Source organism: Lepidothrix coronata, unplaced genomic scaffold (assembly GCF_001604755.1).
Source record: "Lepidothrix coronata isolate B3197 unplaced genomic scaffold, Lepidothrix_coronata-1.0 Scaffold49, whole genome shotgun sequence".
NCBI classification, from domain to species: Eukaryota; Metazoa; Chordata; class Aves; order Passeriformes; family Pipridae; genus Lepidothrix; species Lepidothrix coronata.
Genome location: NW_016690229.1, coordinates 4630954 through 4700705, shown reverse-complemented (window position 1 = coordinate 4700705; position 69752 = coordinate 4630954). Strand labels below are relative to the sequence as shown.

The window sequence follows — 69752 nt, the reverse complement described above, 5'->3', positions numbered from 1 at the left end:
ACCAGACGCTGGGCAAAACAGATTTGACACAATAAGTACCAATCTCTGATTTTAACTCTCTCATTTCTTGACATTTAGTTGGAAATAATCAGGTTATTTCCTGTGTTTATGAGTCCCTGTAATTCCTACTCTGAGACACGGGAGAAGATACTTAAGTGCCTCGAGAAGAATCATTCATTTCCCTCTGGTTCTTGGATCAGTATTTCCTTGTCAAGGTCTCAGAGTCAGGTCTTCTGCTGCTGTACAATAGCAAGGCTTGGTAGATTGGGCTGGTGCTGAGCTGATTTCCACCCCTGAGAAGCTGGTCCACCTTCTTAATTGTAGTTTTTAATTTCTAGGGAGATGTGCAGAGAGGACATGCAATGCTGTCTTGGAGCCTTGGGATGTCCCAGGATGTTGAAGCTCAAAATAACAGCGTGGTGATGGATGAGGAAGCTATTGCAGGTGCATTTTAGAGATTTCTGAAATGTTAGAGCTATAACTCTTCTCTCTTTACAGTCCTGGGAGGCCAGAATTCATGGCATAAAGGTACACCTGGCTTTTTATGCAAAGGGATAAAAGAAGCAATTCATATAAATGATATTAATGCTCTCTAAAATATCCTGGAAATATTCCTTCTGTAAAATACATATGACAAATATCAATGACATCTCATAAGGTGACCCAGATGATTCAGTACTTGGCTGCACATGAGTAATGTGGCCATCCCTCTCCCTATAACCACTTTATGCCATGTAATGCCATCCAGGAGAAGATGTACAGTGTTTACTTCATATATAATTGGAGGCTGGGGGATCCAGATGCCAGATTTTGTCGAGCTCTCTTAACCATTGCAATGTCTGGGAAAACTTGAGGTGGGCAGGAGCCTTGTTTGTGTATTGCTGTGCCCAGCTGAGGGGCTGCCAGGGCCTCTGCTCTGGCTTTGCCCCTTCAAACATGCCCATTTACACTCCCTTTTTATTTCCATTTAATGTTAAAAGCCACTTGTATCCTACATCAGCACAACGAGGGGAGAATGGGAGATGGAGAAACTTCCCTCTGCTTGGCACCAGCTCCTAAATTGCCTTCTCATCAATGAACCCCTACAATGAGCCATGCTTAATGAATCACAATGTTAATTAACACACACATAAATTCAGCAGCCCTGGATGCATGATGGCTGGCCCCCTCTGCTGCTCTGAATTCCTCCCCCTCATCATCATCACATCTTCTGGCTCTCTCCTTCATTAGTTTTTATTTGATGATTTAATACCACCGTTAGCCAAAAAATTATCAGTGCTACCATGCATGCACAGCAGACTGCAAGTCAGCACTGTAAAACATGAGGCAATTCATGCTGCAAAGATGTCACACAGCTAAACAAATCTGTCCCTCATTTCCACTGAGGACCTAAAGGACGCAGAGATAGGAAAACCTGGATAGTACCCATGGATGGCACTTGAGTCTTGCAGGAAGAAAAGCATGTAAAAGTCAGGTAAAATGAAAGAAAATGTATCTTCTTTGCAATAAATCTGGCTACTCTGACCTGAAAGGAGAGGGGCAAAAATAATAGGAGCGGTATTTTAATGTGTTTTCTTCTCATGAGTGGACAGTCCCACAGCATGATGGACTGCCCTGGTAAAATCCAATCACAGTCACGGGCCGAGGAACTCTGGGCTGAATATAAAACCATGGGTTGACACTCACCCTCCAGGGTGCCTTTTCCTGCCTATCAGCATTCACTCAACATGCTCCCATCAGTTTGAATTTTGGGGACCCAGCATCAATCACTATGGGGAGAAGAGTTTGACACTAGAGCCTCTGGGTGGGCTCAGACTAGCTGCTTTTCTTCAGTAATTAAGAAAGATTACACAAATGATTAAGCCTTTATTTACCATTAATTACTTGAGTTGACCAAGCTGTGGGACTGATCTGTCAGCCCCACACATTGGGGACTCATCCTGAGCCAGAGGAGGCCTTGAACAAGAGCAGAATTGGGCTTCAAAAGGGGCATTTGGAGAAGGATGGGTCCTTGACAACCTGGCTCTCTAAAGCTCTTGAGCTGCCAAAGGTGCTGCTGCAGCCATTGCCTTTTCTGGGATTGCCCTGGGATGCTGAGCAGAAGGGAATATGTTAAGTGTCCCAGGCACTGACAGCTAAACATACACACAGCCTAGATAGCTTGTGCTCCAGATAAAGGAGAGAAAACATCTCCTTGAGAGAAAACACAGGATTTCTCCCTCTGCCATCCTTCATCTCTGTTGACTCCTGATTTCTATCTCCAGCCCACCAGGAGGGCGGCTCCCAGCTGCCATCCCTTGGCCATGGGGAGACACTTTCTGCAGGGTAGACCAGCCTTCCCTGCAAACCACATCATCATTGAGGTTCCCTTCAGACTATGTGGGTTTTATGGGCAAAACTGGTGGTCTTTGCTGGTGGTGGCTCCAACAGGACAAGGTCTCAATGACAAGGCACACCCTGGACCACCCCTCACCCCCCCCTTTTCTCTAGGCATCCTTCTGCACTATGCAGTGCAAAAAAATATTGCAAATGCCTTTCCTTTGGCTTAGAGTGAGTGAAGTGCTTCTGGATCAAAACCAAATATTCAAACTCTTTCTTCCTAACATCCAAAGAAATCCAGAGGGTTTTGTTTTGGGAGAAAGAAGAGAATTGAAAAGTGGTCTGCACAGGTTAGACACAGAGAGAGGTGCATGTGGGGATTTAAAGAAGAAAGCACCTTAAGAGTAATGTTAACTATTTAAGACTAAGTGCACTGAACGATATACCAGGAGGTTTTTGTCCATCAGGCAAGAGTTTGGATCAATTTGTTCTGCATTTGCACCACTATTGATTTCCACTCCTGGACTATTAGTGCTGCCAGGGACCTGCCTGAGGGTGAGGGCTGCAAGCTCTGCTGGAAAATTTTTGGCCTCATCTCCACTTTTCACGTAAGAAAAAAAACCTCAGAGGCTGTGCAGCCCCTCAGAGGTCCCTTTACCTGGCTCATATTTGCCAGGTGATGGATGTTGTGATCCCAGGCAGATCCCCCCATACTGATCTTCAGGAAAGCTGCTGAGCCCAAGACAAGGATGGATTGGGTGAATAGGCATGAAATCTTCTGCTAATGGCCAAATCCTGCTGCCAGCCCAGACAGCTGGAAGGCTGCACGTGTGCCAGCGTGGGCAGACTCCCTTCCTAAAATAACTTTTTGGGACTGATGCTCACAGGGCTCAACATTTTCAAAGGTGTTGGTGAGATGCTTTGTTATGACGCGCCTCGTTGGCCCGATGAACAGCAACCCGTCTTCCCTGATAAGCATCAGAGGGACCAAACAACCTTCAGGGAAATTAATTGGAAAACTACATCAGTCTTCCCCCCCCAGATTCACAACCCCTTGTACCCGTGGTAATGTCACCAGCTGCCCTCAGTGACAGCAGAGCAGAGCTCTCTCATGGAAAAGCAGAGATTTCAGGGATTTCCTTCCCTCCTGCCCCAGGCAAGGCAAAGTCTCTCTGGATGTGTGTTAGTGTGAGTCATGTTTGTTTGACCGCAGTGTTTCGGAGGATTTAAATTCAGGATTTTGCACACGCTGCTTCAGTCCTGCCTTTTTGATTTTCCTTATTTCTTTAATACAAACAAAACACCTGAAAATGGAAAATTTGTACCCCACAGCTCTGCAGTCCTTGGATGTGAGAAATCTCTCCTGGAATTTTTATAATGCTGAAATATCACAGAATGGTTTGGGTTGGGAGGAACCTTAAAACTCATCTTGTTACACCCCCTGCCATGGGCAGAGACACCTCCCACCACGTTGCTCCAAGCCCTGTCCAACTTGGCCTTGAACACTTCCAGGGATGGGGCATTCAAGGCATCCACAGTTCCTCTGGGCAACCCATTCCAGTGTCTCACCACGATCACAGAGAAGAATTTTTTCCTAATACTTTATCTAAACCCACCTAAATATCTAATTATGGCCACTGCAGTCTAATATATAATTATAGCCACTGTCTCCCTTTGGGACAGGGAGACATCACAGTCCTCATCCACCAACAGCAGAGGAAAAAGAGATAAACCACTTCCAAACCAGTGGGACCAGCATCACCAATTAAGTGATAATTACCTTTAGTTATTTCTCTACAACCTTGTTGTTTTGATAAACTTCAGGAGGGGGGTTGAAGCTGCAGGGACAGGGTCTCTGCATTTAACCTGAGACTGCGCAGCCACCACACTCCTGCTGGGATTTGCACCAACACCGGGGTCCTGTTGGAGCAGCAACACAGAGATGGGGGAAAAGATTATTGAGAAAGGAAAGGGCTCTACTGCACCCAGATATAGATTAATAAGTGAACCATTCATCTGATAGGGACACGAGGGAAGTTTGCAGGTATTGAGCCCCACTGCAATTCAGTAATACCACTTGGCTTTATCTCTTGCCCGAGTAACACAAACATTTATGGAATTACATTTTAAAGCTTTTAAAGGTGTATTTAAAACGTGTTTTCTTTGAAGTGTTATCTTTGCAAGCTCTCATATGCTGATAAAACCCATGTTTAGCAGCCTCACAAGGAGTGCTCAGAAACTGTCAGTTTGGAGATATTCCACTGTCTTTGGCCAGGGACAGGGTGGCCTCCACAAGGGCTGTGCCGCTGGCATTTGCCAGGGCCCTGTCCTGGCAGAGCCACAGTGTTTGCAGGAAAGCAGCAGTGGGAGGTCTGTTGTGGTGGGACCAGCATGGCGGTGAGTTGATCCTTGGAAGTGGGTGACATTCTCAGAGACTGAGCAGCTCCTCCAGGGCTGTGATGCTTTAACACAACGAAGCAAGAGCCCTGGGTTTTTGCAGACATCGCTGCCTGAGAGTTTCACTTCCCTCCCTGGGAACCTTCAGGAGAAGGGAAACAGCGTGGTGAAACAAATGACTTCATTCCAGGCTGGTTCCAGTTAGCATCCCCAATCCCTCCTCCCAGCCCTGCCCAGAGATGAAGACATTGTTCAACAGCTCATCACTCACCGGCAGGCTCCACACAGGCAGCCAACGCACATACCCCAAGCCTCATCCTGCAGGCAGAAGACTTGACCCAAAGCTCCTTGACATCCATGGAAAGGCTCCAGTGGATTTCTCTGGGTCTTGGATCTCAGCAAATGTTGGCAAACTCCGACGAGGCTAATGGGAACGTTGCTGGCAGCACAGACTGACGGGTCAAGCAAAGGGAGAAAATTAATTTATCAACCAAGAGAATTTGTCTTCCCTTGAAGTTTCCAAGGAGTTTCTTAACAGGATACTCGTTAACATACCTTTGAGGGAGGAGAGACGCCTCTCTACATGCCATTTTACATACCAACAGCTCTGGATTGGCAGTGGCCATATGGCAAGTAGCTCAAGGGCGTGGAAATATCTCTCCCATTCCCTTTGCCCCTTTTCTGGTCCTCCCCAGCTCTGTAAAAGCTGTCTTGCTCCTGACCTCCACCCTTGACTGGAGCCGAAATCTTGGTGCTGGAGCCCAGCCACGCTCACTCCAGCCCTGCTCAACCGTCTTTATGGAGTTGCTTTCATTCATTTTCTTCCCCCCCAAACATCCCCCCCCCACCTCCAAAATCACCAGGCACAAATTGTCTGAACCTATGCCGAGCCTGATAAGCTTTTGGCAACTGCAAGAATAAATTGCTTTAATAAAAATGAAAACCATTTTGGGGGGTGGGGGGAACAGGGAAGGAGGGGAAGCAAAAGCAAAAATAATGTGCAGGCGAGGGCCCATGTGATCACCTGGCAGGAAGAGGCATTCCCAAATCAAGGCATAAATCATGGAGCTGAGAGCAGCCGGACCAGCGTGGGGGCAGGCAGGAGAGCCCTTCACCTCCAGGTTTTATGTGCATGTTCATTTCTGCAAAGAGCACGGAGTGGGTGTAGCTTCTAACGGGTGATGTAAAGGAATGTGCTAAAATACTTCCCAAAAGGAATTGCATGCTGGACTGGGCTCCTGGGGAGGACTTGGCAGTGGTTTTGCTGGGACGGGTGTGCTTGGAGCCCTTTGGGAAGGATGCACAGAGGAAGGGGAGAGGGAGGGTTTGCAGGAGCCATCCCCCATCCATCCTTGTGTGCCAAGCACGCTTGCTCCATACCATCCCACACCAAGGCAAGGGAGGAGATGGGCAAGGGGACCCTGCAAAAAACACATCTGGAAGGTTGTGAATTGGACACAGCCCTTGGCATGATAGGGGAGAATTTGGCCCAAATCCACCACGGTACCCCAAGGAATTTTCACACTTGGAGATGGACTTCACAGAGGTCCTTGTAAATACCTTGGATGATGTTGTCTTTATTTGTGCTCAGGAGGAAGGGACATAAATCCTGGGCTGGCACAGCTTGAACTGTGGTACTGCACAACTGCATATGCCACGCTCTGAGTGTCACACCAGGGAGGCACTGGAGAGCAGTGAGGGGGTTTTGCAGCCTAACTTGGTGGGCAGCCACTATTTATTGCCTAAAGGTTGATCAGCCACCACTGAAAACCAAATAACTAGGTTTTCCAGGGGTTTTTTCTTAAAAAATTATTATATAACTGGAGACTGGTGAGAAACCAGTGATAGATTAGTGGCACTGGATACTCCACAGCTGGTTTGACATTCACTTCAACTGGACTCAGGCAAATCATCTCTTCATGACTTTTATTGTGGTGTGATCACTCTGCTGCTGATTTTCCATCATGGGAAATAAGAGACGAAAACAGAGAAAAAATCCAACTCTGGCACGTTCAGGGGTTGTAAGTTGGGTGTTCAGGTGCTGCCACGCTGGAGATAACACATTAAGGAGAGCCAAGGAGAGCTATGAAGCATCTTTCTTTCCAAGGATCTGGGCCAGAAATGAGGTTCAAAACAAGTTTTCTTGTCTTTAAAGCTGAGATATTATTGATTAATTAATTACAGAGGAATAAATGACATAGTTGTGTGTTATGGGTAAACCATTTAAAGCCTAAGGGCTGTCAGGAGCCTTCCAGTGAAAAGCTTTGCTAACGAAGCAGTTGTGAAAAATATTTACCGCCAGAGTTTCTTCGATTGACATTTGTATCTTCTCTAATTTGCCAAACTGTGCAATTGGAGCCATTTTCATGGGACTATAATTTATGGGCAGGGTTTTTCCTTCACTTTGCAGTGTCTGTGTAAAAAAAACCTAAAGCCTCTTTTACTCTGAAAGTCACACTTAATTTTTTATTTCTTTTTGGCCAGGGGAGGAGGGAGGGGCAAGGGAAAATGGATATTGTAGGAGATAGAGCAGAGATGGAGCAGTAAGAGATAGGAAGGACTGTTAAGTGCAGTTTCTCAATCTATGGGTCATGACTGCTTAAAAGAGAGCCAAGACATGTCAGAGGACAGCAGGGTCATCCCTGATTTGGCCAAGTGGAAACCAGCTGAAAACAGACCTGGATCCTTTCTTCCTGTAGAAAAATTGATGAATTTTCTACAAGATCAGCATCCTGGTAGAGCTTGGATGGGAGCATGAGTTGGAAGAGGGGTTGCCTGGTTATCCTCCATTCCTGGGCAGTGGGAGTTGGCTGTGATCACTACCTATGTGTTTCATGTTAGTGAGGAAATGGTTAAAAAAAAAAACCTAATTGCATTAATGTCCTCCTTGCAGAAGGAGGGGAAGGCAGAGTTGGGGGGAGGAGAACCCCAGCAGTGCAGCCTGTTTGTGTTTCCCCAGCCTGGGCCGAGCCGCTGCTGACTGAGGGGTGGCATGAAGATGGATGAGGCAATAAGAGGACATTTTCGTAAAGCTTCAGAAATGTTGATTTCAACAGGCTGATTTGCTGAGAGAGAGAGGAATAACTTCGGCACAGCCCACCCAGTCTTCAGAATCCTCAGCATGGACCCAGGCACCCTGAGCTCTGCAAGCCACGCCATCCACAGAGCCAGACTGGTTTTTTAGGGTATAAAATATTTATACCTTGGGCTATTGGGAAAATGTGAGCAACAGCAATAAGAACAGGTGAATTTAAGTGGGATCACAAAAACTTACGTGTTTCCTGACTAGACAAGTTGTGCCAAAGCCTGACATTGACAGCTACCTTCCCATCATCTTTTTGCACTTCATTGAGAACACCTGTCACCCACTTTTCTGATGTCTTTGTACTCTCCTGCATGTTTCCAGCACCTTGGAAGGAAAGAGCTGCACACCCAGAGCGTTTGCAGCCCAGATGGTGCAGGTTCGAGAAGGCAAAGGAAAACTGAGCCAGAGTGGAAAGGACTCATCTGCTTCTCCTTCCAACAGAGAGAAAACACTCACACTGGCTGCCCTTCTCCCACCTGATCTGGTGTTTTGTCTTTTCGTAATGGAAATTTAAGGTAGGTTTTTCCATGAGGACTTCTGAGATCTGAGCATTTCCTCCAGGGTTAAAGCAGCTCCCTCTCCCCTGCACCCTGTGCCACCCAGTGCCACCCTACGCAAATCCAGGGTGAGGTGGTGCAAACACAGTGCACAAAGGCAGGATGCCTTTCTTATTTTATTTAAGTGCTTATAGCACCATAAAACTGGTTTTGCTTAGCCTCTCCTTATCCCACTTTTATAGAGCCTTTCCATCCCTTCAAGGTGAGAGAAGCAACCAGCAACCTCCTTGCCCTTGTCCTGCAGGTGATGATGCTCCATCCGCATCCGTCGGGTCTGGCAGCCAGCGCTGCCCGGTGTGATAGGACCCCTCCCAGTTTGTGGGCTCCCAAATCCTGACTCAGGCGATGTCCCGGGGCTGTGTCCTGTGCAGGCAGCTGCAGGCAACGGAGGCGTTTCAAAGCCAGAGAGCAGCCTCTGGTGGAAGCTGCCTGCTATGCGTGTGCTGCCTTCTCAGTGTGTGCTGTGTGCTCTGTGTGCTGCCCTGCCACAGCTCGGCAGCGCTGGCAGGATGGGGAGGCTTATCCAGGGAATATTTCGTTCTCTCATTGCAGCACCTGCCTGGTAACATTGACCTACTTCCCCTTTATATTCTGCCTTTGTTTCTGACTGTCCTGCTGAAATGAGCCCAGTGATGCTGCTTGTTCTTGCTGCGGGAACTCTGAGCATCAGTTGGTGGGTTTGCTCTGATGGGGTTTGATGAAAAGCCCAAGAGGATCAGGCTCTGAAGTGCCCTCAGGCTGATATGTGATGAGTGACAGGACAAGGGGGAATGGCTTCAAACTGACAGAGGGCAGGGTTAGATTAGATATTAGGAAGAAAATCTTCACTATGAGAGTGGTGAGGCACTGGTAAAGGTTGCCCAGAGAAGCTGTTTGCTTGATCCCTTATGTCTATAAGTTACTGCTAATGATGTAGGGATGTTTTTGTCAGCACCCTAATGGGCTTTAACAGCCCTGAGCATCCTCACCTGGGGGCTTCACTCACATCCGTGGTCTAGGAACCCATTTTAGCCCAGCAGGAGACTGTCAGCCCCTGTCCCAGTGATGCTGCAGGATGCTGCTCTGTAGCTCTGGCTGTGTCACCATGAAATCACATGGTGGCCCGGGCTCTTGAATGAACCTGCATGTGATTTCCAGCTCTGCCCTGCTCTGTGCTCAGGTACTATAGCCCAGCCCATGGGGAGCATCCCTGCTGGGTGTCTTTAGTCCCCTGTGGTGGCCCCCTCAGTGGGAACAAATAATGTCCTTTCTTTCATGACATAGGGAAATTTTTTCCATTTTATTGATCCTATGGAGTGAAGGACAAGCTGCATCCATAATAAATGTTATTTTTGGTGACCAGCTTGGGCGAAAGCCTAACTCTCTCTTATCCTTTGCTTTTGGGTGGGGGTCAGTATGTGTTTCTTTCCTTATTTTTATTTTCTTTTCCTAGAAAAAAGGGCTTGAAATTGTTTTTTAATTTTTATTTAAGTTCCCAGTTGTAAAGAAACTGATGTCCTGTCCAAATCTCCTGGCTTTTAAGCCTGGAGGCAGAGCAATCTTTGGTGTAATCACGGCTCCTGAGAGCAGTCTGTGTGATCACCAGCAGACACCTGCAAGACAAGGTGGAGGTTACATGGAGATGCTTCCCAGAAATGTCCATTTTTCCTTCTGCATCAGCACAATGCTTCCAGACAGCTGCTCCTGCCTCGAGCCACCTCACTCCCACAGGCAGCTGCTACCATTAATCCCACTTTTTGGTGTTTCCCCTCCCAGTGCCCTGTGGGAGATGCAGCAGATGGAGCAGTCACTGAACCATTGGAGGCAAGCATGGGATGGTGTTGGTGCTCCCATGGCTCGTGCCACATGTCCCACCATCACTGCTTGGAGGTCTGGCTGCTGCAGGTGATCTCCCCAAGCTCCACACCTCCCTGTTACCCCACTGCCCCTCCCATGATGTCACGGGGCTGGTCTGAGCAAGGACCTCTCTTACACGTGGCTGCCACTAATTCTACCACCACAAACATCAGCCTGAGGTACCAGACCATATCAAGCCATCAATCTCTAATTGTTGTATCCATCAGTAAAACAAAAAGTCCAAAGGGAAAGGGAATACTGGGGCCAAGAGCTCTCTCTGCCCATTGCACGTGGCTCATGAGAAGCCTTGGATGGAAAACAGCCCCCTTAGCCCTACACTGTGTCCCTCTTGCAGAGAAATGAGTCAGGAATTTCATGCACGTAGAGCAATCACCAAACAGTCCCTACAGGTCTGCCCGGGACCACAGCCTCCCGAGCAGCTGCTTGTTTACCTGCCACCCATTTCCATAGCATGGGCGTGCAGCTGCATTCCTGGGAGCCCCAGCTGCTCTCACCTGCCTGACCTGTCCATGCTCGGGGAGCAAAGCTCGAAGCCACTGTTCGGCAGCAGAGCTGCAGATGGGTGATGTGATTCCTCCAGGGAAACACTTCCAAGGATGCTCAGCGCTCCTCTGGGATGACTGAGGAGCCAGACCAGCAGATGCAGTGTAAGGCAGCACAGTGATATCACTGCTGGTGGATGGATGAGACTTTACACCAGCTGAGGGTCTGAGCTGTTGGTTGGGCCCCGAGCTCTGGGGACGCACAGTGCAGGATGACTCAGAGGAGAAGAAGCTCAGCCTATCCAAATCCCCTTCCAGAGGAGTTTTCCCTATCCACTAGTCCTGGAATATCACAGGGAAACCACCCTCCCCAGCTTACGTGTCCTGTTAAGCAACAGGGACGCGTCCCTCCCGAGTCGGAGCCACGCTCGGAGGTGGCTGTGCCAGCACAGCAGGGCCCTGCGATCACCAGGCAGCTTTCAGCTGAGCAGGATGTGCTGTCTGGGTCCCAGATATGTAGGCAACAGCTTTTTATTGCTTTTTATCAGTGCCATGCTGATGGGGAGCAAGTGCATCTCTTTCTTTCACAGCCCCTGTGTGCTGCTGCTCTCTGCAGCAATGTGGGGGAAGGGGGAATCCGTGCCAGCATTTTCCCCAGGGGATGCTGCACTTCAAAGGCTCAGGAAGTGTCCATTTTGCCTTCAGCTCCACCAGCCCACGGTTCTGGGTGGAAGCTGCTTGTGTCAGCAGCTGGAGCTGGGAGGCAACCCAGGCTAAGCCAGGGCTGCTGGCCAGGATCAGAACCCAAGTCACCCAGCCTTTTCTCACTGGTCCCCAAAGCATCCCTAGCCACTACAAAGTGCCCCCAAAAGACAGTTCAGGACCACGGGCTTTCATTGTGCACTTGCAAATAGCCATTTGTGTCACTTTGGGTGCATCCCTTCCCCTCTCCCAAGTGTTTGGGCTAGGGGCTGTTGTGTGCCCTAGTTTAGTTGGACATTGCTGCTGTCACATTTTATTTCTCTTTTTCTCTTCCTCTCAGAAAGTGCCAAGTTATATAAAATGAAAAAAAAATCCCATCTTAATGGTGGATGAATTATTTAAAAGGGTCTGTTTGCTAATGTGATTGACTTCAACCAACAGCACAGGTTGAGCTGTAATTATGGGAAAACAATCAAATCTCTATCTGGGTTCACACCATACTGGTCTTGCCACTTTTTGTATTATAGCAGAACCTGTTGGGCGACTTTAGTTAAGCTGAGCCTCCTTTCTGCTGCTGGGGCAAAGAAACACAAACCAGTAGAGCCAGTCAGACTGCAAGGAAAAATTATGGCTTATTGTCTGTGCAAGTTCACCCACACTGCTCACTCCTGTCTCCTGCGTCCCAGATGACCGGGTCCAGATCACAACCTAACTGAGCTCAAGGAGTTAAGGAAGAGACACAGACACAGTCCTCCAATGTGAGTATTGTGCTTGCACTGACTTTTATCTGCCCCCTGGCATCCTGGGCTGTGTTACGTAGTTGGGAAGGGAGCTGGCGTGAGCCATGCACGGAGAATTGCCCAAAATTCGCTGAGCAGAGCACCGGGAGAGCTGTCACTTGGTGCTGGCAGACGGAGCCTGGTCCAGCTCCCATTTGATGGGCAGAGGCTGTTGTGTCACAGATTTGCTTGCTTTTCTGTCCCCTCTTGGAGTTCGAGGAGGAAATTTGTATTTCTCTAGCAGCTGGGGAGTCCAATGTTTCTGTCAAAGTGGCAGCTCTGCCTCTGCAGGGGTGCAGGGTCGATGGGGAGCAGGGCTGATTCCATCTGGGCTGTGCGGCCGCTGCCCAGCTGGGACCCCAGGGCTCTCCTCTGCTCTAACAAAAACTTTTCCTCTGGCATTTTCCACTTGAGTGTGAGAGGTAATGAGATATCCCTGCAATACAAAATGCAGAGAAATGGCATCCAGCTCTGGCTCAGGTGGAGTGAAATAGCTGTGGCGGGTTGGAGCGATTTGTGGGTGTCAAGGTTTATGTGAGTACCGGGGAATCTGGTGGCGTTTGCGTTTAAGGAGCAGGGACCATCAAAGCCTTCCTTAAGCAAACACCCAGGCTGTGTGACAGCCTTGGTGTGAGCAGAGATGGGGCTGTGGCCGTGTGGGATGCCCTGTGGGAGCGTGTGGGCTGGCAGAGGTGCCCATCCTGGGCAGGCAGCACTGCTCACCTGGGCATTAGTGCTGGGCACTGAACGGGCATCTGATCACACCTGATCCACCTTCCATGCAGCATCTCAGGCAGCACTGGACTGCACCAAACCATGCACGTGCTCAGCAGTAAATAAGTTTCAATGGGGTTGTGGGTCTCCCTTCCCACCCCATTTCACACTCTGAATTGGTCACATCTCTGTTGCCGAGGCTAAGAATAAATTTGCTCCTTTTTTCCTCGGTGGCAGCTTGGAGCTGGGTTGTGGTGGCCCCTGTTAACCAGGTGAGGTGGCCCTCTGTCCCCCTCCTCCATCCCTGTTGTGTTCTTCATGGGACATCGTGACAGTGCCCTCCTGGGTTGTCCAGTTCTGTTCCTTCAGGCAGCACAAATATTCAGCAAGGCTGGAGCTCACCCCCAGGCACAAGGTACCTGACTGTTACTGACTGCTGTAGTCCCTTTTTCCTACTTTCAGTCCTGGAGGAAGGAAGTGATGGTGGGATTGCTGCAGGGGAGAAGCTGTGTCCACACACGCTGCCTCCTGGCACAGGGGTTTGTTGCTGTGGGTTGAACTGTCCCCACCGCCTGTTCCTTGTCCCTTCTGCTGGAACAGTCCCCCAGTGGGGAATTTTCTGAGTGCTCTTACAGGGTAGATGATCACAGATCCTCCCACAGCTTCACTAGAGGATAGAGGTCACTGATGCAGAGTATGGATTCAAAACCCAGCCTGGGCAGCAAAGTGTCCCCAACACCAATGTGTCACCAGGCATTTGGGACAGAGATGCCTCAGTCCATAAAAATGCCCAACTGTAGCTGTCCCATCTGTTGGGTGACACAATGTGGTGCTGAGCTCGTAAGAGAGGACCCATCCTTGGTGCTGTAGCAGGGCTAAACACCTGGGATGGTTTTTCAGGACTGACTCTTCCCAGCACATTACTCCTTTGTTAAACAGTGCTGAAGAGAAAAGTTGATTCAGTCAAAGACTTCCTCACCAAGGGAAAGAGATCAGTTCTTTCCATTTACATGGCCATTAGCTTGACTCAGGGTGCCCATGCACTCACTGACACAGCAGGAGCAGGGGTTGCCAGTTTACAGCAGAGTGGTCGCAGTAGAACTTCATGCCCCTTACCCCCTGCAAGGCCTGCTTTCCCACACAGGACCAGGAATGATGAATTCCCCATGTCAGGAGCAGTAAGGGCTCCAAGGCATGCTGCCATGGAGGTCTTCTGCCATGGAGGAGAAGACAGTGAGACCAAGATGCTCTCCAGGCACCATGTACAGCATAACGGCATCACAAGCAAACTGTGGGGTGATACCATCCTTTATCAGAGATTCCTAGGGTATTTTCCTCCCACTTTCCCCAGCCAAGGGCTCTGGGGCTCGGGGAGAGAGTGGGAGTGTGTTAGCTGGGCTGGTGAAGGCAGTGACCACGTGCCTCCGCTCCCAATGGGGCCTTGAGCTATTCCCTGAACATCACCACTTCTCCATTAAAACACCTGAAACACGTGATAATGCTTCGTTACCCACTTCCCAGAGCATTTTGAGGTGTTAATTAAGTAATGTTTACAGAAGCTGTGGTTACCCCAAGATGCACAGGCAGATAAGTGGCTACTCTTAATAATCTTCTGAATCCTTGTGCAGGCACAGAAACCTGCCCATGGATCTGTCCAAAGCCCACCATGCTCTGTGGAGCATCATGGCATGACTGGTGGGTCCAAATGTCATTCCTCCTCAAGTGGAGAGAAGAATAAATATTTAGTGTTAAACCTCAGCAAAGCAGCAGAAGCTGAGGAGTGGGAGGACAAAACCTCCCTCCCAGCTGGGTACAGTGCAAGGAGAGCCCCCCAAACTGTTCACTTGGCGATATAAAAGCCAAAATCCATTTCCTGGGTGTATTCAGGTATTGCAGAGGACCAGCAGCTCCTGCTTTAGTGATCCTGCAAGGCCAGGGCAGCAAAGACTCTTTGTTGGGAGGAGGGATGTCCCATTTCCCAGGGAAAACAGGGTGTCTCAAGCAGAAATGAGGCAATGAAAGAAAACCCCCATTGTTTTGGTGGTTGCCACAGCAGTTAGAAAAGCAGGAGCTGCCTCCATAGGGCTGGGGTGGTGGGGTAGAAATTAAACTGCTGGGCTTGTGATCACCGTGGCTGTGCTGTATTATGGCAACAGAGACTTTATGGGGTAGAAGTAAATCCGTGTGCAGGTTGGGACTTGAGGCTGGAGCTTTATCTTGGAGGATTCACTCCTGTTTTCCTCTCCATGCGATGGGACACGTCTGTGCACACGTGAGCAGGGGCAGCATCTCCCTGGTGCTGCCGGTCCCATTTAACCTGTTCAGGGGGCTGTGACCAGCACCAGTCCCCAGCAAACCTGAAGGGTCGTTGAGGCAGATCATAGCCCTGCTGGAGCTTCACAGCACCCAGGTGGGACCCCCAGCAGAGGCGACCCTGGGGCTGGGTGTCAGCAGCAAGAGCTTGCTGCAAACCGGCCCCTGGGCTGGCAGAGCAGCACGGAGCAGCTGCCCTGCTTCTGGGAGGATTTTCAGGTTGTGCGAGGTGGAGAAAGGCACCAAATCCTCCTCCCTGGAGAAGCAAGAGCCAAGGCTGCTCCTCCTGTCTCACCTGTTGGGGGGTAATTTTGCAATCTGCCAGCCCCTATCCAGCACCCACAGCAAGCCCAGTGCAGCAGAGAGCAGGCACTGGGCTCCATTTTAGGACAGCCTGTGCCATGTTAAGTCATGCGAATAAATAAATAACCAGCAAGAAAAAGAAACCCTCAACACACACACAAAAAAAAAAAGCCCTCTTCAAACTGTCAAGCTCACAGTACCTCAGCAAAGAGCATTAGCTCCACAATGGCCTGCGAAATACTCCTGGTACTGTAGATTTTCCATGAGTGATCAGGCAGTTTTTCTGAGTATAAATTTGTTTTATAATTCTAAAATTAGACCAGGAACATAGTAGGGTAGCCAAGGAAAGAAAGTTTGGCTGGTCAAAGCAGCTCTGCCCAGCAATCACCCAATGAGGAGTGTATTACATCAATCCAGCCTGGAGCTGAACAACTCCAGCACTGCTGATGGGGAAATATCTGGTGGCAAATCCATTAAGCTTCACTGATCCCCACAGTGTTAGAATGTCACAGTTCTGCCTTTTTTTTTTTTTTTTAAGATTTAAGCTTGTTTAGCTAATGAGCTTCTTTATCCTTCTGAAAGGAGACAGCACTGAGGGTGGGGATGTGTGTTGCCTACTGTGAGCATGGCAGGCAGTACTGGGAAGCCAGAAACACCCTGGGCACTGGGGAATGGGGGACAGCTGTGCAGTTAGAGCTGTTGTCTGAGTCCATCCCCTCCCAAGGCCATCAGACAGGACAGAAAATAACCTCCCTGCTGCTTTTCCTTTCCCCAGCTGGGAGTATCCCGCCCCAAGGATGCCATCAGTACCCAGGCATTGCCTAGGGCTGTTCCAGTCCTGTGCATGAGAGCTGACGTTCCTGGGGGATCCTGTGCACCAACCTGGACCCCTTTTTCTGCCCGGAGCTGACCATCAAGACATGAGGAGAGCAGGTGAGCAAAGCCACGGCAGTCAACAACTGCCCTGCCCCGGCTCTTTGGTTTTCCAAACCCTCCAGATTTAGGGGCTGGATGAGGAGTTTGCCTTTGGTCCCTGACAGTGGGGCTCTGTTTGCAGAGGGCACCCACCACTTTGAAATACATCCAGCCCTGCCGGAACACCAAAGGGCTGCTCCCGGCCCCTCCGCGGGGCCACATCCGGCACCGCTGGGTGTATATCACAGTGACAGCTCTGGAAAGGGCTCAGGGCTGTAAATGAAATCCCTGTCTCAGGGAGTGAGCTCCACACCGAGGGACTCTGTGGTCTGGGCTTCATCAATAAATCTCCTTCAATAAATCCTCTGGAGCGGGACAGAAGAGTGGGGGGCTGCGGCTTCGCACCTTGACCAGTCCACACTGGGTGAGAAGGGAGCAAAGCTGAACCCCTCAGAGAGCCTGGGTTGCTCTGCTGCAGCAAAAGGCTGAATACTGGGTACAGATACGTGGGGAGCGGTGCTCATGCAGGATCTCTGTTACAGTGTGTGTGCACAGACCAGAGACCCAAAGTCCCCTCCAGGTTTGCCACAGAGAGGCTGTCCTGTCTGCAGGCAGGGTTGGGTGCTGGCATCTCAAAAGTACCAAAAACAGCAATAGCATTTCCCCACTGATTGGATCCGCAGCAGGTCACAGGTCCCTGCCCACCTGAGGGCTCTGAGGAAAAGAAAATCAGGAGGGAACCACAACCCTGGTGGCACCACAGCCGTGCATGGAAGGTAAAGCTGCTGCCCACACCCCAGCCCCGACTCTTGATCTGCCGGGCTCTGCCCGCAGCGCTGAGTCACAGCTGCAGGGATCCGGATCTGGCACAGAGCACCTGGGCTGCCCCCGCGCCCTCCACCTCCCACCACATCCCAGCCCAGCCCAACCTGCCTGAACCACAGGCTGGCACCAGTCCCAGCCAGGGTGTCACCTTGCCAGGATGTCCCAGCTGGAGCCTTGTGTCCTGAAATGCTGGGTTCAGCCCTTGGAGACACCAGCCTTGGGGAATGGGCAGCACCAAGATGGGCAGGGGCTGATCCAGCCCAGAGAGTATAGTAAGGAGCTCATGCAGCACCCCTGGCTCTGTTCCCAGTTGCAATCCCTTCCCAGATTACAACAATAGGGAATGTAATGGGAATTAGTACCTGAGCACTTCAGAGCCTTCCCAGCCAGCACTTGGGGTTTCAGTCCCATGACAGCAGTGGTGGGTCTCACAACCTCCCTTCAGCCCTGGGGAGGTGCTGTGTTCAGGGTAGAGCCAAATTTAGGACTTAGTGATCCTGGGAAGTGCTTCCCATGAATATCAGGGGTTTGGGGTTTTTTTCTATTTTGCAGTAGAGTCAGGTGTTGTTTCTCCTGACTGGTTATTCAGCTGTGGCTCTTGGGGCTAAGTAGGAGAGATCAGTTCCCAATCCCATTTCACAGTAGCCCATCTCAAGCTGCGTGAGCCGCCACAAGCCACACTGTGCCTTGGGTAGCTTTTATTTGCTGGGATAGATCACTCAGCCCTGGGAAAGGGTGGGTTATTCCCAGGGAAGTGGGAGCAATGAATATTTTTAATATTTTTTTCCCAGACAGTGAGATCTCTCTCTGTTCGCACCAGATTTGCTCAGAAGCCAAACGAAGTGACTCTGGGATGGTTCATGTTCAGGCAGCTGTTCTGCTGATCCGAGCGTGCCGAGAGCACGCGAGCCGAGCTCACTGTCTGTGCTTGCTGGCGCGTGCCTCATTTCTTTTGAAAATCAGATGCTTTAGGGGAAACTTTCTTCTTCCAGCTCTTCATGCCCACATCTTGCATATGCAGGCAATCTGGCACACCTCTGCTCTGCGTGCAGATAAAGGCACAGGCGGGCTGCCGGCAGCGAGCCGGGCTGGGAGAGGGCTGGAACCCAGAGGAAAACTTCTCATGCCACCGTGGGGCTGTAAAACCCAGCTCCCAGCCCACTCTTCACTTTCCAACAACAGAGGGGAGGTTTTCTCCCTGGTCATCTCTTCGTGGCTGAAGGCTCAGTGTCCAGGTGCTTTGTTGGGATTGGGATTACTGGCCATGACTCACTAACCCGGCATGACTTTTAGGGGAGAAGCTCCTGTGTGGTAATGCTGAATGCCTTGCTGTGGAAGTCTGTCTTCTCCCAGAATGGTTTTTGTGGTTCTGGAAGACTCCACAGGTGTTGTGCCCACCCCAGCTTCCTGCAGGGCTTGGCTCTGCACACCACCTCCCCTGGTTTTCTGTAAAATTGGGTGAAAAACTCTGGTGTCTCCAAAGGTTCCCAAGAGGCTGCAGCCAGCAAGGCCATGCAGAAAGCCTGGGTGATGACAGTGAGGTGGCTGAGTGGTACATGTTGCCTCTTTAGAAACTGTGTGTGGTGCCAGAGGGAGAAGTGATGCTTGGACCCATCTCCTGCTGGGCCCATCGGGGTCAAGCACCAACGCTGCTGCGAATTTTCCCACCATCAGTCCCCATGTGGTCCTGGCACAAGTCCTGCAGTCCCCTCTTTATCCTCGAGAAAATGTCCTGCCCCACCTCATCCCAGAGAAATGCAACTCAGCTCAGCAGGTAGAGGAAAAGCCTGATTTTCCAGCTGGGCTTTCAGTTCTCCCAGTTTCCAAGACACGCTCTTTGCTGTGCTCAGAGCTGAGGCAGGGTGGACAAAAATGCATCTCATGGTTTAGCAAATTATTTCCTTTCCTAGCTTTGGGCTTTGCACAAGACTCATCTCTTTTATTGGACTTTTTCTTTCTATTTTAGGCTGAAACCTGAATAATTTGAAACAAAAGGAGGAGCAGCGTGTGGCTCAGCCCTGAACATGACCACAGAGAGTTTTGCAGAGTTCCTGAACAAGCTCAAGGAAATCCATGAGAAAGAGGTCCAAGGTAAGGAGACATAGATGTCTGATCAAAAACTGGCCAAGGTCCATTTCTGTGTAATGCCACTTTGATCTGTTTGGTTTCAAATAACCAGAAGGGAGGAGGAGCAGGTGTGGAACTTCGGGGATTAGTGCTGAGCAAGCATTACCCATGGGGATGGACTGGGATGTGGGGTCACAGCCTGGCCCTCAGGGGACCACCCCCTCTGATGGCACCTTGGTGCCTCTCATCAGTAGAGAACAAAGTTTACTGAGAAAATCAGTAACTTTTTGGATGATGAGGAGGAGCAGAAGACAGCACCCAAGGCTCCTGGAGAGCGAGCCACGGAGGTGCTCAATCCCTGCCGGAATCCCACTTGCTCCAAGCGTTAGCCGTGGGGGTTTGGCTCCTTTCCTGCTCCCGGTGCCATAGTCTGTGCTAAAGGTGAATTAGGAGGTTTGCAGAGGTGACACACACACCTGCTGGGCATCTGCTCCAAGGAACGAGGACTGGAGTACATTTGGATAGTGAAGGATCAAAGGGAAAACAGAGAGATGCAATAATCTATAAAACAGAAGCAGCAGGAGATGAAGCTCTGTTAAAGAAAGCATTAGAGTCAGGTTGGATAGTTTATTCCTCTAGGGAATAAATTATTCCTCAGGTCATACATTATTAAAATAAAACCCATTAGGTTAAGCAACCAAATGCCAAATACAATTGTTTTCCTATTAGAATAATTCCCAGTATCAATATTATGAACAAAACATCAGCACTTTTGGAGGATTCTGGCTTATGAATTCATTCTTCACTTGTGTAATTTCAAGCCGTGTGAGAGTTAGAGGAAGCTGTTGAGCAATTTAAACCACATGTTTACATCTACTTTGCATAAAATGTATTTGACAGGATGTAACGTCTGCAGATCCATCAACCAAAGCCGTTCTTGTTCAGCTGTAAATATTCTCCAAGATGCTTTCCAACCCTGAGAGCTATAAAATACTGCCCACCTGGGAAATGTATGCTGTAGCAAGAAATAAGTAGAAACAAAACTAAACCAGACTTCTGAGGGGGTGGGAGGCAAATGCAGATGCATTAAATACTCGGAATACAAAATGTTCTCACATCCTGTGAGGTTTTTCCTGCTATATTAAACTGTGGTGGTGTTTCACACACACGGTGTGTTATTCCTTCTCGGAAATACGGTTTGTAAATCGATGAGATTTCTGCAAAGCCCCGCACCTTCCTGCAGTTCCATCGCTGCAGTTCGTTTCTGAGTGCCAGGGGATTGGCAACGAACACTCACCTCTCTGCCTCTGTTCCTTGTTCCAGGTCTGCACAGCAAGCTGACGGAGCTGACGACGGAGAAGTGCCGGTGAGCAATGCCGAGCCCACCCCACCCACGCCGCGGTGGGATAGGGGGTGGAGGGGTGGTTACACTGCTTAATTTTCAGACCTCCCGAGTTCTCCTCCAAAACTGATGGATTTAGAGAGCACTGCTTGCCTTTCTGGCTCTGCCAAATTCAAACCTTTTGGGAGTTTTTGCCACACAAGTCCCCAGCACAGGCAGGGCTTGGTGTGATCCCAACCTACCTCCAGTTCGCCTTCCCACTGGCAAGTGATGCTAATGCCAGCTCGTGATTATTGTCTTGGGAAGCAATAAACTGTGAGGAAGCGAGCTCCTAACTCCAAGGGAGGTGTCACAGGGCAGCATCTGTGCTCTAACACATTTGTTTCCCCTCCTGCCCCACAAGCAAAAGGGCGCTGTGGATGGAGGCACAGATTTTGGGGAGAAATCCAATAACTCCCTTTTTTTGTGTGTTCTGTTTTTTCAATTAGTGATGCTCAGAGAATTGAAGAGCTGTTTGCTAAAAATCACCAGTTGAGAGAACAACAAAAGGTCCTTAAAGAAAATGTAAAGGTGTTAGAAAACAGGTAGGATTTGTTTTTCAATAGGGTGCTGCTTAGTGGCAGCAACTGCACCATCCTAGGGGGAGACTTCGGAATTTGCTGTCTTCCCAGGAGTGGGGTGTAGCACGGGAACCTCTGTATTGCTCATACTCAGCTGCTGGGAGAGCTGGAGGAGTCTGAGCACATGCAGAGGAGCTTTCCTAAGCTCATGATGGTGGGACTAGATCTGGGGGGGTGGAAGGGTCAGTGATAACCCCTCTCACCAATCTGGGGTGATGGGCTGGGTGTTCACACTTCTCTGTGGGGAGGGCAGGAGCTTATTTCCCCCATGGAAACTGTGTGGTAACAAGCTGCTGGCCGTGGTTTTTCCTTCCTCCAGGCTGCGAGCAGGTCTCTGTGACAGATGCATGGTCACCCAGGAGCTGGCCAAAAAGAAGCAGAATGAGTATGAGACCTCCCATTTCCAGAGCCTGCAGCACATCTTCATCCTCTGTACGTACCACTGCCCGCTGTAGGCTCAGCTTTGGCTGTCTCAGCCTTTGCTCAGTTAATGCCTCTCCCCGATACTTGCACAGGAGCCCTCGTGGTGACCAGGCACCCAGAAGGGGTTTGGGGGTGGGGAGAAGGGAGGGAGCAGAGCTGTGGATGTCAGCCACACCCCCCAAGCAGAGGTAACAAAGCCGCAGACCTGGGGGTTGCAGCTCTTTGTGCCTCCAGAAAAGAAATGCCAGGCTATGTCAGCTGCAAGGAAAAAAGATGCATTTGGCATGGCAGGAGCAACACTGGCAAAGACAGGAAAGTCACAGCAGCAGCTCAGAACGGGTAAATGGAAATCAAGCAACACGTGTGATGGATCTTCTCCTGAGCTTTTGGCAGGGCTCCCAGCACTGCTCAAGAGTGGTTTTTTTTCCCTGGGGATTGGGCTGACCCTAGGAGGGTCGTGGGGGTAAGGGAGATAAGGCATTTAGGAGGGATGGAGAGGTGCCAACAGCTCTTGGTTTATCTCCCCTGCTATGCCACTGCTCCCCGAGTGCTGCTTTTGAGCAGGAGCAAGCCAAGGCAGTCACCCACCCTGCCCGCGCTTGCCCGCGGCCTCCTCACTGCAGCACCCACCCGGTGGGTGCTCTCAGCTCCCTCTGGAATTTGCCTGATCCCACCCCAGACCCCCAGTCCTCCCCCTAACTCAGCACCTGCTCATCAGGGGTGGCTGTGGTGTTCAGGGCAGGATGTTGGCTGTGTCCAACCCACCACACCACGGCCACTGCTGCATCTGGGTCGTGCTCTCCCCCTGAGCTGGACGAGCTGCAAGCAGACCCAGTCCTGATCAAAGCTGAGTCAGAAAGTTGCTCCCTTTTATCCCTTAGTCCCTGCACATTTTCAGAGAAGGAAGGAAGGAAGGAAATTCGGCATCTCTCCAAAACCTGCTGCCGTTCCCCCCTCCTCCTTCCCTGGGGACCCCAGTGAGCTGTGGGGAGTATCAGCTCTCTCCTTGCAGCACCTGAACCCTCAGCACAACCTCTGTCCCTGCAGCTAATGAGACAAATCGCCTGAGGGAAGAGAACAAAACTCTCAAGGAAGAACTGAAGAAGCTCCGGAGCATGGAGTAAGTGCTTTCCTGGGTTTCATTCATTCTCAGGGGTGTTAGTAAGGACAGGGGCATCCCCACAGCTGAGCAGGGCTATGTCCAGACTGCAGCATCCTCAGGGGTATTTTAGCATCTGATTCCTGTGGATTCCTGTATATATTAGACATTGACACATTCCTAATAGTCTCAAAACCCTTGTTGACCTTTGCTCGCTCCCCTGTTAACCAGCATCCAAGGATTCAGTGTTTGGGGAACAAGGGTATTCAACCCCTCTCCTCCTCATGGGGTACAGCTCATGGGAAGCAAAGTCCTGGGCTGCTCAGCTTGGCCATGGACCTCCACCTGGGCTCTTCCATGGCACCAGCTCCCCTCCTGCAGCAGCCAGGTTGTGTTTTGGAGGAAGGAGAGTGACACACAAGGAACTGTGATGCAGTTAAAGAGGGAGAAGAGATCAGCACCAACAGGTTCGTATCCCAGCAGAGCACTGTGCTGAAAGCCAAGTAACCTGCCAGGCTGGCCAATATATACAAATCAGCTCATTCCTCAAGGGTTTAAAGTCCAGAGGAATTAGCACTGAGGAATTAGTTTAGAAATGTGTTTTCTTTGGAGCACAGGAGCACCATCCACTTAAAGAGAAACTCTGGCTTTTACTCCCCAAATGCTTCTCAAGACCTGACTAATTCCAGAGCTGTAGGTTGGGCAGGGCTTGATGAGTGCTCCTGCTCTGCTCTGCTCTCCCTGGGATGCTGGATAGGAAGATTTCCAGCCAAACATCTATGTCTCAGCATCAGAGTCCAGCCAGGACTTTGTCCATGACATACATGTGTCTCCAAGACTTAGTCATTCCCTCATAGTCATCAAGAGCATCAGCCCCTCCATCCTGATATGGTGACAGAGCACAGCCACCACATCCTCATTCTGAATCCACCCCTACATCAGGCTGAAAGCCCAGCCAGGGACATACAGGTTCCCACAGGGCTTTTGCAATAGTCACAGCTGGGTCCTGGCTTACCCAACGTCGTGGCATCCTGCGATGTTACCCACAGCCAAGTGGGGCAATCAGACCTTGAGCTGTCTTGCTGGCTCTGTCCCATGCTCCAGACTGGAGCTGAGCTAGTGATAAGCTTCAGTGGAAGGAGATGAGTCTGAGGATCCAGTATATCCACATACACACTTACATAAATATGCATATTTGTATATCGGGCTCAGAGCTCCCAGTACAGTGGCTCCAAAACCTTCCTTCTCCTACCCCTTTCCCATTAATTCATATCCTTTTCCTTTCAACAGGGACAGGGCAAAGAACCCAGGAGTCACCTCCAGAGAAAGCAGCTCCATGCCAAGCTCCCCATTGCCTTTACTGTCCCCGGTGAGCAGAAATGTTGGCAGCGAGAAAGGAGCTCACAGGGAAGCAGAAGAAGCCCACCATGATGTGGCAGACCTCGAACTGGGAGAAGGTGGGTGTTGCTGGCTCCTGCCACCCTTGAGGGACCTGGGAACGGGAAGAGTGACAGAGTCATGGTGCAAAACTGCTCTGGGAAAGGGTCTGGAGAGCGAAGGCCAAGCTGTTGTCATCTCAGATGGACATTGCCATGGGTAGAACAGGTGCTGGGGGAGAAATGCACATCAAAGGAGAAACACACTGCTCTGCATTAGAGAAAAAGAGTGTTTGGGAGCCCTCACGGTAACACAAGTGATGTGCAAGTGTGGATCCACCACCTGTTTCATGCAGAGACCATGTTGCCCCATGTGTAATGGAGGGAACGTTCAATCAGGTGCTGGCTTGAGCCAAAAGGAAATTTTGACTCAAAGTTTTCCGTAAGGGGTGGTTGGTACCAGCCAGTGGGTCCCTGGGAGGCTGTGAGACTCCAGCACACTGCAGGGCAGGGCTGCAGCAGCTCTGGGTGACTGTGTCTTTTTTGCAGCAAAGCCTGCAGCACAGAGAAGCTCTCCAAGCAGCAGGACTTCCCCAGGCACTGCCCTCCAAGAAGTCAGCCTTGCAGAAATGGTGAGTTGTCAGAGATGGTCCGATGTCCTCAGGCCTTCTTCCCACCACTGTGGTCATCTGAACTGGATCAAGACAAGCAGATTGGGATAGGGAAAGACTAAGAGGCACTCAGAGGGTGAAACAACTAACCAGACTTGGGCAGTGCCAAGGAGGGCACCTACCAAATGCCAGGTGCATTCTCTCTGCAGAAATTCCCATGTGCTGCAAGCAAAGCATGTGAAGTTTGGCACAGGCTCCTGTCCCTGCTGTGAACATGCTCATCCATGTTTGCTCCTGTGTTTATCCTTCATGACAACACATCCAGCATCCTTGAGTCCTCTGCCCATTGCTCTGGTTCCTCTCTTAGATGTCTTGCTGGGGAAACCTCTGAGGAATGAAGGAGCTGGGGAGATTGTGCTGAGCCACATTTCAGTGTGGCTCATCCTGAGCTCTCCATTACCTGGGTGAGCAAGGAGCTGGAGCACAGTGAATGTTGGAAAAGCCTGGAGAACGTGTAAACTGTGGGAGTTGTGGGTACCAGGAACAAACACACCACAGCAGCCCTGCCCAAGAGCAGAGACAGGTGTCTCTCCATGTGCAGCATAATGAATATTGGTATTTTCAGAGGGCCTGGCGTTCAGTGGTTGCCATTTTGTGCATTGATGCAAACACAAACACAGAAAGTGTGCCAGCTGAGGGTTGCTGAGTGATATGGTGACACTGGGTGCTGGGAGGTGAGACTGCAGGACCTGGAGCCCTGTTCCTGGTCATGGGAAATCAAGCTCACAGACACACCCACATAGGTGCTTCTGTTTTGGCAGGTTTTGCTTACCTGACCTCCACAAAAAACTTGAAAGAGCAGGTGAAAAGGGGCTTTGGTAAGGCTGCAGGCAGGCTGTGGGGATAATTAATAGGGATCGCAGGAAGGGCTGGTGACATCTCCAGGTGGGCAGGGGAAAGTCAAGTCAGAACATGTGGTGAGCCTTTCATGACAGCTGATGGAGATGATGATGTCCTGGCCTCACAACCAGGTACTCCACTAGAAATACACCCACCAGACCTGTGTGTGCCAGGAGCTTACATGAGTAAAGGCTAGGGAATTTGCAGGGTCTTATCTTGGTTAAGCCACTGAATCATGACTTGACTTGAGCAGAGACACAAGACCTCCTGCTCTACAAATCAGGGCAGCCCAAAAACAGAGAGTGCAGTAGATCCTGCCAGAAAGCATAAGGGGGAAATCTCCCAGTAAAAATTAATAAAAACCTGGTCAAGCTGTTGACCAGAATCATCAAACAGAGCACTCAGGAGCTGCTTGTCTTGTTCTCACTGGTAAAGAGATGCATCCCAGCTCAGCTGGGCTCCCTGTAGCCCAGGGTGCACAGCAGAATGGCTCACCTGGGCTTTCTCCCCTCTGCCCCAGGCATCCCAGAGGATTTCCAACCAGCTGCATGGAACCATTGCCCTGGTGAGACCCGGTTCCAGGCCCTGTCTCCTGGAAAAGAGTCCTTCAGGGACAGCAGTGTCACCACCAGCGAGGAAGACTCCTCTCCCTCTGGAGCGCGAGCACAGCCCCAGCCTTGAGGCGTGAGTACCAGCTCCTGGGTCGTGGTGTGGGCCTGATCCATGGCCCAAGGCACTGTCCCACTGGGCAGACTGAGATGGCCGGTATTCACTGTGTCTGTCCACCTTCCCCTCCAATCTTCTCCCACAGCCTTGGGGAGGGGGGAATCTCCCAGTTTATACCAGCAAAAAATGACTGGAATGCAGCCCAACAAGATCAGCCTCTCATTATTCCAGCTTCTCAGATAGACCCATAAAGTGAACCGGGTGCCCCCACCTCCAGCTAGGAGAAGGACTTGTCCCACGGCAGGCAGGAATCCCTGCTCCTCCTTATCTATTCTAATGGGCTTTTCTACAGGGCTCAGCACTTACCAGGATTTCATGGATTTCAGGAAGCACAGAGGGCTGAGCAAGGCTAGTGAGTTCACCTGTAGCAAGTTTTCCAGAGTGGAAGTAGTTTTGCTGAGCATTCCTGGGAAAAGCTTGCACTCATGGAAGGGAAATAACCAGTGATAGCAGGGACTGGGTTTACAGAGCAGGTTCATGCACTGTACCAATCTTCTTAGCGTGGCTGTAAAAGGCTCCCATTGAGTGAGATTAGGGCAGAGTGGGCTGTTCCTCTGTCCTGGGTGTCACCAAGGCACTAAGAAAGCCCAGGAGGGTGGGTAGGATGCTGCTGGCTGTAAGGCATGATTTGAAAAGTGATGTCTCAGCAGCAGTGTCCATGTGAGTGGTCACTGCATCCTCACCCTCACTCAACCCACTGTCTGGACCTGCTGTGGCCCAGGGACAGGGGATTGCTGCTGGATAGGGATGGTTTCCTGCAGTGTGTGCAGTGAGGAGACCTGCTGCCTGAACCCTCCAGCCACCAGGACCTTCTTCCCCAGCACCCAAAGGCAAGCGTGATGCACAGGCCAAGAGCTGCAAAAGGGCACAGAAAGAGCAGGACAGACCATGTACATACCCTGCAGGGCTAGGAAACCACGAGAAAACCCTCTATTCAAAATGATGGGTTTTTTCATTGCTTGTTTTAGTTATTTAACAGCAAGCAAACTGGACTCCCCCAAGGCTGCTCCATCCTATGAAAACCTAAAACTGACCACCCGGAGAGAGCAGCTCTGCCTCCTCCACAAGCACCTTTCCCTGCACCAGCTAGGGCTGGCAAGTCACTGCACCTCGGCTGAGCGGGATGGCAGCAGCTTCTCCAGCCATTTGCTCAGGACCAAAGATGCCGAGGGCAGGACACGGTCACGCGACGGTTGGGAAGATCACGCAGCCTTGCTGAAGCTCCCCGCCACCATGGTGTACGTGAGGGATCAGCACCTGGAAGAAAAACTGCACCTCCTCAAGCACCGGGAGCGGCTGCAGCACCTCCTCATGCAGCAGTGCCAGCCAGGCCAGCGGGCAGAGGGAGACACCAAGCTGACACCTGAGGAGCGGCCCCTCTCCCCGTGGCTGAGCATCGCGGCGGGATGCAAGGAGGAAAGGTCCTTCCTGGAGGATGCCGCGGATGGGAAGGAAGAGAAGGAGCTTTGGCTGAGCCGAAACCGCCCCGAGCTCCGAGCAAAGGTGAAGGAGGCAAGGGATGATGATGCAGACACGCCACTGGATCTGTCAGACTCCGGCCGTGGCAGGGAAACAGACTGGCACCACTGCCGGGAGCTGCGGGGGTGCGGCAGCCCTGGGGAGAGCCCTGCTGAGCTGGCAGCCCGCGGCCCTAGTGGGAGACACAGGGCACAGCGGGACGACCTGCGCTTCCCCTACCACTGGCCCAGTGCCACCCGGGCACTGCCTGGTGCTGCCAAGCAGGAAGAGGAGGAGGAAGAGGATGCAGCTGTGGTGAGTACAGCTCATGTTGGCACCAGCTGTGGCCCCTTCCCCTCCCCAGGGTGTCCAGCACTGCTGCTGGCACCATTGTGACCACTGTTAGGAGGATGGCTTTGATTTCTGTGATGCCAACTTGCACATGGCAGAGCCACAGCTGCTCAGCCTGGGCTCTCATTCCCCATCTCCCCTCCAGTGCCTGTGGGGTTTCCATCTGAGCCCAAGGACAGGCAGTGCCTGTGCCCCCTCCTGCAGGCTGGTGCAGGAGGTGTGCTGGGCTCCCTGCAACACACCACAGCACACAGAAACGCCTCCGTGATGCTCGTCCCCATGGGTGTCGCACATAAGGGCTGGGGACAATCCTTTCGTCCTGCCTGGTGGCAACAGCCTTTGTGCTCCCTGTATCTCTGTATCCCACAGCTCACACTCTCACGGGCACATCTGACAAACAACTCCACATCGAGCAACCCGGAGGCCCTTCCTGAGTCTGGGGTGAGACGTGATGTGAGTGCACAGAAGGGAGAACCAGGTAAGAAGCCCCAGGCAAATGTGACATTCGAGAAGGCAAGAGCAAAAGGTGCATTTTGGCAAAAGCATCTCCCAGCCCGGAGCTCTGTGCTGGGCTCTGCACATACCTGCAAACACACCAACAGGAGAGACCCTTCCATGGACCCAGGTGCTCCTGGCTCCCAACACTTTTGGGCCATTAGGGGAAATTAAGGTTTCACATTTCTGCCCTTGAGAGATCAGTTTTCAACCCTAGAGATGTCCAAAATTCAGGCTCAGTATCTATAGGGAGAAAGTAACTTCAGCTGTTCTGGAGAAAAGCCCAGTATCTCTGCCCAGCACGGTCAGGAGCCACCCATGGGGTGCCCTTGCTCACCCTGCAGAGCACCCTCCTCTCCATGCCTGGTGGCATGGAATTCCCAGGAGCTAAAGAGATCAATGTAGCTCCAACCTATTGGCAAAACCCACTCCAGAGTGAGCAGCAGCAAGATAATGTTGCTGCTCCAGCATTACCCACCCCTCTCAGGGAAGTAGAAGCTCAGAAGTCCCCAGGAGAGATGGGGAAAACACAAGAGGTTTGCAGGACCAACACTGGAAAACCATTCCTGTCTGTCCCCTTACTCCAATGCGTGCCCTGTGCTGGCACAGCACACAGGGTTGAGCATGGAGACAGGGATGCTGGTACCTGCAGCAGGTAGACCAGGATGCTCTCCTGCTTTTTCCCTGCTCCATCCCCCACAAGAGCCCTTTCAAGGCTTTCTCCCTGCCTGACCACCAGGGGACAGGGGTGCCATGTTTGTCCAGGTGGGTGGGAGGCAGCAGCCATGGGGATTGGAGCAGGAAGCACGTCTGCTGAGAGCTGCTCAGTACCAGTCTTACTGGCTTGACCAGAAAGTTGAGCTCTCCTGGATTAGTTGGTCTGGGCGTGTCAGAGTGGTTTGGGAACACTCTCCAGAGCAGGATTTTTCACGGTGGAAAAAAAAAAAAAAAAAAAGGGAGTCCTCTGTGATTTACATGCTAAGGAGATATCATCATGGCAGAAGAATTTCAGCTGATTACATTCTGAGTGTGGGAATACAGGACTTTCTTCAGTTCTCACCTTAAGGTTGACACAAAGCCCAGGAAACAAGACACAAAAACTTCTGCACTTTCTAGTGAACCTTAACCTGCAGAAGGATAAGGTGAGGATGAGATCAGGCCACAGGGACTCCAGGAGTGCCTGGAAGCAGCAATGTCTGCTCTCCCATCTGGGCAGGGAGGCTGCCCTGCTGAGCCCCACCCCAGCCAGACCTGGTGTCATAACCAAGAAGTACTGAGCTTCTGGAATGCCCCTGCCCATAAGAAGAGGGCACAGCCCTGTCCCCAGCCCTGTCTGACCTCCACGGCCAGCCCAGGTGTGCTGCTGTGGGTGCAGTCAGGGTGATGCCACCAGCAGCAAGGTTTGGCCCCCAGCTTGTGCAGATTCACTCTGTGCAGAAGTCGAGTGTGTGCGGGTTTGTGTCTGGGGTTCTGTAGCCTTGGGGTCTATGTGCAGCAAAACCTTTTGCTGGGCAGAGAAGTGTCTCCCCTGCCTTTCCTTCCTCTGCTCCTTGGCACATGTTTCCTGCCAAGAGACACTGACCAACACCAACAGCAAATGTGTGAAAAATATGCTTCTCCCCACCTGGGGCTAAAATGGGAAGGTACAGTCTGGGGTTTAAATACCCCTCAACTTCCCACCTGAATGTAGCCACAGATGTAGGGGCAACACTTGCAACTTTGGTGTAGCAAAGTCCTACGGATACACCTTTATTGGGAGCTGGTTTCCCAACAGAGTCCTGTTGGATCATCCATAAACATTCATTCCAAGCCACTAAGCTCGCAGTGCCTCTGCTTTGCAACACAGTTTATTGCTAAACCTGTTTTCTGCCTCAGTGGCTCTCAGAGCACGGACCAGTGGCTCTCTGTCTGCTCGTGAGCTTGTCAAGCCTCCTGCCAGCCAAAAAAACCCTTCTTTTTGTGTTTCCTTAGATGACAATGATGCTGAGTCTGGGAAGCAGGAATCCGATGAGCCAGACACAACGGACAGCGAGGTTGGTTTGTTCTCCTCAGCTATCAGCTTAGGCTGCCGGGTCCAAGAGGCATAAGACAGGTTGTCCCTGCCCAAGCTCCCTCCAGAAGGTGATGGCTCTTCCTGCACTAGGTGCCAAAACTCATTCCCACCCTGTTACACAACTTGTTGCTGAGGGATAGAAGTATCACTCTTTCCAGCTAGACAAGAGTGTTTATGAACAATAGCATTTGTCATCACTCCATAGGAATGATCACAAAGGTCCCTGGCAATGCCACTAGCTCCCAGAGAAATCCAGGCTAGTTTGTAGACTGACTGTTCTCTTTGCTATAGGGGGCTGCCCCATATGAAGACGAGATCCTACAAGAAGCCGAGGCTGATGGGAAATACTTTTGCACCAAAGACAAAGCTCATGTGCAGCAGAAGAAGAGAAAAAGAGGACAGGATCTTTGGCTGAAAGGTAGGGAGGAGGAGTCCCTCGGGGCATCAGCTCGGGGTCACAATTCCTGCTGCTTCCCAAGAGGCTCCTGTGAGAAAAGTGTGAGGGAACCGAGGGCAGAGGGGAGGAGGGTTCTTCTGCCGAGCACATACCATGCTGTGCTGTGTTTTGGCAACACCTGTCTCCAGCTGGAGGAGCCCCCTGCTAATGGTTAGCCAGGGCAGCCTGGGCAGGGTGACCAGGAGAGCCCTCCTGAGCACCTAAGCTAACAGAGCTGTGTTTGCTTAGCAGGTCAGGGAGGCAGTGACTGGGGAAGGCCAAATTCCCAGGGGTGAGTTATTCACATGCAGAGAAAGGTTTCTGCCCGTTCTGTTGATCTCCCGGTGTGGCTGGGGAGGTTTCCCTGCTGACAGAGGAATGTGTTGTACTCGTGTTTCCTACAGGTGAATAAGCAGAAAACTGCTCCTGATAAGGGTAAGGATAAGACAGACCTTTGTCTGTCAGGCCTTAAAAAGTGCTCTGTCAGACAAACCCTGCTGCTCACCCCCTCTGTACCAGCCATAAAGACAGGGAAGTGTTGACCCAATTATAAATGCAGAGAGGTCTGCTACTGGAACATGAAAGGAGATTGTTTAACAGCCCAGCCTTCAGAGGGGTCTGCTTACTCAGGGTATGCCACCAGAGCTGGGTGACAAGAGGATTTGCTTTACAAAATCAGCCACTCAGAGCAATGGGGGGGGAAGATGCGCTGTACACCCCAGGGCAGACACATCCAACCTTCTAGGACAGGATGGAGATGTCCCGAGTGAGGACTGAATGCAGCTGTGGTAGGAATGGTGTGATGGAGTGGCATAACACCTCTCTCAGCATGTGGTGTGGGCCATATACCACACTAGAAGGGGGGAAAATACAAGGAATACATCCTGCTGGTCTGGGTACCCTCTCAGGTATGCTCCTGCATCAGGTCAGTTCTCTGCCTGTTTCTGCTTTACATGTTGTTTTTGTGTCCAGGATGCCAACAGCCTCCCCTGGATAATCCACACCTCACTTGTGAGGTGTTTCTCTTGGTCGTTCCTCTGCTGAGCTTTGCTTCCTCCTGCACTGTCCCTATTTTGGGATGAGGCCATGCTGACTCCGTACGTGTAAATCCATTGCTCTGTGGTTGACTCCTGCTGTCATCTTGCTGTTTACAGGAGCTAAGAAGTCAATGAGAGGAAGAAAGAAAATCAAAGTGGAGCAATGCTCAGTGGGGATCACAAAGGAACTGGAGAATTGCTCTGCTTCCCACAACGATACCTCTGAGGAGAGTTAACAGCAGGGCAGGATGAAGTGACACGGAGGGCTCGGAGGCCTCAGCATCCCACCCATGCTGGGAGTGAATCCTTCTGTCATGCTGGGTCTGGCAGTGGGAATTCATAAGGACCCACTAATGGGTAGAGCACTCAGAAATTCCTCACTCAGTGCCCCAGGAGAGGCTAGGCAAGGAAGAGCCATGCAGGTGATCCCCAGAGCAGCCAGGTCATTGCTGGTGGAGCAGCACATTCAGCCACCCCAGCCCTGCACTGGAGCAGACCCTCAGACTGGTGCTAAGAGGAGGAAACATCTCTTTGCAGCACTCACCCTGGATCAGAACAATGATTCTTCCCTGGGATTTCATGCTTGGAGAACAGACTACCCAGACCCCCTTCCTCATGTAGGATGGCCTGGTGGCTGGTCAAAGGGTGGTGACCAAGCTAAATGCTGCATGTACAACCTTGCTTTGATTAAATCCCTACCCAAGTTTCATACACATGTGGATCTTCTTTGACCTGGAAAAAGTCCATGGTTTCCTTTTCCAGTTAAGTGAGGAGCAAGCACATGAGTGCACAGGTGGGATGTGTCCCTAGAGAGGGCAGGGAGAAGAGCATGGGAAGGGAGGGCTTGGGTGCTCCCTCTCCCCAAGGTGTCCTGCATGCCTGGAAAAGGTCAGTGTGTGAGACCCAGCTGTAGCTCACAGCAGAGCACCAGCTCAGCAATACACACTAACTTTGGCAGGATCGCTGGGAGCTGTTTTTCACATGGATAAACTGTTCTTAATAATATTTTTTTCTGTTGGGCTGAGATGGGAAGGACTGCAGTGAGCATCCCTGCAGCCGCAACATTGCTCCAGTAGCCAGGCTGGGGTGTTCCTGGAGCACAGCTGGAGAACAGGGGGAAAAACAGGAGACCAGAGAAGGAGTGCCAGAGCCAGTACTTTCCCTGGTTGGTGCCCCATCATTTCCTTTACCGACAGTTATTTCTATTTAAACGTGTGTTTGTCTGTCCGTTCACAAGAGCGGAGGTGAAGCGCAGCCCGCCAAGAGCAGCATCTTTATCCTGCAGCGCCTTCCCGCCTCCCCAGCATCAAAATCTCACTTTAAGAGGGGGAGCAGGGGCGGGAGGGGGTCCAGCTCTGCACGGGGCAGTCCTGCACCCAGCCGGGCGGGAGCGGTGCAGGAGCGGTGGAAGTGGTGCGGGAGCGGTGCAGGAGCGGTGGAAGTGGTGCGGGAGCGGTACGGTTGCGGGAGCGGTACGGTTGCGGGAGCGGTGCGGTTGCGGGAGCGGTGCGGGCGGAGCGGCGGGCGGGCAGTGCCGCCTGCTGGGCACCGCAGGGCAGGGCCGGGGCCGCTCCCGGAGCGCGGGGAATGCGGTTCGGCCCCCGGGGAGCACCGCAAGGTCTGCCCCGGATGGCTCTGGAGCCACGGAAAGCGGACCGGCAGCGGGGATGGAGCGGGGGAGTCCCGCGGGGCGGCTGCTGCCAGGATAGCTCAGAGCACCTAAACTTCCCGGGCTGGAAAATAACTGAGACGATGCTGCGGAAGGGTCTGGAGCACAGATCTGCTGAGGGAGCTGGAGGTGCTCATCCTGGAGAAAAAGGAGGCTCAGCAGGGGACCTGGGGACCTTATCGCTCTCTGCGACCATCTGGAAGGAGGTTGTAGCTAGGTGGGGTTTGGTCTTTTCACCCTGGTAACAAGTGATAGGACAACAGGAAATGGCCTCAAGTTGTGCAAGGTGAGGTTTAGATCGGATATCAGGAAAAATTTCTTCACCAGAAGGGTTATCAAGCTCTGAAAAGGCTGTCCAGGGCAGTGGTGGCGTCATCAGAGTTGCAGGGCTGATTTTTTCCAGCTCAGAGCGTTCATCAGATCACGGCCATGGGAAGGGGATCAGGGTCACCACTGACGCCTTCCCCCCTCGCTCCCGGGCAGACAGCACTGAGCCTGCCCCTCCTCAGACCGACTTGCAGGGGGCAGCAATACCCAGAGCAGCACTGAGCACGGTGGTGAACTGGATAAAACTGTCTTTTAAAAATACCACAGCCAAAAAAAAAAAAAAAAGTCGAAGTGTAATCCCATAAAGAGGCCCCTCAGACTGTAAGAAGTAGCCTGGGATGGGGAGAACTGAAGAGGGAGGGAACTTTTATAGTGTATAAAATAATCACCTCCCTATGACAATCCCTTGATAAGCAAAGGTGCAGAAGTCTTGCCAAAAATAATGAAGTCCTCAATTTCTTTTTTTCCCACAGAATTTTTTTCCCTCCCTTTGCACAAGACCACCACAGAATCCACTTTAATTTATAGGACTTTAATTTTTATTTATATTGCTTCTTCCCTTCTTCCAGCAGGCATTTTCACTCGTATCTTCTGCAGGGTGTGTTTGAGGGGCTGGCAGGGACACATATTTCATAGTTAGGGCAGCCCCATAACTATAAAAACAAAAAATAGTTTTGTCAGGTCTGAGTAAAGTGCTCCTCTGAGCAAGTTGTTGACGTAAATTAAACTTTATACGCTGCACTTAGTCTAGTGCTGGAATTTCTCTGCTCCAACCTAGGCCCTGGCTTGCTGTTACCTTCTCACCATGTTGCAGAAAGGTGAATAACTGCTGAGGTCCATTAATTGTCATAATTATGCTTGTCAGTCTTTTGTTCAAGTCGTTCTTGACAGGTAAATGTATCTGGTGATATGCAGGCAGCCTCTGACTTGAACTATTCTGCTGTAAAGAAGAAATCTGAGCCCTGCAAGGAGCCCTGGAGCTTCGCAGAGGTTTCCATATGGAGGTTCAGCTCCGCCCGAGGTAACGTGTTTGCAGGAACACACAGGGCAGCGTTCAGCCCAACAGGCAGATCCTGCCTTCCCTGCAGCCCAGCAGCCTTTAATAACCCACTGAAGTTTGGCTAATGACTCCAAGGGGCATCTGTGTGCCAGACCAAGCAATCTATGCTTTTTGCAGAGTTAATCCTTTTTGTTGCCACAGTCCCGCTCAGTATGAGAAGGAGGTTTTACACAATAATCTTCAGAAATCCACTGAAATTACCCTCAGAGCAATACAGCAGAAGGGAAGCTGTCCCATGAGCAGATCAGTCCTTCTGGCAGCTCACGTTTGTTTTGTTCAGACGACTTACAGCTCTGATGTCACCAGTGATGTGGTGTAGGTAGGACATCTGGGCAGGCAAACTGGTTTCCCAGAGGAATGGGTTCAGAGCCCAGCTTGGGTTCACTCAGGTCAGGGGCCGGATTTGAAATTGCACAGAAGTCTGGGAGAGCGATGGTGTAACCATTTCTGTTCGCTTTTAGTCCATCCAAAATAGCAACGAGTGGTTCCCTTATTGCCTGTCAGGCCAAACAATTCTGGTAACAGACCACTGCAATTCTTTTGCTTCCTGATCCTTAAGCATCTGCACATGCTTAATCATCCTCACAGCACAGATCCCTGCTCTTAGCTCACAGAACCCCCTGATCCTCCCTGTGCATCAGCCTCCCACTAAACTGACATTTTCAGCTACTCTCTAGACTTGATTTGTAAAATTTTGTGAGAAATAAATTTGTGCAAGACGAGCTGTGAGTATAAATCTCCATCTCAGGCAAAAAAAAGAAACCTGGCACCACACAAAGGTTCCTCTGTTGCATGTGTAAGGGAGACGGTGCTGGGCAGGAAAGTAGGAAGCGCAACAAGCTCAAAGCAAAAGGGAACTGTGCTGGGAACGTGGCTGGCTGCAATGCAGGAACCAAAAACCACCAAAAACAAAGATATGCATGTCAGATCCTTCCCCCTCACAACCTTCTGTGGTGGTATTGCTTTCATGGCAATAGATGACTTGAAGGTGATTTAATCCATGCCCTTTTCATGAGCCTGAGCACCACCTTCTCTGCAGTGAAATGCTTTTAGCTGGGGTCTGGTCAGCATGCAGTGCCCATTTATAGTGCTGGCTTTGGAAACACAGCTTCACTCTTCCGTTCACCGCAGGAAAACTCATTCCAAGCATTACTGAAGCCTTGCTTAAATCCTGTTTTGGGAATTTAAGTGGGATGGGCATTTTTGTGTAGGTCCTTCCCAGGGTCAGATGTGCCCTGAATGTCTGAAAAAGGCAGCACAGACCCTGGCAGCCTCCTGTGGTGCACAGCAAGGAGAGGACTGGGACAGGGACAACTCAGGTGTTCAGAATGGAGACAAAGACAAGCCTTTAACTTTTGAAAAGAGGCTGTGAAGTCATGGATAGGTTTAGCAAGTCCAGAAAGCAGTGGTGGTTCTCGAAGAGAAGATTTGGGGAGTTCCTTTGCTCCTTTATCTCTAGCAAAGTTTACTGTAGGAGTTTTTAAGCCAAAGTTCATGTTCCTCTTGCATCCCTTGGGTATCACAGCTTTCTGCTCTGCCTTGAACATTGTCACCAAGCCTTCAAGAGTTCCCCAGCTCCAGCAGGGCTGTGCTGCACACCCTACTCATGCCAAACCTGCTTTTGGATGTGCTGAGCTCCAGGGGGACCACTCCAGAAAGCACATTTTGCAAGATTCTCTTGCGAAAAATATTGATTTATTAATAACAGCGCGTAGTACAGCACCACGTGCTTCGGGGGAGAGGGTTCGATTCATTTATTCACAAATCCTCATGTAAACACCCCATAACAATTTCACGACTCGAGAACAGGGCCCTCCTGAGTGCAGAGATGACTCAATCAATCAGCTCCTTATCTTTTGAATACTTTGTGTCACGCAGGAGAGCCTTAGTCATTTTCCCAGGCGCACGGTTATCAGCACAGAGGTCTGCTGGCAGTGTTTGCCTCCTGGGGATCAGCAGCTGATTTTGCTGTAACCGTGACTCTGCAGCGAGAGCAGAGGGTTGTGTCACCCCTGCGGGTGAGCACATGGCAGTCCAGGGGACACGGCCACTCTGCTCCAGCAGCGGCCAAGGGAAACCAGGACTCACAACTGGAACCCTCTGGAGGCAGCTTAAAACCACAGCAGGTCACACAGATGGGATTGACAGCTTGAGTCAAACCTGGCTTGACAGGGTTTGGGATGCAGGAGGAAGGCGATGAAGACGGATGTGCCAGCAGGGAGCAGGAGTGATCCAACATGTGAGTGCAGTTCGGAAGGGTTTCATCATTTCTTACATACGTAACACACATAGGGAATGTGTTTTCTGAGACATGCTGAAGAGGAGGAGGAAGATGAGCTCAGGAGAATGCACAGTCCCAAAAATGCAGTGGTTGGTCTTTAGATGGATGTGGTGAGTGTGAAGCTGAGCTCCAAAGAGCGCTGGTTCCCTTGGGTGTGTTGATTTCAGGAGAGAATTTAAAAGGATCAAGCTATGATAGAAATTTGGGTCAAATTTCCAAGGTCCTTGGATTAGAGCCTGTTCAGAAGAGAGGGGACAGTAAGCTCTGGGTGCATGTGGCACTTATGAATCATCCTCCCAGAATTCTGAGACCACCCTGGTACCCCATGAGGCCTCTTGGATCCCCATTCCCACTCTCCTTAGGATGCAAAAATGTGTACAGAAATTTCTGGTACCTTAATACCACCAGTTCCTCCAAATGGAAGCTGCTCTTCTGGTTCCCAGCCTAAATATACTTATGACCTGTTTATCTTTGCTTGATTTTGGGCCATGATTTTGCAAAAAATATAACACCCAGCCCACATATGTACTTTAAAATGCTGTCTCATACCAGATGCTTAGACCAATTCCTGCAGTTCTTGCACACAGAAAAATCCTTGTGACCTTGGTGACTCTACTCCCCATATATTATTGGAATAAGGACTTGCAGGCTTGTCCTGTTCCACACTAGTTCCTTATTCCAGCAGCCCCTGACTCCTCAGACATGTATCCACACAGCCCAGGGCTTCCTTTAAGGCAGAGCAGAAGCTCCAGGAGCAAAATGAGCATGAGTTGAGTATTGGAGATTCAGAGTGATGCTTTATATCTGTGCAATAACATTGTTGTAAATGCAAATCTATCTGTCTTCCTCTTTGTCCAGGGATTTTGAGGTGGTTAAGGCTGGAGTGGCTTCAGCCCAGAACTTGAAGCTGCTGTGCAGCAGCAGGGTGGAGAGTCCAGCCATGTTCCAAAACAGCATCCCCCTGCATGAATGAGAGAACGTGTATGAGCTCAGGGTTCCTCTGTCCCCCCACACCAGGGATTCTCTGCAAGGAGGAAAGGTTGCTCAAGGTCGTACCCAGTCGCTGTCATTTGTGGGAGTGATGCTGATGTGCCACTCATCTGTTTTAGCGTCAGATTCCTTGAAGCAGAGCACTGTGCTCTCTGTACTCAGACACCGGGAGCGAGTTCACCTGTCAGACGTAGATGAAAGCTCCCCAACATTAACAGCAGCCACACTCAAACTGCTAAATTCAGCTTTGAAGTTAGCAACCCACTAAGCCACGGAGGCTGCTCCTTTCTGTGCTGACTCAGTGGGACGATTTACATCCCACAGCTATTTTTACAAGGAAAGAATAACAAAAAAGCCACACATTTATTTTTCAAAATCCAATCTTGGGTTCTAGAGAATTGTTTGCAGCAAGCCTACATAGGTTTTCATGCCTATTTATCCCTTGGCTTATTTGATGGTCTTGCCAGCAGGAAGGATTTTAATTCCTTTTTATCCCAAACTATTTTTTTCCACAGCCGTGATATGAGATGGTTCTGCCAAATAATTTAGGCTCAAAACCTGACCTATATTGAATAGCATAAGATACTGAGGATGTTCTCGAGATTTTAAGAGGAGACTTTGTATTTCACTGTAGGATTTTTAATGAAAGCCTACAAGAACACATTGTCTTATGTTTCCTATCCTAATCCTATTATTATTAATAAATACTGTAAGACATGTTGATGGCCCACTTTCAACAGTATACAAAAAAGGATCTTATGAAACAGCCATATGAAAAGACATAAAACCTGTATGTGTTTTATAGGACAGTTTCAAAATCTATCTTTTGTTCAGTGCCCATATTTCAGTCCAGACATTGGTTTGATTGCTGATGTAGACCATAAGCAATATCAAGAGTTGTCATGTAGCTTCTTCAAGCATGTTTGGCAAGAGCATTCACCATTCTAAGGGTCCAGTGCAAATACATTAATACCTACTTAATTACATACATTTCAGTAGTCCCTCATTAATGGCAAATTTGATCTGTACCTTAACATATGTACTGTGTGGGCAAAATCCCGCTTGGGAGCACAAGCTGCTTCAGAGCATGTGAAGTGGGAAAGCATGGGAGTCTGCATTTCGGTTTCAGAGGAACACAGAGACCACCAGCACCCACACGCTGCTGTTCTCGGCCCCAAAGGGTTCATCACGTCCAGCACAGCTTCCAAACCTCCCCTAGCACAGCTCCCAAACTTTCCCTTCCAGGCCCAAGGGCATGGGCATCAGCAGAGCACATCGATATCCCCAGAGGAAAGGAAAGGGCAGAGCTTTCTCGCTTGGCAGGCAGTCAGAGCATCATCCTGGGATGTAGCAGACACCAGTTCAAGAGCCTGAGGGGTATGTTTATCCCGAGCAGTATAAACACGCCAGTCTGGGAAGCGACTGAGATGCCTTGAGTTACTTTGTGGAGATAAATACTAAGTTTATGTTCTCCCAGCCCCGGGTCTGCCTTGCCCATATACGGCCCACGGTCAGCATTGCCTTGGTTTTGCTTCAGGAGCTGGGAGCGTGGGGATCCATCCCTTTGCACGGGTTTCGGGGCTGCTGGTGAGTCTCGGGGCTGTGCACGGGGGTCTGCACCCTCGGGGTCGGCGAGCTGGGGTCCACCTCAGCCCTGCGAACTACAGGACGGCTGGGATGGAGCAAGAGGATCGACCGCCTTCATCCGCTTTTGTAGGAGCGCTTTGACGCGCACAGCCGACCGCGATGGGTTTAACAGATGTGCCCTCCTGCCTGCAGGAAGTCCAGGAGGCCTTGGAAAGGGAGACCACCAGTGCGACCGAGGGTTTGGGTGGGGAGGCGGTGGGTGGAGAAGTTTTAAAAAAGTCATACAACGGGACACGGTGGATATTTGCGAAGGGACACGGTGGGTGGTTGTGCGGGGACACGGTGGGCGGTTTTGCGAGGCCACGGTGGGCTTGTGGCTGTGGTAAGGAAGCACTCGGGGGAGGAAAGGGCTGGCAGCGCGACGGCCCGAGGGTGCCGGTCCTGGTCCCCCCCGTCCGCCGGGGCAGCCCCTGCCCGCCCGGGCCCCCCCAGCGCTGCCCGGGCCGGCGGCGCTAGGACCCGGCGGAGCCCCACGGGCCGGCGCGGGGAGGGGCGGGGCCACCCGCCGCGGGCCAATGAGCGCGGGGCCGCGGCCGGTTTCATTTGCATTCGTGCGCGACGCAGCCAATGGGCGCGCGGGCCGCCGGCCGCGCTGCGCTCCTGCCGCCCCGCCCGGGCGGCGCGGCTCATTCGGAGAATGGCCGCGGCCACGGCGTGCGGCTCCCCGCCTCCCCGCCCGCCCCGCGAGCAGCCGCCGCCGCGCAAGCGGGGCGACTCCCGGCGGCGCCAGGCCGCCCTCTTCTTCCTCAACAACATCTCCCTGGACGGGCGGCCGCCCTGCCCGCCTGCCGAGAAGCCGCCGCTGCCCGCCGGCCCGGGCGAGGGGGAGGAGGCGGCGGCGGCGGAGCCGGCCGGAGCCCCCCCGCGCCTGCTGCCCCCGCCGCCTGTATGCCAGCCGCCGCCCGCCCTGCTGCTGCCCGGCGTGCCCGCGCTGGCCGCCGCCGGAGCCAAGGGGGATGCGGACACCGCCCGCGGGGGCATCTTCCTGCCGCAGCTGCTGCTGGGCGGCCCGCTGTGCCCGCCGCCCCCGGCGCCGCCCGCCCTGCCGGGGATGCTGGCGGCCGCCAAGCCGGGCGCCCCGGGGCTGCTGAGCCCCTCGCAGAGCGCGGCGGGCGGCGGCTTCGCGCTGGAGGCGCAGCGGCAGAGGTGAGTGAGGGGACGGGTCTCGCCGGGCCAGCCCGCCCCTGCCGCCCTGACCCCGCGGGGCGTGGGAAGCGCCGGGACCCCCCGGGGCCCTGGGAAGACACGGACTTTCCCAGGGCCCTCGGCCGGCCGGCGGCTCCGGGAGGGGGGAGCGGGGCATGGGAAATGGGCGCCCCCGGGAGAGCGGCCGTGGGAGGCGGCGCCGGCCCCGCTGTGGCCCCGGGAGGGAACACCTGCCCCGGCAGCCCGGCCGGAGGTACGCGGGGATCCAGCCGGGGAGCGCTGCCCATCCCGGCATCGGGAGCGCGGCTCGGCCCCGGGGAAGGAGGATGCCCCGGAGGATGAGTGGGATCTGCGGAGGGGATCGCTCGCTGAGGCTCTGGCTGCAGGTCTGCGGAACCCCGAACCCTGCCTCTTGCTTTTCTCCAGCCCCAGTTTCTGCATTTTTCTGTTTCCAGATGGAGCTGTCAGGGTCACTGCTAGGCAGGACGCTTCCTTCGTGCACGCTGCTGGTGTCGTGCCTTCTCCTGCTCTCTGCTGCTTGTCTCTGCAGTAACTCTGTGTATTAATGAATGCTTGTCCGCTGGGAACTTGGAATCAGCCTCGGGGGAGGATGCTCTGGCCTTCAGAGCAGGATTACTATTGCATTTCCAAGGGACTTCTATCAGCTTGGAAGTGTTGGTTTTCTAATCGACTGGAAGGCAGGCTCTTGCTCAGATCTTGGGGATTTGAGCTCTGAAAGAACTCTTTTCAGGCCGTTTCTTGCATAAACAGCTCTGTAAAGTGAGCTGGCCCTCTGAGCCTGCAGATAGGCAGCGGTATCAAAGGCTTTAAGTCTCTGTGGTCTTTACAGTGGCTTCCAGAGCTTTGTCAGTGAGCTGAAATAGAGATGTTGTCAGTGTGTTAAAGCTGGGGAGCTTGCTAATGCAGTTGATGGGTATTCCGTTTCAGTGTGCATCTCACAGTGGAGGTGTTCTGTGTACCCCCAGGAAACAGCTACTTGGAGGCTCACGTGGATTTGAAGAGAAGTAGCTGTTATTCAGTAATGTCTGGGGGTCCTCGTGTGTTGTCCCGCCTGTGATGTTTTTCCTTCTTGAACCGTTACTTACCAGCCATTGCTTTTCTTGGAGAAATTGAAGCTGGGCCTGCTCTCTGGATGTCCTGGATGCACAGATTGCACTGTTGTGTGCTGCTTGTTGAGCAGGAAAGTCTGAAGTGAGGGCGTTGCTGTGGCACAGCTCCTTCCCAGCACTCCTGGTCCACAAGATCCAGCGCACGAGGTGCTGTGCGATTTCATTTCATTGCTTTAATATTGTAGGTAGAGCCCCTGAGGGCAAGTTCTGCATTAAGAGCTTCACAAGCACAGTTCCCTCTGTGGCTGTGGCATTTTGTGTGCCTGTGTGCATGGAGTTCTGAACTGATGGATCTCATGTAAATGGTTCAATCCTTCCCCTTCCTGCTCCAAGTCAATAGGACGCTAAGAAAATATTCCTAGGATCTTCTCATTTGATGTCCCCTTTCTTTGGCACCAGGTTTAGCTGTTCCACTGGAGTAATTTCAATCAGTCCACCTGAAAAGAATGATGAATCAGAAATAAAAGGTAGAGAGAAGTGCAAGGGGCCAATCAAGGGAATCAAAAGGCTTCTGCCTGAGTAATGACAAAACAGACCATGATTTTTCTGCTTGGAAGAGATAGCTGAAAGGGTATGTTGTATGGCATCAATCAGTTTGTATACTACTTTCAAGGGTGATTTGGAGTGAGAGTTCATCTGGTTTTTATCTTTAAAGAAAAAGAGCATCAGCTGAAACTATCAGACAGAAGATCCACATCTTTACATGGAGATACACACGTCTTCTGACAAAAGGACAGTTTTATGCTGCCTGTGGGGATGTGTCAGACCCAACATATCTCATTTTTTTTGTTGGCAACTTGCAGGGTGAGGGACTTAAAGCACTTTATTTTTTCACTGGACAGTTCCGTGCTTTGTACTGCAACAGAGCATCCCTTCATCCCCATGGAGCAGAGGCATCTCCTCTTGTTGTAAATACACAAGGAATGATTTGGGGACTTCCTTTGCTGCTGGATGGTGGTGGTTGAGCTTCCTCCCCTTCTGTGTTGGGTGAGCTGTTTACAAAATAAGATTCAGAAATCAACAATTACAAAATCCGTTTTCTTTTACTGGGAGTTGAGAATCTGAGTATTGTTTTGCCATACAGTGATGTTGCTACTCTAGATTAACTGCCTGCATCCTGCAAAGGTAGAGACATGTGAAGTGGTTGGAGGAAAGCAGGAGGTGGAATCTGCACTGCCATCCTGGACTTTTAAATCCTTGGTGCCCACTTAAGGCAGGTGTTCTCAGAGTCCTTTTTGAGTCACTGTCAAGAGCTGCTTCGAATTTTCTTCACTGGAGTCTCTCTTAAATGCTCCAGGAGCACAGTCTGAGGGTCTCCAGGCTCGCTCCACCCATGTTCAGTGACCAGTGCTGCTGCAATCTGTGCCGTGACTGGGGATTTCATTGTGCTGGGGCTTGCCCCAATCCATGAAGATCTCTGTCTAGAACTGATGGTATCATTGGGCAGAGTTTTATTGCAAAACTTGATCTTGTTTGACTTGATTGAGAAGTTGCAAGAAGCCGATGAGACCGGCCAGTGTGGCTCGGGGCAGGTCGAGACGGCACCTCTGCCAGAGTTGGTGGTTAGTTATTAGCAACAGGCAGGACATTCAGCCCAGGGAACAAGAGATCTCACCTGATGTAACCTAGAGTTCCTTGGAGTTTCTCAATAGCTGTCAGATCCTTCAGGATGGAAACTTCAGCAGAGGAGGCACCTTCATTCTGGATGCTCGGTTTCTCCATGCTGCTGGCTGAGCATTATAAACTTAATGACTCTAAACTTCCACTTTTGTTTTCCTAAGGAATATTCTGTTTACAGGATCTTAAATTACAATGCTGTGTTATACCAGCTTGCCTAATCTGCTTGCCATTTCTCTTCCCTTCTCCTTTTCCACCTTGTTCTGTTCTTTTGTTCTTTCAAAGAACAAGCCTCACAGAAACCAGTGGAGGGAGGGCAGCAAACGGCGAACAAATCGGCATTCACAGATTTTTAATGAATTTCTGCAGCTGGGTCTGAAGCTGGCAGAGCTTTGTGGGGAAACACAGATAACAGAGGGCCCTGGAAATAGCCAGGTTATGAAAGCATGGAAAATGGAAACAACAGCCCTGAATGTCAATGTTTGTTGTGCTTCTGAGGTTTCAGTATAGTGTAATGTAAAGCAGCTGGTTTGGCCATAATTTGCTGCATTTTGCTGGGCCTAAGAATAAATACAGAGAGTAAATTATTTGCGACTGATGCTTTAATGTCCTTGGAGTTCAGTGGTCAGGGAGCTGAACTGAGTGTTCGTGATAGCTCAGTCATTTCTGATTTATCAGCAGATTTAGGTCATTTTAAGAGTGGGAGTTTAAACAGTAGTTGATAACAGCAACACTTTGGACCAACTTTGCTTTTAAGTCTTAATTGGATGCCAGATTGCTGACATAGGTGTGATCAGATTAGTTCCTTGGGTGGAACAGCAGAAATGCTTGGTCAGGATTTTATGCTTATGATGGTTAATGTGTTGTTTTGTCCTACTGTCAGCTTAGCTGCTGTTGTCACTTCAAGAAATATAAATATTTTTATAAAAACCCTTCTCCTAATAAACAGATTTTGTTGAGATGGATGAAATAAAATGTTCAAAAGTCTTAGTTTTGATTTTCAGCCTTATTTGGAATAAGCTGAACACATGGTGCTTTTCAGAAAGCAGCAAGACCTGTCAGAGCTGGAAAGCTTTGACCTTTCAGAGGTGAACAGTACACTGGGATGTGCTGCTCGGGGCTGGAAGTGAACATATTCTAAACCTGAAAGTCAGCTGAAATGTGAAGGCTGCAGACTCCTCCCCAGCAAGCAGGTTGCTTCAGCAGGTTTCTCTCATATTTGCAATTGCAGGTGAATTGCATGTGCCCAACATTAAATATTTTATAGCTGCCTGTAGCCATTTCCAGCCAGGTATATTAACCAGGAAAAGTAAGTTCTCTGCCTAGCAGGAAACCTGGTGATCAGAAAATCCATGACCTTGTATCCTGCACACCTCTGTGAATGGGTCTGGATCAGACAATCTGAGACACTTGTAGCATTAAGGTTATTTGACCTCTTACATTTAAGAGAGTCCAGAGGCTTAAAAGTAACAGTGCTCTCCAGGCAGGAGTGGTCTGTGCAGAATTAACTACGCTTGCAGCTGATTTTACCTGTGGACGGATTCTGTAGCTTTTCAAAGGGATTGTGCAGGAGCCCTGGCAGCAGGTTTCGGGGTGCTGTGAGATAGGAGATGCTCTGGAAGTGCTGTTTCCACCTTTCCTTTTCCTTTGCTGCCAGCTCAAAGCTCCTCTCCACAGGAGGTGATGAGGGTGGTCAGAATGATGATGTCATGCTTCAAGTAAACAAGTCATCAGCCAAGAAAGAAAATGTTGCTAAATTAAATACAAAAAATCTGAAAAACTTGCTTTTTGCCCCCCCATTCAGATCACCAGTGAGCAAGTCCTGTAGGAGTGTTTCAGTCAGAGGTTCTTTATCCCGGTGTTCCACTGCTGTGGACTGGAATGTACTGTCAAAACCTTCTATAGCAGCACAGCATTCATGGCTGTTTAACATTTTACTTTTCAGATTTATTTTACAGGCTTTCTTCGAGTTAGGAAAAATAACAAAAGCTTCACTGGACCATTATTTTTCAAGTGTAACTCTTGACCCTGGAGTCTGCAGGATCTCTGTGTACTGGGTTAAAACATCATTTCTTCGAGTCACAGTCAAAAACAGTTATCTCCTCTCTCCTCCTTGCCTTCCTCCCTCCCCAGATCTCAGCTGGTGAAGTGCCTCCTCCCCAGTCTGAGCACTCAGAGTTCCCAAAACTCACGCTGAGCAGCAGCTGAGTACTGTGGGTGCACAAAGGACGCATTTAGGTTGTCAGTGTCTTTGCCATAACTCTGCTTAGCCCCAAAGTCCTCTTTGATACTTGCAGAGACATGGGCTGCCCAAATTTGGATCTGCTTTGCCAACTGGCAGGGATGGACATCTCGCCCAGGTGGGGGTGAAGCTCCTCCATCAGGGCTACATGTGCTCTTGGCACTGTGACTGAGCTGGTTCAGAAGAGTTACTAGCAGTGGTTCTCAGCATTTTGTAATTTACTGTGAACTGTGGGATGAGGCAGAGATGGAAGAATCTTTGCTTTCCATTCAAAGGAGTAGTTCTGAGCCACAGACAAGCTCTTCTGCTCTGGGTTTAGGTATAGTTTCTTTGGTTTGAAAGGGAAAATAAAACAGATGGAGAGGAAGTGACTCGCAAAATTCTCTATTAAATATATTTTTTATTTCCTGCACTGTGTGTTTTTTAGCTATATTTAGTATATTAAATGTAATTATTTAGTTATATATAGTATATTAAACCCTGTGTTCCTCCCGTTTTCCATCTGTCAGCCAGTTAAAGCTGTGAGGCTGTCAGGCTGAGTGAGCTTGAAGATGTTTTTGAGCCCTCTTTTGAAGGTTGTTCTGAAGTCATCAGGCTCTGTGGTTTGAGTTTAGAAAATGCACAATGAAACTTGGGCTCTTTAAGGAGCACGAGATATTGTTGATAGAGCAGGTGACTGCAGATGGAGAGTGCTCAGCTAAAGCCACTCTTTCAGGCCAGCTCTTCAAACACAGAGCTTTAAACTCCTCTAACCTTTGGTTTATAGCTGTTGTGTGTTTAACCTACTTAAATCATTATAGTTCATTCCCTGGAAAAGGTGTTCAATGAAGAAACTTAATCTGGTCTGGTAAGTGCAAGCAAAGCAAAGTGTTTCACAGGGCAGCCCTCTGATTCACGAGACATACTGAGTCTTTTAAAACTAAGAGCTTGGTTCTGGCTGATCCCACTGCCAAGGCTCCTCTCCCCTTTCCAGGGAATGCTCCCCTTGTTGCAGCCCTTGCTCAGTGTGGTGGTACCCAAGGTGTACCCCAGCTGCAGACCTGCCTCGGAGCTGGGTAGCTGTTTCTTTTTGGAGTCCCCACAGCACAGGCTGAACTGCTGCTGGTCAGAGCTGCTTGCTCAACAGCATGGACAGATTTGCACTTGCTCTGCTGTGGTTGCTACAATTAAGCATAAAATTTTGCCCTGGTGAGGTTGCAGCCTCTTGACTGTGGGTTGGAGGGGATGCCTGATGCAGTGGGAAGAACCAACTGCCCATAAAAACACTGTGAGACCTCTCTAAACTTGCTTTGACTGGGTTTTGTCCAGTTGCCTGTTTTAAATTTTCCTTTCCTTCCCAGTTAAAAGCTTCTCTTTTCTTTTTTCCCCTTTTTTTTTTTTTTTAAACTCAGGATTTTTGTTGTGCTGAAGGCTTTTATTTAACAAGGCACATGATGAAATGACAGCATCATCTCTCAGTGAAGTGCATGAATATTTCTAGCATAATGCCCATAGTGTCATCAAGGACACACTTTGCATTTCACGTGCCTGTTTTGGTCAGCAGTTCAGTGCTTAGTAAGCAGAGCACAGAGCACAAGGGAACCAGGTTGGTGAGCTAAGAACACCTCCAGAAACTGGTAGAAATCCAGAGAAATACTGGTGGTGTCCTGGCCAGCACATCTAATCTGCTTTGTGAGAAGCAGCAGGGATTTTAGGATTGGGCTCTGGGCACAGCAAACCTTACATCTGGTTTGGTGGTTCTGTCGCAACAGCTGGCTTTCACAATGCTTACTGGAAGGCATTGTTTTATCCTTGGATTGTCTAAACACTCTTAGCACCAAAGTAATATGATTTATGAAACGCAATGAATACAAAGCTCGTTTTCTATTAGGTCCTAATCATATGTGGTTGTGAATCAGCAGTGAAGTAGCAGCTGCTGTGAAGATTATCTAATTTCTTGCCTTGTTAGTATTTAAAACTCTCCAGGCTTGGTGAGCTTCCCACTTACTCTGCCTCCACCTTCATTCAAATTATACTTCAATTCTGTTCCTTCTCATCTGTCCCACAGGCTGTGACACATTCTTGCCTTGCATGTGGCTTTACTGGTGTTGGAGGAGTGCAGCAGTGCAGTGTTTGGGAGCAGCGGGAAAGCCCCTGGTGCCCTTTCAGTTTTGCGAACAAACCTTGCATAGGAACACAAAGGTGAAGGAATTAGACCTCTTCCCTCCTCCTGAGGTCTCACAGAGGGACCTGCTCTGAAGCCTGAAAGTACTTCTCGTGCTCATGTGGCTGATTTCAGTTTACTCTCTAAAATTAAGATTACTGGAGGAATAAGTTAAACTACCCCTACTGTGAGACTTGTATTTATTCTCTGGCAGTCTGATACTTAAACAAATGTCAGAAAGAGCTCCTGGGACGGTGGCCTGCAATCCAAACTGCACGTTTGTGGTGCCATAAAACAGCGAGTAGCTGACTTTGTGAAGCAGGAGCACTGAGGTCTGTGCTTACTGTTGGTGATGCAAAGTGTCTTCTCTGCCACTGCCTCTCAATGAACATCAGAGCTGAAACCATCTGTCCATGAAAATGGCATGCACGGTGCTGGGCACTTCAGGGTACAGATTCCTTGTGAAGTCATTTGTTTAACAAAGACATGGTTTTGATGTGATTCAGTATAAATGACTGACTTCGTTTTGGCTTTAATTACTGAGAACTTGTTGCTACCAGTGAGCTGTACTCAATCTGCTTTTTAGCAGGAAACTCATTAATGTGAGCGCCGAGGGTGGAGAGGCACAGGGCACTGATAGCAGAACAGGGATGCTCCCACTCCCACACTCTGGGATGCAAGCCTGGAAACATTAAATGTCTCCTGGGCGGCATAAGAAATGGCTGTTGCTAAAAAGTAAGCTTAAAAACTGGGACTAGTTTTCTCAATCCCTTGATGCCTGTGTTTTACCTAGTGAAACCCAAGCACGGTTCATATCTGTTTGCTGGCTTGCCTGTAAGGAATGAAAACAATACAGCTTAATCTTTAAAGTATGTCTTGGAAAAACAAATCTGACAGGTATGTCTTCCTATTGTAAACAGGATTTGGGATCTGGATTTCTTGTGCAAATTGCCTTTGACAGTTGTTACTAAGCTAGTGCTTCCAAAAACCAATAAATTATTTTTGTCCTTGTTATATTAATAACTCAGCCCCTTGACAGCTGTGATTGTACTGAAGCCTGTAAAGGACCTTACAAAGGGACATCTCATTAAAATAAAACTCGAGTGAGAAATAGGAAACCAAATTCTATTAGGCCCTAATTTTACACAGTAATTAAAAATCCTTGACCTCCCCCATGCCGCCCATCTATTAGCAGTAGGGATGGCTAAAGAGCAACAGAGGATATCAGCCTTGCTGCTAATTTTAGTCCAGTGCCTGGGGTGTGTGTCTGCGTGGGTACAATAAGCAGCATCAGCAGGGGGAGGGATGCAGCTCCATCTGAAACAAATCCACCTTGCAGGGCCCTTTGGAGCAGGTCTCTGGCCATGTCACTGTCCAGCTCTTGCAGCATCTTTGAATGGTTTTGTCACAGGGCTTGGTGATGCTGGAAGTGATGAGGGTGAGAAGTCGTGGCAGGAGGTGAACTCAGGGTGCAGCTGAACATGGATTGAACTCCGGCTGTGTGGTGGGCTCAGGGTGCAAGCCTGTCCCTCAGAGGGGTGGGGGTTAATCGGGATGGGGGGAGAATCCCAGTAAGGTTTTAGAAACTTCCAATTTCACCCTTCAGGAAGGAGCAAGGCCACCTGGTCTGTTCACCTGCTGTGGCAGAAATGCAGGAATCAGAAGGGCAAAAGGGAAAGGAGCTTCAAAATGGCCAAATGGCAGCTGCACACAGGTTTAAGAAAGATCATTGGCCACTGTAAGGTCCAGTATTAGGGGTTAAGGCCCAACATTAAGGGGTTAAAATGAGTTTTTGAGGGCTGTTTGTTGCAGAACCTGGGTGTGCTGAGCAGGGTCTTGGGTGCCCAAAGGGCTGCCCCACTGTCCCTTAGAGGACACAATGGCCCAGAAGCAGGAATGGAAGAGGCTTGTCTGAGCCTGAAACCACATCTGATAGCACAGGATTAGCATCTCTTACATTCAACTGTAATAACCTGCTAAAGAATCAGAAACTTCGGCTTCCAACTACAGCAACATCCCCAGACTTTATCCTTGTCCTCTTGGGTGTCTGCAGGTAGCCCATTGTAGGTGGGAAGCTGGAAAATACTCTTGGCAAGCCATCAGAAAGGTCAGTGCTCTTTAATCTGGAGCTGTGACTTAACCAGCTTTTTCCTTTCAATTTACAAGGGGGGAAGTGTAGGGATTACCAGTGCTATACATAGATTGCTCTTAGCTGTGTCCTGTTCTCCTGGGAGCACTTAAGAGCTGTGTCAACCTTGGGGCTGGAGATCCCATGTGCTGCTTGTCCAGTGTTCACCCTCTGCAGAGAGTTTCTCTGCCAGTGCTTGGTGGGCAGGACCAGAAGAGGACAACTCTGAAGCTGAAACCACTTAGAAGTTGGGTTTCCTTGGTGGGAGATCCATCAGAAAGGGTAAATGTCTGGGCTGCCTACTGCTTCCCAGGGCAGGAGTCAAAATGTAGCTCTGAACGTAATTTGTTGTGGTTTCTCTGAACATAAGGGGGTTTTGTGGGCTTTTTTAAAGTGCGTGTTTAGCTCGTACAGGACTTGGCAGCAGTGTTGGATTGTGTGAGTCCCTGTGTGCTCATGGAGATAACAAGCCAAGGCATAATCCAGAATTCCTCTGCTTGATAGCCCCTTATCTCTGGGCATGTGGTGTGTGTGTGTGTGTGTGTTTTCTCTCTTGGTGGGTCCCCTCCAGGTGCTGGCTGTGTAAACACAGTTGCTGTTTTTAATGATATAGGGGGGTCCTGCTTTGGCCTTTACTGGCTCCTGAAACAAAGGGAAGCAACCGAAAGTGACTCCTGGCCAAGGACATACAACCAACCAAACCCTATATAGCTTATCAGGGCAACAGCTGGTACTGGCAAACAGGCACGTTTGAACTTTCTTTAGGGTACTGTTGGAATTACAGCCTGCTTCATGGAACCCATAAACATTTTAACATTGGATACTTCAATTTCTAATTGTCAGGTCGCACATGGGTAAGGGTTTGTGTAAGGTAACTCGCAGCATATGTAGAGATGTTGGTATCCTTAGTATTTAGGTTGCATTTAGCAACAGACACACTGTGTAAACTACTTAAAATCCTTTGAATTCCAGTGGATCAGGCCAAAAGCAAGAAGTGTTATCCCAGATGAAGCTGCCTAGCATGGGATAGGTGATTCAACATTTTTGTGTCATCGAAGCTGGCAGTCACTGGAGCCATCCTGTGCAGCCTGTTGTTCAAGTGTGAGTTGGTGGCATGAGAAGAACACTCAAACTAAAGCAGATGTGTGTGTGTGTGTGTGTGTGTATTTATAAGACTACTCAAAAAGTGTTAAATTTTGCTGCATACTCCAAGTACTGCACTAGCGAGTCTCAGACTGCGGTGAGGGTGCTGTGTTGCTGTAAAATGTTGGATTGAGCATAGAAACTACTTCAGGTTCTCTGGATTAGCGAGAGGTCCGTATGTAAACTCCATTTTGAGGTTTGAGGGAGAATGTCATGCTTAGCATCAGGGACTCCTTCAAGGTGACAGCTTCGCTGAGGACAGAAATTATTTACAAGTGTAGCTAAAAATTAAGTTTCCTGTTGGCAGAGTGGGGATGAGTCATTGTGGTTCTGAGTCAAGGGGTGGGATCTTCCCTTTGCTGCATCAGGGTTTTACTTCCAGATATGCTCTCGGAACAACAGGCTCAGGTGTTTGTCACTGTTGTCCCTGTTACTGAGAAAACAGGGTGGTGTTCAGAAGTGTAACACCCTGGATGGGTCTCCACCGTGGAGATCCTGTGCTGACACTGGGAGTGGTTGCATCTGCAGCGCTGTGGAGTTAGTGAGGCTCTAGCCGTGGCTCTCCCAATCCATCCTGTTTCAGCAGCATCCTTTTACAGAACTACATGCTTTTTTTGTACCAGTGCCTGTTGGCATTGGCTGTGTTTTCCCTTTGCTTGCCATACATGGCGTCCTTCTGTCTCCATCCAGCCAGGTCTCCCCTGGGAGGGGAGGAAATCTGTGGATGTTACCGGCTGCCTTTGTGCCAGGAGGTTTGTGATCACCTCCTCTTTTTGTCAGGGGTTTTTTATTGTATTTTAGGTGGCAACATAGACTAGAGAACCATATGTTTGTGAAAGCATTAAATGCTCCTGTGCTGTTCTTGTTGAAAAGCAAAAGAACAATAATAATTTTAAAACTGAAGTGCTGGTGAAGGGTGTTGAAGCTGTGCCAGGAATGTTCTCCAGCAGCACCTTAATGGCTGTTGATTTGTAGGAGGCTGTTTCTAGCAATACTGAAGGTGTTAGTCCTGTGGGAGGATTTACCTCTCTTGTGTTTACAGAAATGGACACTAATTTTTCATCCTCCTACCTGTTTGAGTCATGGGCTTTTCTTTCTTTTAAGAATGCCTGAGCAGCTGAGAGTCTGCTCTGATGCAGTTTAAAGTTTGATTTTTATTTTTTTGTCATAAGTAGATTTTGTCAAACCAGAGTCCTGCAACTTTTGTCTCCTGTGCTGCTTCTACACTGACCTTCATGGCAGTTGAGTTACTGTGGCACTTGGGAAGAAAACCTTGGATTTGAACACACATGGCTTGTGCTAAAAGTGTAGCACAATGTATGCTTAAAAAAAAGTAGAAAATATGGATTCTCAGTTGTGGTGTCAGCATTTCACTGGTGGCAGTTTAATCCCAGTGCATTGTTCTATGGAAATTGCAGTCGTAGTTGCACAATTCATTTGTAAATCTCTCCTAACAAAGAAGGACTTCACTTGGACAAAAATAATGTATCTTACTTTGGCAAAGTCTATTTTTTTTTGCTTAAACGTAATATCCTATTACTGTTGCACTAACTCACATGATTCCTACTATTATTCTTGCATCTTCCATTCTGGGACTTCAGATGTGTGCCAAATACTTTTTGCTTCCTCTAATAACCCTCTCTATTGTTTTCCGGAGAGATCTGTCGGTTTTATTGAGCTGCAGCTATAGGCTCTCAGTCTGCTGACTCCTGCAGCTGGAGACAAGGGTTCTGAATTGAGAAGACACACAGATGTTTGGTCATCGTACAGATATACCTATGTCTGAACATAAATTAATAAAAAATTACTTGTTCCCTTGCTTTGATGAGGGGAGCTTTTTGCGACATTTCTTGACAGATTTTAAATTGGTGTTTGGAAGCTTTTTGATGTTTTAATGCAGTGGTAGTTGTTCCTCTTTGTGGACAGCAGTGAATGCTCTTTTTAATGAAATTGGTGTAAATGCATATTTCAAGGGTCCTGGAGGGGGAGACAAGTTCTTGGCCTTTTTAGGAACTTCAGACTCTTAGTTAAGCACTCTTGCAACAACAACAACAACAACAAAAAATTCCAGCAAACCTGCCATTTGTCCTAAGAGCTCGTAGATCTGTTGCAGTTCATAAACTCAGAGGCCATGAACTAATATTGTTCACTCTTCGTGGTGTTGTACATTTTGCAGAAGGCGTTTTATCTCCCAGCGCTGCTCTCTAGACTTTTTAGAAGACATAGTGGAATATGCCAGTGTACGAAGGTACTTGTTTCAAAAGCAGCATTAATCTCAACTCGTTGCATGCAGTCCTCTCCTCCCTCCACCCTCTTCCACGCCAATATCTGAGGTCCTGCATGCTAGTGCTGCCATCTGATCATACAACTGGCATGACTTTTTTTTTCGGAGCACTTAACAGATTTTGGGGTTTTCTTTTTGTTTGTTTTTTTTTTTATCGTTGCAGAACCAAGCATATATCTGGGTCTCCGAGACACAAAAGTTTGAAGAAGATGCACTTCATCAAGAACATGAGGCAGTATGACACCAAAAACAGCAGGTAACTTGTGGAGATCAAGGTTCCCCCTGTGCTCAGGTGCAATAGGATGTGCTCACATGCAGATTCCAGTTCTATGGAGCTAGATATTTAATATCAGTGGGAATAAGGGGATATCCTTGGGGCCTTGTTAGTTTTATATAGACTTCTATCAAAGGCATTAGGTGCTCATATCTACAACGTTTGCAGCAATACGCTGGTGGTTCTGCCATCCTACTCGGAGGAGTTTATATCATTCTCTCTTAACACCTTCCTTATCTCTCACACACAGAGAGGTCAGAGCTGGGGAGGATTTAAGGAGAATGACTTGGTTTAGCTGAATTCTTGGCTCAGTTGCTGAGCAGAAGAGAAAGGGGAGGCTGTGTTCATGTTTATTATTAACAGAAGTGTGAGGTTTCATCTAACTGTAAAATATTATCTACATCTTTCCACAAGGTTTATATAAAAATTACGTAAATATAGATATATATTTGAAGACTCTCCTTTGAGGAGTTCCCAAGGTGATGGCACTTACTGAAGGCTGGAGTTTTATACAGAGCTTAACCCCAAGGACCTGCAGGGTCAGCATGAAACCTCTGCTCTTCTGCTGCTTTCTGAAAACATAACATACATACAAGATCTATGTGACTTGCAGAGCAAGACAAGAAGAGTCTTGTGTTCATATTGCATAAAAAGCTGCTCTGTAACTTCTGATCTTTTCCCATCTACTTACAGGATAGTGTTAATCTGTGCTAAACGAACACTGTGCGTGGCTTTTTCTATCCTACCTTACGGGGAGGGTTTACGGATCAGGTGAGTCTCTTGAACTGCTTTGTGAAATGTCTGGTCTGTTGTTTCAAAAGATCTTTTGAAATGAGTATCGTTGCTATAGGGCTCCTGTTTTGAAGCAGGTGAAGTTAATTAACTTACCATTCATGGGTAAGGACAAGGACTTGCTGTCAGAGCTGTAAAACCAGATGTTGCCACAGTGTCAAAGCATTCATTCAAAAGAAAAATAGTGGAAAAGGTAGACTGTTCTTCCAGTGTTTACTGACATTTTAAAGCACTCCAGTCCTGTAAAATCTCTGAAACCAGCTTTGAATACATGGTGTGATTGGTTGCTGTGTAGGATTTTCTGTACTCCTAAAGTGGTCAGAAATCAGCTGTCTTTAGTGCCACAAACAATGGTATGAGCATAAACGCACAGGGAGCATCAGGGAAGGATGCTGCTGCCTTCAATGGAAACCCTCAGGGGTTTATAGTGAATTTACACCTAAGTAAGTTTAAGATGCTCTTCTTTTTCTCAGCTCTAAGTCATGAATGTCCCTATTTGCAATCTAAGAAAAGCAGAAACAGTTTAGAGTGATCTGAACTGCTTTTAGTGTTTGGATTACATTTTTATATACAACTGTCAGTCTGATCACTTACGAGAAACAAAATCTGCAAACTGGATTTCCCTGCATCTCTCCTCAGTCCCTTGTGAAGTTTAAGTTGATTCTGTGAAGATCTGCAATCTGCAAATATACCATAGAAAATACTAATTCTATTCTGATCCAGTTCTGGCAAAACAATTGTGTTGTCACTTCTGTCCTGTACGTAACTTGTGGACAAAGGAAACGGATGCTTAGTGGTGGGAATTGTATTGTATGCAAATACGTCACTATAAAAATAGTTGATGGGAAAATATTCCCTCACATAATAGAAAGGCAGCAAGGTCACTGGAGCTGTTTCAGAGCAGTTCTGAGCACTGGGCAGTTCTTCAACTGAAAGCTGGAATATCAGTGACAAAGCCGCGTGTTGCCATCGCTGACACAAAGTCCTGCAGCTTCATTACTAATTTGAGTTTGTGTGCACAGGGGTTGGGAAATTGCACTTGAAAGGCAAGTTTCTAGTCCTGGAAAGCTAGTAATGTACGTCATGTTTGCTGTGAGGTGTTTGAGCATTAGTGTGTTAGGAATGGTGTGGTCTTGTGCAGAAAGACCATATCAGAAAGTTAAGTTTTGGTAGGTGTATTGGTAGAGATTTGCATTAAAATGAGATTAACAACTCCAAGTTCTGAAGAGAGTAGTTAAAAATTCATGCTTTCTCTGAGGTGGGACTGAGGGGTTGCCCTGTTCCCACACAAGAGAACTCTGACCTGGTTGTTGGCTATATCTAGGGAATGGAACTGGGGTTTGCCACAGAGGAAACTGGGCTCGTACTGCATTTTGTAATAGTGCCCTTTCTTACCTGCATTTAGTGATCTGAAAATGGAAGGACAGAAGCAGCGACATCCTTCTGGGGGAGTTTCAGTCTCCACTGAGATGGTGCTTGGACTGGAAGGAGTAGAGCTGGGTGCTGATGGCAAGGTAAGGACACTTATATTTTCACCCTGGAACCATTTCATACTGGGACAAATCACTTAATTTATGCAGCGCTTTGCTATCCATAAAGTGAAAGCTATGGCTTTTCACACCAGTGGAAGTTTTAGATCCTTAGTTTGAAATTCTGGCCTGTGATAATGTTTCTTCTGAGAAGGCTGTTGAAGCTTGTGATCACTTCTGCCTCTGTTTCTGGAGAACTGATTTGACTTTACTATCTTGGGCAACATGTGAGTGATGTTTTGATAGAAATACGGGTCAAATTTAAACCCCTTTAGTGAAATTTATATTCTGCCAGAATTTTACTGATGTGATTCTCCCCTTTGCCACACCACCAAATCTCCTAAAATGCTTCCATTCTGAAGTTGTGGAAACAAGGCATACCTTATCCAACTTTTCCCTTTCTTCCTGTCCCACAATTTCAAGGTCCCAACTCCCAAGTACAACGTCCAGGGGCTCTCTGAGTTGGAAAATCCTAGATGTCTGGAAATAGGCTTTTCAGTAAACTTCCCCCATAACTACTACAACGTTCTCTTCTTTCAGGTTGTGTCCTATGCAAAATTCTTGTACCCAACCAATGCTCTGGTTGTTCGCAAAGCCGACGGCTACGGTGCTGTTCCCTCGTGTCGAGCCAGTGCTCCACGGAGTCTTCCTGGATCAAGATACAAACCTGTGACAGCAAAAACAATACCAGCAGGGACAGACATTGGTAAGGACAGGCACCAGCTCTGTCATCTCTCATGCACACAGCAGAAAAGGCACAGATCTGTCTGAGACAATTGCAAGAGGTCAGTGTGTTATTGGGATGGATTTGCTGCAGCTGGAAGGAGACTAGCTTTAGCAGAGCCTAATAAAGAAGGCTCATTAGTGAAGTCTAAATGATGAGCCTTAGGAGTGAGACTTCCACATGTTCCTTACATCCTCCATATATCTGCCCTAGTTCTGATTATGCCATTCAAGGAGCACAAAGCTTTTCCTTGGAAATGTAAAGTTTTATATTACTCACTAAGAAACATCTGGTGTACATGGATCCAGGTGGTTCTCCTTGCCTTCTAGCACAGGAACAATGCATAAGCCAAAGAGTTTGTGCCAAGAATCCCTTTTCTTGTGTAAAAGAGCAAACCTGACAACTCTGCTCTCTGTTAGATATAGGCAAAAGAATTCAGTCTTGTGCTCTTGTTTACTGGGTATATTTGCAGGTGGCGAACTCAGTTTGCACTGTCTGAAATGGTGCATCAGGCACATGGTCGAGAAAGAGCTTATTTGGGGTTTTTTAAATAATTTTAAAACCTGACTGGTATATTTACGAATGCAAACATGTGACTGTAGCTGAAGTTTACCCGTATTATGAGATCTGTCAACACTTAGTGTTTGCTGCCTGGAAACTTTTTTAAAGAGGAAACGGGGAACTTAAAGCTCAGTATCTTGTGACCCAATGTGCTTTCCTTATTCCCTCAGGAAGTGAAGCTGGGGAAGCTGCAGAGTATGATCCAAATCTTCTGGATGATCCTCAGTGGCCCTGTGGAAAACATAAACGTGTTCTCATCTTTGCCTCTTACATGGTGAGTGACTGGCACTCCTGAACAGGGGAGCAAGTGAGTGCCTGGAAGATCCTCCTATAAAGAATTTGCTTGAGGAAGAAAAATTCCTCTAGGAAGAAAAAGTTGAGTCTTTTTTGATAATTGATTAGAAAAACTACAAACAGTTGAGTTTGTACAGTGAACTTGTTGAGGGCCAACCTGGCACCTATCTTCATGTTGTCATTTACTTCTTGTAACCATTTGCTTACTAGCTTAAGACTGTCTGTAGTTGGGCTTCAACATGATCAATTAACCTTAGGACATTTCAGAAATGTTAAATTGTGAATAATAGAACTCAGGTTTGCCTTTGCATTAGTGTCCTTGGAAGATTTCTTCAGTTGTCAGTCCTGTTCACAAGACAAATGATAAATTTTGCCTCTTGTGTTTCAGACTACAGTCATAGAATATGTGAAACCATCAGACCTTAAAAAGGATATGAATGAAACCTTCAGAGAGAAGTTTCCTCATATTAAGTTGACACTGAGCAAAATTAGGAGGTAAGAAATAAGCACTGAGTAATGAGAACATCATCTACACTGCACGAGGCTGCTTTTATCTTCCACTTGTATGGAGCAAATACTAGATCTATTAATAGCATATATGATTAAACACTAATCTCCTGTTGCCAGTTGAGCTGACTGTAGAGTGACAGCCCTGTACAGGAATGTTTAGGGTGCTGAGAAGGGCTAGCAGTTGGTTTTCACAGTTCCACCTAGAAGGGTTTTGTTTCACCTACTGTGGGGTACTAACACTACCATCCAATTAACAGTGAAGCAGCATTAGCTTTGAAGCAAACACTTGTAACCTGATTGCTTGGCTGCAGTGCACTCCCACTCCAACTGGATTGGCTTCTGAGCCCTCTGGCTATTTTTGCCTTTCAATTACCAGACTCACTGATAACAATGGCCTCTAACAAGATTCTAGGATAAAGGGTGTGAGATCTGGGGAGTCTTGGTAAAGAAAAACATTTTGTGAACGTCATGCAGAATTTCTCAGCTTCCAGTAAATGTATTTGGGCACTCCTCAGCAAGGTGCACTGTTGCACCTTCAGAGAGCTGTAATCTTGCTGGTGTTACAGGGTGATTAATGCAGTCAGGGCCTGCTGAAATAGCAGCTTAAACATGATTCTGCTGAATCAGCAGGACCAGGTGTAACTCAGCTCCAGGTGAAGGTTTGCTTGGGCAGTCTGTGTTGAGCCAGGGTCCTGCATACTCCTCTTTGTAGCTGTTTGGAGTAATGTGTTCACATAGAGAGCTTGCAGGTGTAGTGTGGGTGGCAGCCAGGAGAGGTACCACTGCCCCCAGGTCTACCTTAATGCTGAGGTGAAGGGCTGGCTGTTGTGCGGAGTGTGTAAACCAGGCTGCCTTCGCCCTCACACCTGGCTCTTATACAAGGTGTGTAGTAGACAGGTCTCTACACAGCAACTGCTGTGATCTGCACAGCTCTGATGTGGTTTCCTGTAGGTCAGAGTGGTTCAGTCTCATGATATGAATCACAAACCATTTTGTAAGCCAAGAAGGAATCATACAGCAATAGCCTGCGTGTCAGTGAGGCAGCTAAGCCCTGGTTTTTGGGCAGATGATGAGAAACTGTTCTACCACAGTGGATGTTGCCAGCCAGGTTAAATCAGTGTGTGCAGCAGCACCAGCTTGCTGCCAGCTGGACTTTTCCACTCCAGGATAATACTTGTCATGGTTTTCCACATAGCAGTCTTGCCCACATGCTCCTCTGAGTTGCCATACTGCAGTATCTCTAGAGCATTTCATAAGAGCTGTCATGTTTGGGGGGGTATCTTTTTTCCTATTCCCAGTTTGAAGAGAGAGATGAGAAACCTGAGTGAAGAGTGCAATCTGGAGCCCGTTACTGTCTCCATGGCTTATGTTTACTTTGAGAAGCTCGTCCTCCAAGGCAAACTCAACAAACAGAACCGCAAACTGTGTGCTGGTGCTTGCGTTCTGCTCGCAGCCAAGATCAGCAGCGATCTCAGGAAACACGAAGTTAAACACCTTATAGATGTAAGTACTGTCAGACTTCTTCCAGGTGTTGTCAGAACCTTCTCTCTAGTTCATAGGTGAAAACAAACATTAAAGCCAAGATTTTCAGCAACGCGTGCTTGCGTTTAAGACCAGCTTTTCCAGGCAATTTTATGTCTCATTAGGGCCCTTGATTTATTTTTTTTAATTCATTAAATTATCTGAGTGGTGCAGGCTAATGTCTTACTGATCCTACAGTAAAGTTATTTTTGCACTTGCATATGTTTGCCTGAGAAGCAGTAACCATTGTGTGGGTGTCACAGCTGAGCTGATAAGCTGATCTCTGGCAACACATTTTGATTCTGTAGGTACAGCTCAGGCCGTGCATTGCTGACTCCTGGTTTATGCTGACTTAATTTAGCAGTGCCTTAAAATCATCTGGATTAACTGATTCTTCCTCCCCCTCCTTTGTTTTGTTTTGTTACTGTCATAGAAACTAGAAGAGAGATTCAGATTCAACAGAAGGGATCTCATCGGTTTCGAATTCACCGTCCTTGTAGCTTTGGAACTGGCTCTTTATCTTCCTGAAAACCAAGTTTTACCTCATTACAGACGGCTCACACAACAGTCTTAACCAAAGCTCCGTTCCCAGCTGGCAGCTGGCAGTGCCAGGGATCACATCCCTGGATGCTGCTGGTGGAGGTGCCACTGGCCTTGCCGTGCACGTCCCGCCGCGGCTCCAGCTTGTTTGGAAGGCTGCAGGGTGTTGTCAGACTGTCCAGTTGTGTGTTGTGGACACGGATGCCAAGCCTGGGGGATGGTACGAGAAGAGTTAATGAACTTTTTGTTTTCTTTTGGACGTTTAAAGCACAAATATTCACCAGTCAGCTGTCACGGCTGCTTATTACTCCTTATTTATCTTTTTGGTTTTACTAAAACTGCTCTTCCCTATGAAGAATACTATGGTATTGGTTCTTTTTTCTTTTTTTTTTTTTTAAGCATTTATTCTATTCCTTGAAACTAAGGGAAGCATCACTTCCATTCCAGTGCACCATAAAGTTCAGATATTTCTAAGAATCTTCTCGCATTTTTACATTAATGAAATGCATACTTTATTTTTTTAAAGATGTGCCTAAAACTGGCTGGTCTGGTACCAGTGCTTTTTAAGTTAGTTCTGTTATTTAGTGGGAAATCCTGAATTTGTATAGCCATTTATTCTTTACCTGCATTGGCCTTGCATACAAGGAACACAATTCCAGTATATCTGCACTAAGGATACACAGGGCATCTGTTCTATGATTCTGTAGATCCATAAGTAGTGAGCTTGAAATTACTCCATTCCAATTTATTTACTGTTAATACCTTAAAAATACACATTTCACATAAAAAAGGAAAGATGGTTTGAAAATCTGTCCTGAAGTACATGTTGAACAAGGTAGCTGGGAAGTGATTGCTGTCCTAATTCACTCTTCAGTGGAAGATGAGCGCTCGACTAAGAGCAATTTGCTGTCAAATGTATCATTTAGGGTTTTTATTTGTTTCACTGTTCCATAGCCTGAAATAAGCACCTTTTTAATATGACTGTATTATATATGGTCTTATGTGCTCTGAGCAAGTATGAAGTCAGTAGAGTTACTGCTGCCAAACGAAGCCAATGAAACAAAGCATGCTCGGTATTTAAAATGCTACTTTTTTTACTCGGTTCTTCCAAGCGTTGCATCACTGTGATGGTCCTCATAAAACTGGCATTTCTTGCACATCTGAGCAGCCACCAGCTGGTGCCCAGCAGCGCTCTAGAGCGTACGCACAGGTTAAATAACTTCTCTGAACATTGGCTATTCCTTCGTTTATTTTTTTAAATATCCAGGTTGGGAATGAATTCTTGATTGTACTTGGAACCTTCTGTGGTATTGGCTCTTGGGTTTATTTTCTGAAGCAATATTATAAGTAACTGTGTCCGTTTGCAAGGAACAAAACTGATACTTGGCTATTTGGACTGAGAAATTTGTAATTTAAGTTTGACTCCTAAATGAAACACCAGACCTTGTGCTGAGGTCAGGGACTTGCTATCTAACATGTAAAGTAATGTAAATTCCTGTTCCTTGTATTAAATGTTGGTCGTAGCCAAAACCAAGGCTGAATCTTTGCTCTTCAGCCTTGTTTTGTCTGAAGCTAATTTGGCTTCATTAGAATTGCAGCAAACTTTACTGAAGCCCCTTCCTCTTTGAGTAGGGTTCAAAGTGTATTTTTCATATATAATAGTTACAGTGACTATCTCTTTTGTAAATGTGTTCAGCTGTATGTAGCTTCAAACTATTTGTGTAAAATTTAATATGCTTGTGATTTCTCTAACACAGAAGGATTTTCCAGTCTCCATAAGGTAGCTAATAGCTTAGACAATAAGCTTGCCAGTTATCTTCTAAAAGGTTTAAAAAATTGCCTACTAGTTAAACTTTCTACTGAATATAACTGTGCTTGCATGCAGAAATAGTGATGTACTAAACATCTAGTGTGTAATGAGCCTCCAAATTAGCAAACAGAGGTGGAGACAGCTGAGGTGGTCCAACGTTTCCTCAAGGCATTGTGGAGGGGACAGAGGTACAACTGAGCAAAGAAATTTCTCACAGGGTGTCTCCAGAAAAGCTTGGTTAGTATGAATGAAATGAGAAAATATCTTTTCTCTGGGAACTTCTTTGTTCAGTGTATAAAGAGTTTTACATAACAAAATTAACTTTCCTTTCTCACCATCAAAGGGGAAAAAACTGCTCTTTGGTTTGCAACACTTTGCAGTCTCTATTCAGTGGAAGTTTGTCTAGTTGAAGTGGCCATCTGGGCTGTAATTACACTCCCAGAATCACGTCACAAACCGGCAAGCTTTTGTTTTCTTCCAGGAGAACAAATTAGGATAAGGAGCATTAAATTACAGAATGCTGAATGTTGTCTTAATAGTTATTCTAAAACTTGGCTTGGGCACACACTTGAGTTCAAAAGCTGTTGGGAGCACAGGCCAAAGATGACGCAGGGCAGCGAGTGCTGTGCCAGTCTCTGGCAGAGCCTGGGGTTGGGGTGATGCTGCCCAGACCCGTAGCCTGGGGCTTGTACATCAGGCACCTTGTGTGTCTGTGCAGAAACAGCCCTTCTGCAGAGATACACCAGCTCTGTGTGTTTGTGTGTTGGTTTTTCCCATTTCCAGAGCGCAGCTCGCAGTCCTGTGTGGGGAATCTCTCTCTTTTCACCTAAAAGCTGCCACCATGTGGCAAAGAACTATTAGTACGTTTTCTGTTCGTAAACTCAACGTGGGACCCAAAATAAAACCCAGATCTGCCGGTTTACGTTTTCACAGCCAAACTCCTCTTGCTCTGAAGAGAAACAGGTTTACGTTCGGGGGGGTCTTTTGCTGTGTGAAGGTGCTGCTGGGGTGGCTCAGCATGGAGAACTCTCTTGATAAGAGGCTGTACATTTTCCTGTAAACAATACTGCTCTGGTTTTGTCATGCTCCATTATTTAAATGTCTGAGTTGTAGCCTAGTTTGTTTTTTGGGTTCTTTTTGTTCTTTCTGTGAAATTAAGATGCTGTGAAATAAAACCTGTTTTCGTACATGTTTTGTAACCAAATGTCTCATTCTGGAATCACAGAATGGTTGGGGTTGGAAGGGACCTCTGGAATCATGCAGTCCATCCACCTGGAGCAGGTGCCATAGGAACATGTCCAGGTGGGTTTGGAATGTCTCCAGAGAGGGAGACTCCACGACCTCCCTGGGTAACCTGTTCCAGGGCTCTGCCACCCTCGGTGTAATGAAGTTCTTCCTCATGTAGTGGTGGAGCTTCCTGTGTTTTTGTTTATAGCCATTGCTCCTCGTCCTGTCACGGGGCACCTCTGAAAAGAGTCTGGTACCATAGAGTCATATGATGTTAAGAGAGTCATGGACATGCCATGCCATGCCATGGACGGGGACACCTCCCACTAGACCAGGTTGCTCAAGGCCTTGGGGCATCCACAGCCTCCCTGGGGAACCTATTCCAGTGCCTCACCACTATCACAGGGAAGAATTTCTTCCTAATATCTAACCTAAATTTCCTCTCTTTCACTTTGTACTCATTAATTTTGTACCCATTAATCCTTGTCCCATCACTACCATCCTCTTCACAGGTGCCTTGGAGATATTTATATGCACTAATGAGATCTCCTCTCCATCTTCTCCAGACTAAGCAGGCCCAGCTCCTGCAGTCTCTCCTAAGAGAGATCATCACTCTGGCACCCGCTGGGCCCTCTCTGGAAGCTCGGGATGAGGGTCTTCCATGAGGGGCCCGGGGGTGGTTTGGCCACGGGATTACAGAATAGTCCGGGCTGGAAGGGACCTCTGGGGATCACCCAGTCCAAGCCCCGTGCCAAGGCAGGGTCCCCTGGCGCGGGTGCCACAGCAACACACCCACGTGGGTTTGGAACGTCTCCCGACAGTCCCCGCAGGTACGTGGCGCTGTGACCCCGGGGAGGGGGAACGGAACAAAGACACCCCCCCCCCGCTCTCTGATCCGCAGCCGGGGGAACACAGCCCGAGCGGTCCGGGGGTCAGGGCTTGGACAGCCCATCCCCGCGGGGACGGATGCCCGATCCCGATCCCGGTGCCGGCAGGGGCGGAGCGGGAAGCGCTCCCGTGCCTCGCGTGTTTCCGTGTCCGGCCCCGCCCCTCCCTTTCCGCCCCGGCCGCGCGCGAGGTGGGAGCGATGGCGGCGCCGCTCCGGGACCGGGGGCTCGGGGGGGGCTTTGAGGGGGCTCTGCCCGCGGTGTCCGGGCTCCGGGGCGCGGCCCGGGAGCCCAACCGGGCTCCGGCACCACCTCACCGCTTCCCCAGCAGGGCCAGCCCCGCTCTCTGTGACCAGCGACGGCACCCGAGGGAGCGGCTGGAGCTGTGCTGGGGGGGGTTAGGTTGGGTATCGGGAAAAGGTCCTTCCCCCTGAGGGTGGTCGGGCACTGAACAGGCTCCCCAGGGCCAAGGCTGACAGAGCTCAGGGAGCGTTTCGCTCTCGGGCACATGGTGGGAGTGTTGGAGTGTCTGTGCAGGGCCAGGGCTTGGACCGGGTGGTCCTTGTGTGTCCCTTCCAGCTCAGGATATTCCATGATTTTTCCAGGTATTGCTGCTTAGTGCCTCAGGGGGGATCCCGACGAGATGCAGAACGACGCCGGGGAGTTCGTGGACCTTTATGTTCCTCGGAAATGGTGAGCGGGGCCCTCGAGGGGCCGGGGCTGGGAATGGGCCCTCTGCAAAGAGGCTTCTTGTAGCAGCGAGTACCGGGGAGGGGGGGAATGTTTACTGTCAGCTTCTGTATTTTTAAGTACCTTGTGTAAAGTACGTAAAGCAAAGACTAAAGTTGAGAACGCTCTGCATCTCCTGTTCCAAAACTGCCAGCCGTGATTGGAGTGGCAGTGACAGCACATGGAATCACAGAATGGTTTGGTTTGGAAGGGACCTTAAAGCTCATCTCATGACAACCCCCTGCCATGGGCAGCAACACCTTCCACTATCCCAGGTTGCTCCAAGCCCTGTCCAGTCTGGCTTTGAACACTTCCAGGGATGGGCAGCCACAGCTTCTCTGGGCAGCCTGTGCAAGGGACCTCACCACCCTCACAGAGAAGAATTTCCTCCTAAAATGGTTCACATCAGAAGTAAACATGTGTTTATAGCACGCAGGTGTTTCTGTGACTCTGTTGCAAGCTATGGTAGTGAACCTGTTAAATAATCACATATCCTAATAGCACATCATAAGTATAATTTTGGTATTGTAGTAAATGGACAGTAGGAAGCTTTTTTAAAGTGTGTGTATGTTAAAAAAATATTACAAATAAACCATTTATATGCACTTTATTACATTAGGTTAAATATTATTTACTGCCTGGGATTTCTGAGGGTTTGCAACTTGAGTGTCTTTGACAGCTGTAGTGGCTTCCAGTGAAAAAGGCATAGAAACTACAGTCTTATGAATTACCTTGATTTCTACATCTTTTGCATTTTAGAAAAAAAAAAATAATATTCTGTGTTTTCAAGGCCTGCATGATGCTACCAAGTGAAAGTTTCCTTTAAATATACTTAAAACTGCATTTTAATTTTCTAAGTACTGAAAGTTCAAACTGTTACTGCCTAAATTTCTTGAGCAGTTTTAATTTGCCTGTAGTCTTGGCTTTAGTAGGTTTTTTTGTCTGTTTTCTTTTTGTTTAAATATATTTTGTTTTATTTGTTAGCTCTGCTAGCAACCGAATCATTGGTGCCAAGGATCATGCTTCCATTCAGATAAATATTTCTGAGGTAAGTTTCTTAACAGAAGTATGTGATGAGAGAGCTACACCTCTAAACTTCTGATAGAAGTTGAGAAATAAAACAGCATGTGATGCATCTCAGATAATTCACTAAAGAAAGACACAGTAGATTTTGACTCCTGCAGGTTCCCAGTTAATGCACGTGGGCACCGGTTGATTTAAGCTCCTTTTAGCATGATTTGGGGTTTTTTTCCCATTTGTTCGTTGCTTTTCACCTTTCAGGATTTCTGTAGACACAGTGTTCCAGTAGCTCATGAGCTATAGAGCTTGATTTAGTTCTTGAATAGGAGACCACAAGGCCACGTTCCCATTTTTTTTTAAACATCTGAGTCTCTTGTGTTAGCTGACTTTAAAAAGTTCTCTGTTTGTGATTTCCTGTAAATGTTAAGGCAAATACTTCATTCCTTCAGTGATCCCTATTTCTTGTTTTCGAAGAATCAGAGATGAGCAGAATGTGGAAGCAAACCCACCTGGTATTATAGGGTTCACCACACTGTTTAATTTCATGATTTATATTGTTTAGTCATTTTTCCTGTTAAATTTCTCAGCAGCCGGAGAAAGTTGAGACAATTTATGTCTCTCAACTTGGGCATTTTTCTAACTATGTAACAAGTCTGTCCCCTTCCCCCCTTCAGTTCAATTTTCCAGGATACTGACCTTAGTTAAAAGAAACATGAAAAAAAATTGTAAAAGTAGGAAAAATCCACAAGCAGACTTTACATTGAACTTTGTACAGAACTCAGATTTTTTTTCTTTTAGCTACCACTTCTTGTTACTCTCTGTGATCCACTAAATTTTATAGCTGCACTATGGAATTAACTATAAATTTGCTGTGCAAACATCATCTGTAGTTGAATTTCTAACTTCAGTATTTACCCAGAGTTTCTGTAGTTTACTTGCTCAACACTGCAAGTGTTTTTCTGCAGTTTTTAACTTTGCAAGTGTGATGTAAGAGCATAAAACCTTATAAGAATCTGTGTGCAGTAACTTGGCTGTAATTACAGGTTGACAAGGTGACAGGCAGAGTGAACGGCCAGTTCAAGACTTATGCCATTTGCGGCCCAATCCGGAGGATGGTGAGTGCCTTCCTCACCTACAAAATCATTCTGCTTCCTGACATGTTGATTAGTAATTAATGAAATGTATATTTGGCCCTGAAAACACAGTGTGTCTTCACCTCATTCTCAAGCAAGAACTTTTGTGGGGGTAATGGAAGACCAGAACGGTCGGGGGTTGGAAGGGACCTTAAAGATCATTCAGTTTGAACCCCTTCCACTAGAGCAGGATGCTCAGGGCTCCATCCAACCTGGCCTTGGACACCTCCAGGGACGGGGCAGCCAGAGCTTCTTTGGGCAACCTGTGCCAGGGCCTCAGTTTAAGTTGGAATAATCAGTTTCTTCTGGGTTCTTGTTTGTTTGTTTTCTTAATACTTTGGTTTGTAGAATTATGTATGTTTATTTTTTTTAAATCATTGAAGGATGAAAGTGATTTCTTTTAAGAATGTACCAAGACACTGAATATCTGGCTTTTATCTGTTGTTTACAATTATTTGAGAGGATACTACAATGACTTCAAGTTGTTAAACGTGATGTGAAGCTTCTTAGAGTTCATCACAAGTACACTTACCCAAAAGTATTATCTTGTAAATGCAAATGTGTATTTTATCAAGTTAAAACTGTTTCTTATCCTTAAGGATGACAAAGAATTAACAGTTTATTTTGAAAACACTAATCTGTCTGTAAAATGTAAGGATCTGTGGAAGGCATTGTGCATTTCCCTGCCAGCATTAACTGCTGCAGCTGCTTCTCTTTTCAATGTGTGTCAGCAATTATTTGGACACTTCAGAATATTTTTATTTTGTTTCTTAAAGGGTGAATCAGACGACTCCATTCTGCGCCTGGCAAAAAATGATGGGATTGTTTCCAAGTACGTGTGTTTATCTTATTCTCTAACTCTTGCAGGGGTAACTTCCATACCCAAATCCAGCTTTTAGGATGACAGTGTGTAGGTTGTATTTATAGGAGGATTACACAGTTGCTCAAAAATATTTACTTGGAGCTGTTGAAGCAAATTGGTTTGTAATAACAATGTTTATTTCGTTTTCTTCTAGGAACTTCTAACTGAAGAAACTTCGGTATGGGACATGTGATGTGAAATAAACAGTTCAAACCTACATTGTTCTGTGTCTTTTGTTCGATTCGTAAACATCAGTGGATTTATTATGGTTAATCTTAAGAGACTTAGAGATGTGTCTTAAAAAATATACAGATTCTGATTGTGAATTCTTAAAATAAATCAGCTTGTAAGGCAATGCCAGAGTTGAAATTCAAGAATTTCCACTTCACTCTTTGATTCACTGTCATTTTTCTTTTCCAGAGTTAATAAGTTCTGCAGTTGTAGCCCAAGTGCTTTTTTGATCTGTAGTAGAGCGTTTCAGCTTGCTGTTTTTTCAGTGGAAAAACTGAGGGTATTCTTCTCATTTTGTTATCACAGTTTAGTGGGTTTTCTCCTCATAGAGGGTCACAATATTTATTCTGCCATTGACACATTCTTTAAGTAAATTAATGAAACCGAAATTCATGGAAAACTGGGGATACTTACATGCTAGTAGATTGCTTGCCATGTGAGAGAGACTTAAAAGTTTTGCATTTTTACTTAGGACTTCAATGTTGAAAAGTGGGGAATAATTTTTTTTAATTGAATCAGTTTTTTCTCAAGTCATGAAGTAAATTAGGATTTAGAGTGTATGCCACTGTGTAGACACAATGAAGTACATAACTAAACCTTTATTTCAGGAGCAATTTCAGCAGTCAGAGCTCAGCAGGCTGAGTTTTAGCACAGCCATAACCTAAAACATCTTTGGCTGCACATTCTCTCTTCTCACTGATAACACTTGAATTTACTAGTACTCCTCTGAGCTGATAGTACTTTTAATAGATAAAGTCCTGGATGTTTTGAGTAGTGGCAACTCGGCTAAAAAGACCAAAAAACAGAGGCTTCATGTTGAATTCACATTGAACTTAAGACAGAAAGGACATGAGAGAGACCTTTTAAATACTAAAATTAGAGGGAAAAAATGAACCCACACTTTATTTTTGAGCTATGTTCTTCTGACATTTAAGTTAACTATGAAAAATGCATTTAAAAAAAAAGGGGGGGGTGGGGAATGGTGAGGGAGGATGACACTGTTAGTTGTGATTCTCCTAGAAATAATTCATTTTTCCAGCAGATAAATCTGTGAAAACA

The 69752-nt window shown here is 48.4% G+C and overlaps 3 protein-coding genes across 3 annotated transcripts; all 3 read left to right on the top strand.

The window, feature by feature from the left end:
- Positions 1-19272: 19272 nt before the first annotated feature.
- RBBP8NL (RBBP8 N-terminal like) lies at positions 19273-32625 on the top strand. The gene is made up of 14 exons (XM_017815213.1): positions 19273-19339; positions 20639-20681; positions 21146-21241; positions 21597-21709; positions 22748-22820; positions 24090-24256; positions 24725-24807; positions 26207-26370; positions 27381-28185; positions 28591-28699; positions 30688-30749; positions 31061-31187; positions 31455-31457; positions 32360-32625. The coding sequence occupies exons 1-14, from the start codon at positions 19273-19275 to the stop codon at positions 32476-32478; spliced, it is 2031 nt and encodes a 676-aa protein (XP_017670702.1). The 3' UTR covers positions 32479-32625.
- Positions 32626-40315: 7690 nt separating this feature from the next.
- On the top strand, positions 40316-63787 carry CABLES2 (Cdk5 and Abl enzyme substrate 2). The gene is made up of 11 exons (XM_017815201.1): positions 40316-40475; positions 40624-41362; positions 53942-54013; positions 54213-54305; positions 55017-55094; positions 56521-56629; positions 57185-57350; positions 58100-58203; positions 58612-58718; positions 60032-60236; positions 60688-63787. The coding sequence occupies exons 1-11, from the start codon at positions 40316-40318 to the stop codon at positions 60826-60828; spliced, it is 1974 nt and encodes a 657-aa protein (XP_017670690.1). The 3' UTR covers positions 60829-63787.
- A 1013-nt stretch (positions 63788-64800) lies between these two features.
- On the top strand, positions 64801-68679 carry RPS21 (ribosomal protein S21). The gene is made up of 6 exons (XM_017815203.1): positions 64801-64909; positions 65324-65411; positions 66432-66495; positions 67511-67582; positions 68377-68432; positions 68617-68679. The coding sequence occupies exons 2-6, from the start codon at positions 65362-65364 to the stop codon at positions 68624-68626; spliced, it is 252 nt and encodes an 83-aa protein (XP_017670692.1). The 5' UTR covers positions 64801-64909; positions 65324-65361; the 3' UTR covers positions 68627-68679.
- Positions 68680-69752: the final 1073 nt, after the last annotated feature.

Coding starts and splice junctions, on each gene's coding strand:
- RBBP8NL (XM_017815213.1), top strand. CDS start 19,273: ATGACCACAGAGAGTTTTGCAGAGTTCCTGAACAAGCTCAAGGAAATC. Junction 20,682..21,145: donor CTGACGACGGAGAAGTGCCG/GTGAGCAATGCC, acceptor TTTTTCAATTAG/TGATGCTCAGAGAATTGAAG. Junction 28,186..28,590: donor AGGAAGAGGATGCAGCTGTG/GTGAGTACAGCT, acceptor TGTATCCCACAG/CTCACACTCTCACGGGCACA.
- CABLES2 (XM_017815201.1), top strand. CDS start 40,316: ATGGGTTTAACAGATGTGCCCTCCTGCCTGCAGGAAGTCCAGGAGGCC. Junction 54,014..54,212: donor GAATATGCCAGTGTACGAAG/GTACTTGTTTCA, acceptor TTATCGTTGCAG/AACCAAGCATATATCTGGGT. Junction 58,719..60,031: donor ACACTGAGCAAAATTAGGAG/GTAAGAAATAAG, acceptor TCCTATTCCCAG/TTTGAAGAGAGAGATGAGAA.
- RPS21 (XM_017815203.1), top strand. CDS start 65,362: ATGCAGAACGACGCCGGGGAGTTCGTGGACCTTTATGTTCCTCGGAAA. Junction 66,496..67,510: donor TTCAGATAAATATTTCTGAG/GTAAGTTTCTTA, acceptor CTGTAATTACAG/GTTGACAAGGTGACAGGCAG. Junction 67,583..68,376: donor GCGGCCCAATCCGGAGGATG/GTGAGTGCCTTC, acceptor TGTTTCTTAAAG/GGTGAATCAGACGACTCCAT.